The sequence below is a fragment of the Cetorhinus maximus genome, chromosome 17 (assembly GCF_964194155.1).
Source record: "Cetorhinus maximus chromosome 17, sCetMax3.hap1.1, whole genome shotgun sequence".
Classification (NCBI taxonomy): domain Eukaryota; kingdom Metazoa; phylum Chordata; class Chondrichthyes; order Lamniformes; family Cetorhinidae; genus Cetorhinus; species Cetorhinus maximus.
The window spans coordinates 104,180,265-104,252,353 of record NC_135895.1 but is presented as its reverse complement, the minus strand read 5'-3'; the positions used below and the strand labels follow the sequence as shown (position 1 = coordinate 104,252,353).

General features: G+C 44.7%; 1 protein-coding gene across 1 annotated transcript; it reads left to right on the top strand.

Moving 5' to 3' along the window:
* The first annotated feature begins 32,271 nt into the window (after window positions 1–32,271).
* On the top strand, window positions 32,272–43,518 carry LOC144692714 (regulator of G-protein signaling 5-like). The gene is made up of 3 exons (XM_078561802.1): window positions 32,272–32,362; window positions 32,667–32,833; window positions 43,333–43,518. Exons 1-3 carry the CDS (start codon window positions 32,272–32,274, stop codon window positions 43,516–43,518), a joined length of 444 nt encoding a protein of 147 aa, XP_078417928.1.
* Window positions 43,519–72,089: the final 28,571 nt, after the last annotated feature.

The window sequence follows — 72,089 nt, the reverse complement described above, 5'->3', positions numbered from 1 at the left end:
GTGTTTTGTAAAAGAAGCAGATGCGAGGTGAGAAAAAGCTTTTTCACATAGCGAGTAGTTAGGGTCTGGAATGCACTGCCTGGATGTGTGGTGGTGGCAGGTTCAATTGAGGCATTCAAGAAGGCATTAGATGATTATTTAAATAGAAACAATGTGCAGGGTTACGGGGAAAAGGCAGGAGATTGGCACTAAGTTAAAATGCTCAGAGAGCCAGTGCAGACACAATGGGCTGAATGGCCTCCTTCTGCAATGTAAAAATTCTGTGATTGTGTGAAACAGCATTACTCTACCTTAATGGTGCACAGCAGTTTGTACCACTTACAATTATCGTACTGCGTTGTTAAAATATATAGGCAATGCTTCAATCATCAGGACAGATATTCCAATGGGTTAAAGATTGCAATGAGTGAGATCATTGACCTGAATATATTGGAAGCACACAGTGATACAGGTGGAACTCTGACACTTGGCCCTTGCAACACTGCACATTGCAAATATTTTCATACCTTATCAACAGTAAAAAAAAATCTATGACGTGAATAAAAATGTGACCACGAACACGTAAACAACTAAAAGCGAACAAAGCTTCATTTGTGCATCAATCATCATGAAAATGTATTTTTGGCATCTGGATCTATAAATACTTTGACACATTCCTCTTATACAAAATTAAGCCACAATTTGAATTTAAATCCTAGGACAGAGTTTTCCTCTCGTCAGGCAGGCGTGCGCCCAACCCGAACGAGAGTGGAATAGTGCCTGATGACGTAGGAGGAGTATCTCGATGCCATCACACTCTCCCGCAATATTTTGTTCGGTGGGCATGTGTGAGAGGCGGCAGCACACCCGCCACCAGTTAAAAGACCCATTAAGGCCCTTCCCTTAATCAATTCATTAATTCGGATTTTTCGCTGTCCGTCCAAACATTTGGTTGGCGGGCGGGCGAAAAGGCCAAGTGGCCTTTGGATTTTTTTATGAAACCTCATCCATGGGCGGGATGAGGTTTCCAACAGGAATTAAAAATAAAATAAAAATGTTTAAGTCTCATTTGTAACATGTCCCCTTTACATTGGCCCCTTAATTACCTCAACAACTTACCCGCTGCTGGGGCGTGGGTAGCCGTTCCATGCCCGACCTGACCTTCAGGGAAATGGCTGGGAGTCAGGGCTGCGGCAGGGAAGTGACAGGAAATTCCACATTTGTCCACTTCCAATCACACCCCCATATCAGCACTAAAATCTAGCCCCAGGATGTTTCTATCTCGATCCCTTCCTTCCTCACTCTATCCCTGAATGACGCCACTTTTCTCCCCACAGTGTGGTTAAGCAGCAACATCTGTCAATGTTACTGTGAGACGACGGATCTACAATAATATCCTGTAGTGTTGCTATGTTATGCAGGATGTCTTATTTGCAAAGCTATTTACGTGTGTTACAAGCAACCACCTGTGCAAGCCAACTAATAAAGCTACATTTCCATGCTATTAAACCTGTAATTTATATAGATGCATTTGAATGCGCGCTTAATTATATTTATCTTCTCTTTGGATTTGTTGATATTATGAGAAAGTCCACATGAACGAGAGCTCCTGACCGCAGCCTCCACCGGAGAATTAGAGACAGGACAGGGCAGACATTGTGCAATGACTTGTTATGATCTGGAGGAAGGACGTTCAATGATAACTTTCCAAACAGAATTGCATAAGTACTTGAAAAGGAAAATAAAATTGCCGAGCTATCTGGCGGAGCCTGGAAGTGAACCTAATTGGATTGCTTTTTCAAAGAGCCAGCATGATTGGACCAAATGACCCCATTCTAGGAATTATCACAAAGATAGTCCGGGAGTGCTGCAATTGTAACAAAATTGACAATGAGTGGGTGAAGAGGTAGAATTGATTATCATTAACTTAGCTGACCCCACAGTCGCAAATGATGTGGCTTAAGGCTTGCTGGTAGATGACAATTAGGGGAAGACTTAGAATGAAGCGGAGATGTAGGATGGAAAGCTGGTTGAGGAGATACAGTGATTGTCTTGGGACATGTCAGAGCGGAACTGAAATGGGTGCTGCAGAGGTGAATGGAGGAGACATAGGGCTGCGTTTGACGGCCGCAAACTGGGCGGGCTGCCCCCCACCCCATGCTTACATAAAATATGACGAGGTGATGTCGGATCAGCCATCCGACGTTATCCCGCCAGTCTCCAATATTGGGGAATGTGAGTAGGCACTGAAATCAGAAGCCCGTCCGCCATTTTGAACAAAAGCAATTAACAAGCCATTGAGCCAATTGACTCCAATTTTTCATTGGCCGCTCCATTTTTCGATAGTCAGGCGGGTAAATGTTTGGGAGTGATTAATGCCAAGCGTTAGGAGGCAGCACCAGGGCAGATGAAAAGGCCTGCAAATGAGACCACAGCTGTATGTAGTAGCAGAATCTGCTGGTGAAGATGGCAATTATTTGCATGTTACTAGACTTTATTTATTTTCTGTTTTTAATAAGTAGGGGAGAGTGAGAGGGCAGGGGGTCTTTAAATTGGTGGCCGTGGCTAACTTCCAGTTCACGGCCTAACCCTTCTCTTCCACCTGACATCCCAGCCTAAATGCCTGATTGCATGTGGAGGCCCCTTTCCAACCAAATTTTCTCCCCACCCACCAAGCGGCCGCTAACCGACTGTCCGAGCCTTCACTTGCCAAGCTGAGATGGCGGGCCCAGAGCGAGCGGGCCACTCAATTCCCATTCTGCCTTCCCCATCCCATCGGAAACCGTAAAATCCAGCCCATGGTGTAGGAGAGTAGTCAAATTAAGAGCAGGCATAACTCTTAATTACATCCAATGACCCAGGGAAGCAGGCAAAACATGATTTGCATGTAAACAAAAACAGAAATACCTGGAAAAACTCGGCGGAGAAGAGTACAGTTGACGTTTCGAGTCCTCATGACCCTTCAACAGAACTAAGTAAAAATAGGAGAGGGGTGAAATATAAGCTGGTTTAAGTTGGGGGGGGTGGGGGAAGAAGTTGGGGGGGTGGGTGGTTGTAGGGACAAGCAAGCAGTGATAGGAGCAGATAATCAAAAATGTCACAGACAAAAGAACAAAGAAGTGTTGAAGGTGGTGATATTATCTAAAAGAATGTGCTAATTAAGAATGGATAGCAGGACACGCAAGGTACAGCGCTGGTGGGGGTGGGGTGAAATAAGACTAAAAGGGCATAAAAGGTACAGATTTAAAAATAATGGAAATAGGTGGGGAAAGAAAAATCTATATACATTATTGGAAAAAACAAAAGGGAGGGGGAAGAAACGGAAAGGGGGTGGGGATGGAGGAGGGTGTTCAAGATCTAAAGTTGTTGAAATCAATATTCAGTCCGGAAGGCTGTAAAGTGCCTAGTTGGAAGATGAGGTGCTGTTCCTCCAGTTTGCGTTGGGCTTCACTGGAATAATGCAGCAAGCCAAGGACAGACATGTGGGCAAGAGAGCAGGGTGGAGTGTTAAAATGGCAAGCGACAGGGAGGTCTGGGTCATTCTTGCGGACAGACCAAAGGTGTTCTGCAAAGCGGTCACCCAGTCTGCGTTTGGTCTCTCCAATGTAGAGGAAACCGCATTGGGAGCAACGAATGCAGTAGACTAAGTTGGGGGAAATGCAAATGAAATGCTGCTTCACATGAAAGGAGTGTTTGGGCCCTTGGACGGTGAGGAGAGAGGAGGTGAAGGGGCAGGTGTTGCATATTTTGCGTATGCATGGGGAGGTGCCGTAGGTGGGGGTTGAGGAGTAGGGGGTGATGGAGGAGTGGACCAGGGTGTCACGGAGGGAACGATCCCTACGGAATTCCACCAGGGGGGGTGAAGGGAAGATGTGTTTGGTGGTGGCATCATGCTGGAGTTGGCGGAAATAGCGGAGGATGATCCTTTGAATGCGGAGGCTGGTGGGGTGATAAGTGAGGACAAGGGGTACCCTATCACGCCCTCACGCCTTCTCCTCCCTCCCAGAAACATGACAGAAACATCACGCAAAGCAGCTGTCAAACATACGGCTGTGGTCAAGCCTGGTGCCAAATCATAGCATAAAGCAGCCAGGGAACAGAGTGGAATGTAATAAAACTACTTGTTTTTATTCACTGTATCAAAAATATTCCTATTAATAAAGGCAGCAGAACAAAATCACAAGGACAACATGTCCTTGGCAGTCATTCAAAAATGCCAGGTGTTTAGCACAAACCTTGAAGATTAACAAATGGAATGGACATGCCAATAAGTAGAGAATACTCCTGTAGCCTTTGATGCAATCTGATCACACAGCCTTCACGCCTGTATGATAATGCTCTTTGAAAGCCTGATAGACAATCAGCATCTTTCTCATTGAGGTAAAGCTGGCATTAACAAACAACAGAGAAGGACATTGGAACAAGAATAGGCCATTCAGCTCCTTGAGCGTGTTCTACCGCCATTCAGTTAGATTATGGCCAGCCTGTGCCTTAACTCCATCGACCTGCCATATGGTTCCATATCCCTTAATATCCCAAACTATCTACCGCAATTTTGAATTTTTCAATTGACCTTGCTTCAAAAGCTTTTCGTGGAGAAAGTTTCAGATTTCCACTACCGTTTGGATGAAAATATATTTCCCGGCATTCCCCTGAATTGCCTAGCTCTAATTTTAAAGTTATGCCGCATTGTTCTGGATTCTTCCACCACTCTTCCACTCTTCTTAGCCCTGGTATCATAGTCTTTGTCTTTTCTCTCCTTCCCCATGCACTCCGTATGGTATATGGTTCTGTTAGAACCAGCCAGCCATTGGTACCTTGCTCTAGTAACCATCATTGCTGGAAGATTATCAGCACAGAGATCTGGTCACAGGGATTGGTGGGGTCGGGGGAGGTGGCATGTGGTTTGAGGGACAGGGAACATAACCTCCAGGTCTGAGGATGTCCTCGCCTAATGTTTACCTTTGAACTTCTGTCAGCAGGGATTAATATGAAAAGTGTGACTGATTTTCAACTCTCTAATCTTGTGCCAATTATCACTGCCCCATCCAAGACCAGTTAACTCAGGACAATGAGTGATCAGACCTGCGATCCTGTGACTCAGCGACTGGATAAATACGCTGAGTTATCAAAGCAAAGCATTTGACTTCATCACATGCAATTGGATAGACAAAGCAGGATGCCTAACGATGTCACAACTAACCTGCTATTATATTAAAACAGAAGAACAAATAAACCAGCAAAGGGAGAAAGTAAATAAATTGGGATACATTTGGGTGCAATTTTTATTTCATTTAACTTAAAGAGGAATTTACATTTCTGATGTATCGTAACTGTTCCAAAGCACTTTATAAACAAAAGGTTACATTGGAGATGCAATCCCATAGGCAAATGCAGTAGGCAATTTATACACAAAAAACAATATATTAAGGAAAGACCAGATAATCTACTTCCGGTTAGAAGAGAATGTCGATTAAATACTGTGTTCCTTTATTCTTATTCAGATAACGCTGTGGGATTGCTTACCTGAGTAAGCAGTGTAACATCACATTTCCTTAGCATTACAGTGTCAGCCTGGAGGCTGGAATTAGCCTTGGACGGAAGAGCAAAGTGGGCATTCGTGATTCAGCAGCTTCTTTCACAGGCCGCCTGGTTTGCTTTCCCACTGTGGATGCTGTTAATTCACTAGCTCCCATTTTGCCCTACCCCCACACAAAATTGTGTCCTCTATGAACCTGAGTTTATGATGAGGTCAAACCTTTGGTGGATTTGAAAGGTAGGAGGACTCACTATCATGCAGTGAAGCCAACACTTTCTACAAGGTGAAACTCTCCTGTTGTGAGGTGCAGAGTGTTGCCGGCAGTCATGACAGGAATGGGTGATGGAGAATTTTGCGTCCCAATTGTCAATTCGGAATTGATTTGAGCACTGTTGCAAAAACGGTTGCATTTCGTGTGAGATGGAATCTGTTTTCTCCTGTGCTCTGCTGAGGTTGAAGATACAGACATGCTGGGGCAAATGTGAAACTTTTACAACCTCAATCAGCCAGGAGAGACATGCGATTCTGATGACATTGCTATATCAGAAGTCTGATCTGCCCACTGAACACCCACACTCTCAGAGGTTACTAACAGTGATGACAAGTAAACATGACAGATGCTCATAGGAGCCAGGATGTGAAATCTGCACTTTGAGATGAAAAAGTATATCAAGATATTTCAAACACTCACTATTTTTCTCTCAGTGTGGGGTAAGCGAAAATGTACTTTAGATGAATCCAGTGCAAGTTACTCACAATAGAAGCATCAGTTTTTTAAAAACGATTAGATTAATGGCAGCAAATATAGTTGTTGTTGCCCAGTCATTGCTGTAACAGTACAAGTGGCAGCATTCCTTCCTGGAGTTCTGGGTTTTATATATTCCATGGGAAGGGACTTGAGCAGCAGCATGAGCAATGGTGATATTTTGCTCGGTGGGCATGCGCAAAAGTCAGAAGAGCACCCGCCGACAATTAAGCAGGCAATTAAGCCCATTAACAGCCCAATTGTCAGTGATTTTTCGTGGCCCATCCAACCTGACGGTTGGCGGATGGGCCAATCAGCCAGGCGGGCTTTATCTTTTTGCTGATCCAAGGGCGGGATGAAATCTTCGTTAGGATTTAAAATAAAAAGGAATATCTGTGGACTGTTTTTTTTTATGAAGTCTGCTTTCAGGTGCTTGTTTGTGATGCATGGACATGTTTTGCAGTATTTTTGTGCTTTCTTTTATTACTTGGAGGTCTGCAACTCCCTGTGGCATCTGTCTGCCTTCAGGGAGGGTCAGTGGAAGTGCTCACCAGCACCTGCGGTGACATTGGTGCCCACCCTTTTCCAGTCCCCATTGGCAGTGCTGAGCCTTTCTCAGGGTGCATTTCATGCTGGCTGGCCATTGATTGGCCAGACAGCATAAGGTCACGGTCGAGGGCAGAGCTCAAGCGGAAGTGCATTTCGCGTCCGCTTCCGGGCCTGCTGAGCACGCACGCCCAACGAGGAAAAAATTCAGGCCAAAGTTGTTATTTTTGTGTTTAAATCCATTCATGGTCTCTCCCCTTGATTCCTATCTCTGTAACCTCCTCCAGCAGGAGCACCCCCTCCCCATATAACTCTTTGCCTCTTTGCATCTCTCCTTCACCACATGACCTGTGCTGCCTAGATTCCCCATACTAGAAATCATTTCCTAACCTCCAGCTGCTTCTCCTTGATCAGGCACTCCCTAAAACCTGTCTCTTTAAGCTTTTGATCATCCCTCCATTTATCCGATTATGTCTTTCTATGTGATGCTGTAATATAAAAACAAGATTCTGTTATTTTTAGTTTCCTGACTTCACAGTGTGAAAACCAAAAAAAAGAAGCCCAAGGAAGTCAGGAATTACAAACAATAAATCCAAAAGCAAAAAACAAACAACATTTTTAAAATCTGACTCCAAAATGTCAAAGCTATAATTATGAGGGGGATCGTTCAAAACCCACACAACATAGCTTTCACATGAAAGCTAGGAAGGGCTTTCCATTACTGTCTGTCTTTAAAGACTAGGAGGACAAACTGGGCACTTTCCAAAGATCTCAAAATCGCAGATCAAATAAGCTTTCAAAGTTTAACAAGGCCCCCCCAATGCTGTCTGAAAGATGGTTCATCAATTCTCCCACAACCTGGCTGCAAAAAACCTAAGCAGGAAAATTCTAGTGGAGAGCAGCTACAAGGTCTAATATGGGACTTTCTCATGCAGTACAAGGGTCTTCCTCTTAGGGTATGGAGGTAGGACTGGGGGAGAAATGAAAGGACTGGGAGACTTAGGAAAGAGTTTTTTGCTCCAAAGATGCCTCATATTTTCTGTCAGGGCTGTGCTGGGTGCTGAAGAGACTCACACCACTGACATGCACAGGCCTCATTAAGGGTTTGGGAACCATGGGTGGAATTTTCCACTCCTGCCAGCAGTGGGAATCATGGTGGGCGGGAACACTTAATCTGGCAGGAGGCAGGAAATCCGTTTCCCGGCGGCAGGATAAACTGTTGGATTTTTGTTCTCCCAACATTCAAGGCGGGTTGAGTTTCCTGACGAACAATGTTGGGAAGCCCGTTGGAATGCATTAACATCTCATGCATGCTCATTAAAAAGCACTTCGCCAGAACTAAGTTCACCCTCTAAGTTAAGTACCCTGCCAACGGGAAATTAGATTGTTCAGTTTTACGACTGCGTATGGCCGTCACCTGCTGAGCTTTCCCTTTTCCATGACATTGAGGTCCATAGATGTTGCATTCTCCTTCTTGCGGACCTCACATAAATTCACTTGAGTGCCTTTGCATCGCTGCGCCAAGCTGGACAGGGGAGCCAGGCTTACAAGGGGAATGGTGGCGACAGTGTCCGGAGAAGGGGAGTTTCATGTCCGAGGAATGGAGGGAAAGTGCCTGGGGAGAGGTGGGGAAATGTCCAGGGGAAGGCAGGGGGAAGTGTCTTAGGGGGTTGGGGCGGTGGTGTCAATGGTAGAGTCCCCGAGGGAGAGCTCAGAGTACTGGTGATGGGAGGGAACAGTCACAGTCACAGCGGAGGAGTGGGATGAGGTAGGATGACATGTCCAGGGTGAGAGTCTGGTAGGCGCAGGTCTCATCAGAGGTGGGGGATGGAGGGCATAGAAGGAGACAAGACAGACGGCTTGGATAACATGAAGGGGTAGGACCAGAGTGGGCATGAGGACAGTAAGGGGGTTCGTGATAGGGTACAAGGTAAGGGGGGTGGTTCAATGGTGACAAAGGGGAGAGGAACGATGAGATTTGGTGTGTCTGCGGTGACGAGGGAAGTTAGCAGGTGAAAGGAGGAGGTTAGAAGGTGGTGCAGCAAGTTTGAAAGATGACACTCATCTTTTTTCAAACTGACCCTGACCATGTAGCTAGTCAGTCAGTGAGATCCCTCGAAGTGGGAGGAGGGTCTTTTTGGGTGGGTGGAGTTCAAGATCAGCACAAGTGGCCGACTAAAGGAACACACTAATAATTATGAATAAACCGGACATCAAAGGTGTTCACTTGTGTTCTTCTCTTTATGGTGAAGTCTGCATTGCAACGGGCTTGTTCCCAACTTGTGGTCTCATAACATCGAGATCACAGCAAAGTGTGGAATTGCTGTTCATTCTGTGCCATTTGCCATCCGCTGCAGTCAGAGGCAGGGATGGAGGGAGGGAGGGAGGGAGGTGGATGCCTCCAAGGAGCACGGCTGGTGGAGGGCAGCCAACACCCGACTCCAAACCTCCACCCTCCCGGGTGAATGGTCATGGCCGAAAGGGTTCAGATGGTTAGTCTTTCCATGATTCCAAGGCAAAGGTCTCTCTATAGAGTCTTGAGGGTAGTGGAGACAAGTGGAAAAGTGTTTATGTGAGGCTTCTTGCACATGGCTCTCATCACCCTGGTCAGAGAGCAATGTCTCCATACTCATTCATATATGAATGGGAGGAACACCCATCTCTGGTTCTCCAGGATGTCCTTTGCCAGGAAGTGGTGGGGTGGGGATGCCATGTCTAGACGGAGGCCAGGCAAAGGGCTTAGCACTTACTTGCTGGCTTTGAGATGGAGGGAAACCTGTAAAGGATATGCTCACTCAATGTATCACTTCAATTCGTTCACACATTAACTGAGGCATTGATGATGCAGGTTGCAGGCAACCCTGCCTTGGTAATGGCTCTCATCCAGATGAGCAGAAGGAGGGCCCATCGCAGGTTGGCACAGGGCCAGGAGGAGCAAGAGTCTGAGCAGCAAGAAGCAGCAGGACCTCAAGAAGGTCAAGATGCTGGCAAACATGGTACACTGCAATGGCGAGCATTGACCCAACCTGAGTGTAACTCTGGCGGTGGTCTTATCTAGAGATGAGCAAAAGGCAATGCTGGCAGCATCTTCATATGTCCCGGGATGTGGTTGGTCACATCTGCCAACTTCACCAGTACAAGCTGCGGCTGCAAGTACTCTGGAGGAGTAATGTGGAGCTCCTGGCCTGCGATGAGTGAATGTTGGTCCAGTTGCCCTTTAAAAATGGTACCTGGACCTTCAACCCCATGAGGTAACAGCAAGGCAGGCGACTTCCTGTCCGCCCCGCCATCAGATTCGACAAGGTCCTTGCTGGTGCTTAATTAATGAGTTGAAGAATGGAAGACCACGCGTGTTCAGCCGTGCTACCGCCCATTGGGAATCGCAGCAACTTTCCCGCCTGCCACCAGACTTACATTCCGCTCCATGTAAACAAGGGCGTGTTCTCATCTGATCATGAGGTTTCTCTTAATGCTCATCTTTTACTTTTTGTTTGTAACTTAAGCATTTTCTCTTCAACCAAGTGAACTGCAGAGTATTGTTCCAAATTTAACGGGAGCCGTTGACAATGTTCTTAAAGGTACTATTCAATCAGGTGGCCTGCTCTACTTAAATGTTTGTTAAGGCCAGCCAATGATAAAATGTGTTGGTGTATCAGGACTTTGAGTCACGGAGAGTTTACACTGACACCTTCCACCACTACAACCTCCTGTCCCTGTAACCCCTGCCCCCACCTCCCAACAACTCACTGTGAGATCCTGATCCTAGCTGTGGAAACACCGCATGGCAGGAAAGCGACCTTATACACTCCCTCTACCTCCAGCAGTATCAGGCTTCTCAGAGAAACCAAAACAAAAACAAAAATACCTGGAAAAGCTCAGCAGGTCTGACAGCATCTGCGGAGAGGAACACAGTTAACGTTTCAAGTCCGTATGACTCTTCAACAGAACTAAGGAAAAATGGAAAAGAGGTGAAATATAAGCTGGTTTAAGAGGGGGTGGGACAGGTAGAGCTGGATAGAGGGCCAGTGATAGGTGGAGATAACCAAAAGATGTCATACACAAAAGGACAAAGAGTTGTTGAAGCTGGTGATATTATCTAAGGAATGTGATAATAAAGGTACAGATAGCCCTAGTGGGGGTGGGGTGGGGGGAAGGGATCGAAACAGGCTAAAAGGCAAAGATAAAACAATGAATGGAAATACATTTAAAAATAATGGAAATAGGTGGGAAAAGAAAATTTTTGAATTGTTAAAATTGTTGAACTCAATATTCTCCTCCATCCCCACCCCCTTTCCGATCCCCCTTTTTTCCAATAATTTATATAGATTTTTCTTTTCCCACCTATTTCCATTATTTTTAAATGTACTTCCATCCATTGTTTTATCCTTGCCTTTTAGCCTATTTTGATCCCTTCCCCCCCCACCCCACCCCCACTAGGTCTATCTGTACCTTTATTAGCACATTCCTTAGATAATATCACCAGCTTCAACACCTCTTTGTCCTTTTGTCTGTGACACCTTTTGGTTATCTCCACCTATCACTGGCCCTCTATCCAGCTCTACCTGTCCCACCCCCCCTTAAACCAGCTTATATTTCACCTTTTTTCCATTTTTCCTTAGTTCTGTTGAAGAGTCATACGGACTCGAAACGTTAACTGTGTTCCTCTCCGCAGATGCTGTCAGACCTGCTAAGTTTTTCCAGGTATTTTTGTTTTTGTTTTGGATTTCCAGCATCCTCAGTTTTTTGCTTTTTTCTCAGAGAATAAGTTGCACAACAGGTTATATCATTGACAGAGCCTTGGCAAATGATTGGGAAAAGCATGTTGGTGTGAGATGGCCTAAAATGATGGAGAAAATATTCTAACGTGCAATGGGAAAAATATACTGCTTATTTAATATCAAACATGTTGGAAGCAGTCACAAAGCTATTACTTATATAAGTAATTCAATAGAAACATTGTTAGCCTCAATGGAATGCATAGATTACAATCATACCCCTCATTTCTAAGTAGGGTGAAGTCCATTTTGGCATGGGGAAGGAATAATCCACTCACTTAACCAGGGAAGCAAAATAAAAACCAAAAACTGGAACTGTGGAATGATAACAGAAATGGCAGGCAGTATCAATACAAAGGATAGGTACTGCATTTCAGGTATCTGCCAGAACTAGAGACTGAAGTAACAGGTTGGGTAGTAAGGTTGGGCAAATAGGGGAGAAAAGAGGGAGGGGAAGGAATCCACAGATGTCAGGGTGAAAAGATAAGTGTTTCATGATGACGAGACTAATTTCTTCAAGGTTGGCATTTTCAGAAGACAAATGGAAACGAAATAAAAAGGAAAAACTGCAAATGCTGAAAAGCTTGTAATAAAAACAGACAATGTTGAAAATACATTTAATATAGCCCACTGTGTGACATTTCTTTTATTGGAAAATTATAGTTAATAATGTTTCCCATGGTTAAGGATGCAAAAGATAGTAAAATGTGATTCAGACCGGTCAATGGAGCATCATCTGTTTCTTGGTATTAAGAAAGTGAGCAATATGAGCAAACTGACTGTTTCTCTTGCTGTATTCAGAGAACCACAGAATCCTACAGTGCATTGTGACTGTGCCAGCTCTTTGAAGGTATTACCCGATTAAGTCCACTGCCCTGCTTTTCCCCATAGTCTTGGAACTATTTAATTCCCTCTTGAAAGCTTTTGTTGAATCTGCTTCCACCTCTCCTTTCAGGCGGTGCATTCCAGGTCATGACAACTCGTTAGGCAAAAAAAATTCTCCTCCCTCTCCCCCCTGGTTTTTTTCGCCAATTATTTTTCAGTATTCAGTTTAGTTTAGCTACTGGTTACAGTCCAGCTTACATTCTGAAGAGGCACAAATTCCAAGAATGCAGTAAGTAGAACTGGCCTCAGTGCTCCTTCGATTATGTCAAACCCTCAAACTGGGAAATGAGAAATAGTTCATTGGTGCTCTCCTGAGATTGGGACTAATGGATGGTCTTGGAAGCTTTACTCTGCACTTAATCTACAAAGAGTAGCCAAAATAAGTAGTACTCCATTCCTCAGCATTAACATTTTTCACGTTGATGAGCATAAAATTCACAAAAAAGCTTAAAAAAACTGAAAGACATCCCTTGGTCCAGTCTAGACTAATAGAGAATGGCCAATTAGTGCAGGGTAACAGAGTGCGATGGCGCCCTTGGGTCCATACCTTGTCTGAGTCAGCACTTTCATGAAAGGCTGGGTAGAAGAAAATTGATACAAAAGAATCATTGTAGTTCAATTTCATTCCCCCTCTCAGCTACAGTTTGTTAAATAAATATTTACTTGGGGGGGCATCCACATACAAAAACATCTGGCTGTCATACGCATGACTGAAAAATATCACACTACAAACTTTGTGTTTATTCCAAAATAACTTGACTCCTCCCTCAGGCTTTGCAGACATTGTACAAAACTTGCAAAATTCATACCAAGTTATATTCAGGACAATATTCTGATGAGCTACTTTTACATAGAATTACAAAGGATCTTTAGCGTAGAAACAAGCCAAATCGACCTCTTTCAGCTGCACTTGAACTCCATCCTTCTTCATCTATTCCCTTCTCCCTCATTTGCTTATCTAGCTTCCCCTTCAATGCATCTGTACTATTTGCCTCAATTTCCTATTTGGTTTCTTGGTGACTATCTTATAGTTATAGTACATAAAGACAGAAAATGCTGGAAAAACTCAGCAGGTCTGGAAGCATCTGTGGAGAGAGAAACAGAGTTAACGTTTTGAGCCCACATGACTCTTCTTCAGAGTTGAAGGAGGCCATTCAGCCCATTGCGACTGTGCCGGCTCTTTGAAAGTAGTATCCGATTAGAGAAGAGTCATGCAGACTCGAAACGTTAACTCTGTTTCTTTCTCCAAAGATGTTGCCAGATCTGCTGAATTTTCCAGTATTTTCTGTTTTTATTTCAGATTTCCAGCATCCCCAGTTTTTTGCTTTGCCTCACAAGTGTTGGTCTGTGAATATTCTAACAAATCCTTTCATAATTTTAAAGACTTCTACTGGGTCACCCCTCAGTGATCTCTTTTCAAGAAATAAAGAGACCCACCCAGTCAGTCCTTTCCTTATAGTATAACTTCGCAGTTCTTACATCATCCTTGTAGATTGATTTTGCACCCTCTCAGGTGCCTCTATATCCTTTTCCCAATTTGGAGACCAGACTTTATGCAGTGTAGTCCAACTAAGGTTCCATATAAGTTCAGCATAATTCCTCTACTTGTTATATTTTTAGTTTCAAGATGTTTTTCTATTTTCCCCCTCTAAAGGGATTGAGTTATTTTTCCTACCACCGATGTTAAGCTAGCTAGCCTATAGTTCCTTGGACATGCTTTATATCCCTTCTTAAATATTAGCTAAACTCCAGTCCTCTAGCATTATGCCTTTTTCTGGCGAATTATTAAATATGTGTAATAGTTCATCTGCTGTCTCTTCCCTAGATTCTTTTAAAATGTGTGGATGCAATCCACTCAAACCCAGGGCTACATCCTCTGTGAGTTTGATTCTTCTCCTCCCCACACCAAGTTGCAAGGGAGGCACACAAAGCATGTGCTTACATCTGTTTGCATAGCTAGCTTTTCCTGGAATAGGCCATCAGCCTGTCATCAGAGGCCATAGCTTGAGGGGCACCACAAGCATGGCTGACTCAGAGATTCTCACTATTGGAAGAATTTACAGGTTGGTGATCAACCTAGCCAGCAAGTCCTGAAGTGGGACTAGAACCTAGAGCTTCTGGCTCAGAGACAGGGACACTACCCAATGCGCCACAAGACTGTCTTGTGACTTCGATTCGTTTACTTAATATTCCATTTTTTATGCTAAATGCAGTTGTATCATTTCTAATCTCAACTTCTGACATCATGTCCATCTGATCCACCTCCCGGGTAAATATTGAAGCAAAGTAATTATTTAATATTTCTGCCGTTTCATTATTGTTGCTTGTAATCTTATCCTGACCATCCTTAGTGGTCTCATTTCCAGCCCGACTTTTTTTTAAGCTTTTTACAACCTCTAAAACTCTATTGGGCAGAATTGTTAGGTTGGCGGGAAGGCGTGATCAGCGGGCCCGGGATTGGCCGGGGAACGGTCCACTGCCCACGATCAGCTCCCAACCGCGGTCTCACACTGGCTGGTCAATTAACGGCCAGCTGGTGTGAAACATGCGCTGAAAATCTCAGCAGCGCTGCCGGGGTTAGGGGTGGGGGTGGGAGGAGGGTGGGTGCTAACATCAGTGCGGGCGTGGGCGAGCACTGACTGAATGCCCCCTGAATGCAGAGAGCTGCCTCAGGGAGCTGAAGACCTGGAAAGCATCAAGTAAAGTTTTTTAAATCAGGAAAAAAATATGTGCAAGCATCACCTGAACATATACATGATAAAAAAGCTGCCCATAGATTTTTATTTTTGTTTCATTTAATAACTTGCCTTTGAAGGAGGTTTCATGAAAAATGCAAAGTCCACCTGACCGATTCGCCCGTCCGCTAACCATGAGGTTGGACGGACCATGAGAAATGGGAGACAACTGCACCCTTAATAACCTTAATTAGCCTTTTAATTGTTGGTGGGTGTGCTTCCGACTTTTGCACGCGCCCGCCAACCAAAGTATCACGCTCGCCTGACATCATCTCGCGCGACTTCACGTCGGCCGAGCTAAAAATTCTGCCCATTGTGGATTTTCTTACTTCATGGGATTGCTGCAGTGACATTACAGCTTCACCAGCATAATTTATACTTGGAGGAAAAGTCAAGTGAAGGAGATGGGCTCTGGGAGCATTCATAGCCCTGCAGCTATATCATTTAGGTGTGTAAGCAGGAGCAGCTTGTCAGCTGAAGCAACTGTGCTATTGCCTCACCTAGAATTGTCACAGTCTTCCCTAATCCATGAACCTTAACTAACTGCATTTTTCACCTGTAAGTATTATTAATAGCAAACTACGAAGGAGTAATAGAGCATGTACTGTGTTTAAATTAAACTTATTGTGCATGCGAGATGAGCACATTGCCATGAGAACAATACAGCTTGGTTTGACAAACTCATAGACAGCCTAGGAGGAAGTGTGCCTTTGTGGAAATGAGAATTTGTGGGATGGGAGTTGAGATGCTAGTAAATTCTCAGCTGCACCACAAGTTTGAAAAGTCACATCTGTTCTAGTTTCGGGAAGAAACTGGCTTTTATCACTCAGAATACATCTCCAGCTGCTGAGAGAAAACAGGTCTTTGGAGAAGTCTAACCCATTCCCCGCAACAGAAGTGGTGGCTAGGTAATCCAGATTGGTAACTAATCTTTCAATTCTGCAATCTAGTCCATTTCCTTCTAGGCTGTGCCTTCACCTGCTCTTCAAGTTTACACCGGAGTAAACCTTGCAGGTTATACTTGAGCCTTAACCCATCTCACCCTACAGATCTGCAGCTGTGACAGCCTGAAACTTAAGCTTCTCAGCTAGCAGTGCTACAAGGGGAAGTTGCATATGATTCCCCACAGGAAGAAAAGTCACTCCAATAAGCCCATTTCTACCTCAAAACTGGATCAACAGCAGCTTTGACAGCAACCCAGAATCAGATTGTAGCCTCCATATCCTTTTGACAGAAGAAAGGCTGGTGGCAGAGGACGATCTTCAGGAAAGACACCAAATTAATTTTTGCTATTCTGCATTATTTTTAAAAATGTTTTCTAATTGAAACGTATGTAAATAAAGCATCTTTCTTATACATAATAATGCATCATCTCATGAATACTTCAACATGAATACTGCAGACCAACCTTTTATTATATTCATTCTCAGGACATGGGCAAGGCCAGCACCATCTGAGTTATCCTAAGAAGGCAGCTCCGGTTTTCTTCTTGAAATGAGTGACTTGCTAACTTAGCTTTAGAAGGCAGTCAAGAATCAACCATGTTGATGTGACGCTGGAGGGACAGAGAGGCCAGACCAGTTAAGGATGGCATGTTCCCTGCCTTAAAGGGCAAATGATGTTGTAAAGCATTCCAGGGCACTTCTCAGTAGTGTTATCAAATAAAGTTTGATACCGAGCCACGTTAGAAGGTATTAAAAACAGATGAAAGAGGTAGGTTTTTAGGAGGACGGAGAGGTAGAAAGGTAGAGAGCTTTAGGGAGGGAAACCCAGAGCTTAGGGCCTAAACAGCCAAAGGCACGGCACCAACGATGGAACAAATCAGGGATGCTCTAGAGAGCAAAATTGGAGGAGTGTAGAGATTTCAGAGGGTTATAGGACTGGAAGAGGGTACAGAGATTGGATGAAAGTGAGGCCATGAAGGAATTTGAAATGAAGGTTGAGAATTTTAAAATGGATGCATTGCTTGACCAGGAGCCAGTGAGCACAGGGATGTAAACAGGTCTTGGCGTGAGTCAGGACACAGGCAGCGGAGTTTATGGAAGGTAGACTGTGGGACGTTAGCCAGGCATGTGTTGGAATAATCAGGTTTAGAGGTAACAAAGGCATGGAGGAGGCTTTCAGCAGCAGATATACCCATATAGGGGCGGAATCTGGTGACGCTAAAGAGTTGGAAATAGACAGTGGTAGTGATGGCATGGATATGTGGCTGGAAGCTCTTCTCAGGGTCAAATAGGATTCCAAAGTTTCCAACTTTGACGGATCAGGAGCAAATGCAGGTCAGCGAGCACAGGGGCGCCGGGTGAACAGGGCATGGTGCGAGTTAGGACGCGGGCAGCAGAATTTTGGATGAACTCGAGTTTGTTGGCAATGGAAGGCCTGCTGGGAGAGCATTGTAATAGATGTGTCCAGAGGTAGCAAAGGCATAGTTGAGGAATTCAGCAGCAGATGAGCTGACGTAGGGGCAGAGGCAGGAGATGTTACAAATGTGGAAATAGACAGTTTTGGTGATGGAGTGGATATAAGTAAAAGAGAGACTTTAAATGGTGCCTTCACAAACTCAGGACACCCCAAAGCGCTTGACAGCCAACAAAGTACTCTTCAAATATGCTCACTGTTGTCATGTTTATATGGGGTGAAAAACTGATTGCTAAGTCAAATAGGATGCCAAGATTGCCAACTGTCTAGTTCAGCCTCATAAAATGACCAGAACGAGGGATGGAGTCAATGGTTAAGGACATATAATTGAAGGAAATATCCACTCATCTAGCACTAGATGCCATGGTGATGAATCAGGGGCAGTGGAAAGAGATGGTGGTGAGGAAGAGCTGAGTGTCATCAGCATGCACGTGGAACCTGGTTGGTGTGTTTTTGGATGTTGTCATCGAGAGGCAGAGAAATAAGAAGGGGTTAGATCCTGAATTGGGGTCACCAGAGGTAACTGAGCAAGAGCGGGAAGAGAAACCAATGCAAGTGATTCCTGGGCTTTTGTTGGGTTTTTCTACAATCTACAAAACTACAAAGCTAGTTGGGCTTTTTCTACAATCCCACAGCGTCATGATCAATTTACCTGACAGCAGTGTTTTATTTCTAGATTATTAAGCTGAATTAAAATTCTCAAACTGCAATAGTGGGATTTGAACACATGTTTTCGGGAGGATATATTTATATACATATTACACCTCCACATCTCCATATGCACTTTAGTTATGACTCAACTCCTAAACCATACTGCCTCGGGCGAACAGAGGTGGGTGTTTATGTTATTTCAGAACACAGGCAGCATGACTGATGCATCTATATTGAGTGTATAGCATTATTGTGTGAAGAAAGATGCGTTGGTACTCTCAGAGCCTAAAGAAACCCTAAAGGCAGCTGGCAGTCATAAAGACTATAATCCAGGGAGTGTGTCTCAGGGGGACCCTGATTCATCCTAAAGCTTCAAAAAATGCTTTCTCTAGTTTCCGCTCCTGTTTCAGTAAATGAATTAATTTGTGAAGAAGCTTTTCCCTCATGACTCCAAAAGTCAATTGGGAAAAATTGGACAAGGCCCGAAAACAGGCACAGAGACCACAATTAACCGACGCAATGTCCATTGCTTGGCAAGAAAACTTTGTGCTGCCTGCTAAATAATAGCTGTGCACGGTCCGCTGCTAAACGTAAGTGGCTACATGCCTCAATAGAGGGCCCAGGATCGGACCAGCTCTCACCAATCAAAGCTAGCCTGCACTATTTAAATCCAGCCTAGATCTCTTGGAGGAGAGGTGTATTCTGGCTGCAGAAGGTGCTGGGATTGGCTGGGGAAGAACAGCCAGCTTGCAAGAAGAGTCAATATGGTGCAACAGGGCAGAGAGCAGGCTCCAAAGTTCTCTGATACAGCAGTGGATGCCTTGGCAGGAGGTGGACAGGAGGAGTGAGGCCCTCTATCCACAGAGGCCAGGCGACCCACCAGACAGACACTGAGAAGGCAGTGGGACCAGATAGCCATTGCTCTCAATGCCAGGAGTATACCTACAGCCTGAGGACCTGGTTGCAGTGCTGCAAGAATTAAGTTCAATGACTCCACAAGTGGTCCAGGTCAGTGAATGCACCTTCATATATAGGTCCTCACAAATTAACCATTAGCCTGACACAATTCACCACCCTCCTCTGTCACTCACCCACCAACAATCTCTATCAATCACAACTTATACATCACAACAACTCCAGAAGGCATTTGACAAGGTCCCTTATAAGAAACTGTTAGTTCGAGTTGAAGTTAAAGGAATTGAAAGCAAATTATTGACCTGGTTAGGAAATTGATTGAGTGGCAGGAAACAGACTGTAGGGAAAATGAGCAGGAATACTAATTAACAGGATGTGATGAATGGTGGCCCGTGAGGATTTGTGTTGGAGCCTTAACTATTCATTATATTCATTAACAACTTAGATGATGCAATAGAAAGCCATATATCCAAATTTGAGAATGGAACAGAGATAGGCGACATTGTAAGCAGTGTAGATAGAGGCATAAATTATAAAGAGACTTTAACAGATGAAGTGAATGGGCAGAATTGTGGCAGATGGATTTCAATGCAGGCAAATGTCATTGAGGTCATTGACATTGAACGTAAAAAAGAATAAAAGGGTGTTTTCTAAATGATAAAAGCTAGAAACAGTTGTGGGTCAAAGAGATGAAAGCAAAACACTGGAAATCTGAAACGAAAACAGAAAATACAGGAAATACTCCAACAGATCTGACAGCATCTGCAGAAAGAGAAACAGAGTTAATGTTTCAGGTCAATGGGCTTCCATCAGAACAAAGGCCATCAACCTGAAAAGGTAACTCAGTTTTTTTCCCACAAGTGCTGCCAGATCTGCTGAGTATTTCCAGCATTTTGTGTTTTATTTCAGAGGTCCAAAGAGACCTGGGGGTACAGGTACATAGACCATTAAAATGCCAAGAACAGGTACAGTAACAACAACTTGTATTTGTATAGCACCTTTAGCGTAACCTGTTGATCTAAGGCACTTCACAGGAGCATTATAAAGCAAAATTGGACACCAATCCACATAAGACGATATTGGGTCAGATGACCAAAGGCTTGGTCAAGGAGATAGGTTTTAAGGTACGTCTTAAAAGAGGAAAGAGAAGTAGAGGAGGTAGAGTGATACAGGGAGGGAATTTCAGAGATTAGGGCAAAGGCAGCTGAAGGTACACTCCAATGGTGGAGCGATTAAAATTGGTCCTGCTCAAGATGTCATAATTTGAGGAATGCGTTTATCAGAGGATTGTGGGGCCGGAGGAGATCACAGCGTTAGGTCGTGGAGGGATTTGAAAACAAGGATAAGAATTTTAAAATGGATGCAAAGATTGACCAGGAGCCAATGTAAGTCAGCAAGCACGGGGGTGTTGGATAAACAGGAGTTGGTGTGAGTAAGGACCCAGGCAGCAGAGTTTTGGATTACTTCAAATTTATGGAAGGTAAAACATGGGAGGCTAGCCAGGCATGTGTTGGAATAATCAAGTTTTGAAGTAACAAAAACATGGAGGTTTTCAGCAACAGATGAGCTGAGATAGAGGCAGAGTCTGTTATGGAGGTGAAAATAGATGGTCTTAGTGATGGTGTAGATATGCAGTCAGATGCTCATCTTGGGGTGAAATATGATACTAAAGTTGCCAATTGGATGGCTCAACCTCAGAATGTTGCCATGGCAAGACACAGTTGGTAGATAGAAAATTAAGTTTGTAGCAGGGATTGGAGATAATGAAGATAATTGGAGATAATGACTGGGTGTCGTCAACATATATGTATAAAACACTATATTAAAATATATTATAAAACTAATGCTGTCCCTTCAGATGTTGTTATGGGGCAGCATGCAGATGTAAATTAGAAGGGGCCCAAGTCCACTGCCTCAGGCAAGCAAAGAACAGATCCTTAGGGGACACCAGAGGTAACTGCATGGGAGCAGGAAGAGAAGGCATTGCAAGTGATTCTCTGGCTATGATTAGATAAATAAGAATGGAACCAGGTGAGAGCAGTTCCACCCAGCTAGACATAGACTGCAAGCAGTTCGAAAAGGATGGAGAGTGATAATTTACCTTTGTCACAGCCATATAGGATGTCATCTGTGACTTTAGTACAGATGCCATTTTGGTACTAAAATGGCACCTGTAGCGCCAAAACTATAGGTGCTAAGGGTCTCTGCCTTTAGATTATGATGCAATTTCAGACTTATTCTATGAACACTGTGACTTCCAATTTGTGCCATGACTCCACACATGGTCGATGTATGTTCTATTACAACTACTTCTTGCATTTCCTCCAAATGCAACATGTGAAAGGACAATGCCCATAACCTATTGTAAGACTACCAGCTTGCTTCCCCTACATCTTGCACTCACTAGCACTGAATGTTCTTAGTCCAATAAGTTAACTGCTGTTTCACAGAACCCGAGTGCCATAAAGCTTCTTTGTAGCTTGCTTCCCCAAAACAATTATGTACCAAATTCCTACAAAATTTGTAACAGGCTGCAATATATGTTTAATCAATAGAAACTATCCTCCTTCTGATCTTTCCAGAAATCTAGTAATATACCCAGACATTTGGTGGTGTCAAAGCTGTTTCACATATAGTTTATAGAGCAATGGGTTTAGCATTTCAGCATTGGATCTTGTTTGTAATGAGTGAAGTCATAATTGCATCAATTCACTGATTTGAGTTGCAAATGGATCCAGCCACGGCGATATGACTTTAGTACAAACAGAAACATTATTTTCATATGCGATTGTCTAACCGAAGAATCAAAACATTTCCCGGAACATTTAACCACGTCTCCTTTAAGCTGAATTGATTAAGGATACCACTGAACATTTGAATTCTGTTTACTGGAAAACTGCTTATTTTCATATCATGCGCAGCAGTGTTTCCAAATTAAACTGAGCCCTTTCTTATTTTTAGAAGGCCATTAACCTTGAACCTAAATCAGTGCTCTTCCTTTCTGAGGCATCATGCAGATGCATGCCATTGGATGCTGAATTACTCTCCAGGGTAGTTTTTATCAGCACCCTCATCCTTCCTCCCTACCTACCAGATCCTTCCCATCCCAATGGCTAAGGTTGGCTGCAACGTCACATAAGTTAGTGATGTCATGGAAATCTATTGTCAGTTGGCACATTGAAGGCAAGGTTAAAATGGAGAGGTGTCACTCTTAGCGAAGGGACAGATAAACATTTGAGCTGCTTCAGGTTCATCCCAGGTAAGAACAGTGCAGTTTCTAAATAAATTGGGTGCAAGGCAAGAGAAGATTTTGTAAGTGTTGATTGTGTCAATTCCACAATCTGCTTTAATTGGTTTAGTTATTGCCAAAAATGCTTCCTGTTGCCTGAACAATGAAACATCATTGATTCTAGTTATGAGATTGTATAAGATTTTGCGAATTTCAATGCTTTTCAAAGGTAAACATTTATACTGTAACATCTTACATGCCTTCAAAATACTTTGTGCAGACATTGGAAGCATGCAACAGTATTTGGAGCTCTGTGGATTTTGCAGTACGTTTAAAATGTTATCTAAATTTATATGATCCTTAAATCAATACTTTAAACCTTGGGATCACCACAGTTATTGCTTCCACCAAATGCCTCAAGGGTAGAAGAGGGATTTTCCATAATGCATAGCCTGAAACCCTTAATCTGCAGAATTCCTTTTTCTTGTCTATTTGCTTTGTGTGTTAATAATATAATTCTAGCACTGTTAGGGTTTCAAAGGGGCTCAATTTTCAGCTGATTTTTCCCTTTATTCATCTGTGTCTATTTTTTTACTATAGCCACCTCTACATGTTAGAATTCTACAGTCTCGGCCATTCCCTGTTACCTTGCCCAAATGGACATTCATCACATGTCACAAAGAGTGAAGGTGGGATTTTTGGTCTGGACTGGAAAATCCTGACTTGAGTGTTGGCATTCTGTACCATCAATACTATTGAGAGCTGAGTCTGAATGCTCAACTATTGGACCACAGATACTTCCAACAGAAGGCAATTGATACCCATCAGTGTCAATGTCTTATTAATTACATTATTAAAACTTAATGGCAATCACGTTATTAAGGTTTAATGGCAATTACATTGTTAAACAGGTTATGGGTATGTGTACACCCAAAAATGGGTATGGGGGGGTAATCCCCTTCATTAGTTCTTTTTGATATTTTGTTAATTTGTTAATTTGTCCCCTTTTGGTTAATTGATATATTCAAAAGATTATAAATGGGAACTCCCTTTAAGGGACCAACCTCCTTAAATTTGATAATTTGCTCCTTTGTTAACTTGTTAGTTTGCTCTTTGTGCTAACTAGTTGGTTTTTTTAATACTAAAAGGGTATAAATGGGGATAGTGGGGACACTGGGGGTGTGTAGTGTTGACTGTGAACTAAGTCAATTAACTCTCTTCAGCATAGAAAGCAGTGTGTCTTAGTTTTAACTTCAAAAACCGGTGTGGATCCTATTAACAATCAGTAACAGGAACCTTGGTGGGTTCCTCTCCTCCTTAACTCAAGGGCAATAATACCAAGAACATCATCCCAACTGCTACCTCAGTTCAAATAATCTAAGTCAACCCAAATCGGGATTCAAACCTGGGATCTTCCAAGTGTATGTGGCTCAGTAGTGTAACAGATTGCAATTTGACCTGCTAAAACATGAACAAGTCCTCTGGAACTTTTTCCAGTTGCATGTTAGTTAGTATCCGGTTCAATAACATCTAAGATTTGAAGCTGACTGAAACTGGATTTAAGGACAAAACTTGGTTTCTTGAAAAGTTAATAACAAAGACATAAGGGAAAGTAACTTCAAAAGAAAAGCAAATACCTGTAAAGTGGAAGGCAAAGGTTAACCTAAACAAATTTAGAAATTGGGGATTTTCAAATTGATTCAAGTGCTCAGCCATTGCCTCAGGTTTAAATTAACTGCCTGCACCTATTCCCATGTAGATGTTATTTAACTGTGTAATATTAATTTTGTTCCTATGAATTCTGAGAACACATTTTAAATTAGTTCTTTTTTACAGAAGTTGTCATGAAGTCAAGTAATTAAGATAAGTAAAATGATTTTGACAATGGATGGTACAATGACTAAACCAGAACAGTAACTTATGGTATACACATTGGATCATAAGAAACAAAATAATACAATCACAAACCAACCAATTAAGTAATACAAAAACAAAATATTTCAGATAATGGAAATCTGAAATGAAAACAGAACATGCTATAAACACTGAGAAAGCCAGGCAGAATTTGTAGAGACAGGAACAGAGTTAACGTTTCAGGTCGATGGCCTTTCATCAATGATCTAATATACTCAGAATACTCTGTAAAACCTGAGATATTAATAAATAGACATTAAAATGTGTAACAGGCTTTTCTGCTCCTGATCTAAAAGAAACTATTTCTCTTAAGCAAAAAAGAGAGTCCTTCATTAAGAATAAATTTGATCACTATATAATGCACGTGCTTCAAAGCATTGCTTCCCACAACAAACCTATTTTAACTTTTTGTGGGTGTAGAAGTTATTATCGGTTTATGTTACATGTTGGACATTTGAACATCAGCTTTTTTTAATTCATTCATAGGATGTGGGCGTTGCTGACTAGGCCAGCATTTATTGCTCATCCCTAATTGCCCTTAAGAATTTTACATTACTGGAGCTGACATGAGATTCTGAAGTGTATATGAATACAATTTGATTCTGGTCTCTAAGTGCCCTAGTCTGGAGATTACACTGAGATAGATTGGGCCATCTTATGTTGTCAAAATGTTGCTCATCCTTAATTCTGGGTAAATGGTACAAACTTGAGTGTCCACTGTAGTGAATTTCAGCTTTAGCTCAATTGGTATCATTCTTACCTCTGAGTTGTAAGATGTTCAAGTCCTGTGCAAAAATCAAGGCTGACAGTGCAGTGTTAAAGGAGTTTTTGCACTGTTGGAGATGCCATCTTTCAGATGGAAAGTTAAAACAAGGCCCTGTCTGCATGCGCAGATGGATTTAGAAGATTTTAAAAAGAGCAGAGGAGTGCCCTCATCAATATTTATCCCTCAGTCTATATCATGAAAACACATTATGTGGACATTATCACAATGATATTTCTGGGAATTTGCTGTGCGCAAATTGGCTGCTGTGTTTCCCTCATTACAACACTGACTGCACCTCAAAAGTACTTCATTGACTGTAAAGCACCTTAAGACATGCGATGGTTGTTAGAAGTGCTAGTGAAATGCAATCTCTTTTTACAGACAAGGGGCAGATATCCAGTTAAATACAAATATCCAAAAGTTGCAGTCCGAGTTGCGAGGCTCTGCTGTCAGCTTTGCAAAAACAGTATCACACTGGCTCTCGATTGACATGCATTGAACATCATTGTATTTGTGCAGCTGAAAGGAACTAAACCTATAGAGCTAGTAACTATAAGCATAAGCACCTTTGTAATGGCATGATGATTGTTAATAAATGCCAAACATCCTCTCCAGCACCAAAAATTAACTACTATAATTATGGAATCTCATTCCTTCAGGTTGTGAAATGTTTTAGGAGTTTATAAAAATATTAAATTATATATTTTTTCTTACGTTTTCTTTCTTTTCTTCCTCTCTCTTAATTCATTCTTTCTTTTTCTTTCTTTATTTCTCTTTCTGTACCTGGTTAGGCATTGCATGCCACCACTCCAATTTATAATTCCTTCATAACCCTGAAATCCTGTTGGTTAAGGAGATACCCTTTTGTTTGCCCTATTTCCTTCACTGCAACGTTATCAGCTCATACTTTCAGTAACTTTGTGCGCAAACATTTTTGGAACTGAAGGATTCAAGGGCAAACCTAACTAATGGCAGCCACTACAGAGAAATCTGACCCATTATTGCAGAAACAATTAACTTGTTCATATCCCTTCACTTACTCAGCTATTTTAAAGGGGACCTGAATTGATTTATTTCAAATGGATTAACACCTCATTAAATTGGCCTAGAGAAGAATTCCATGTTATTAAAGGACAGTGATAATGACATCTCAGTATAATATCCAGGCTCACCATTGTGCTTCATCCTTATTCTCAATGCTGGTCCTAATATTTCTCTAACCGAACGGATTTATCATATATCACTAAAAATAGTGAAACACTCAAAATTGCAATTTGTGATTCTACTAACAATAACAAAATGTTATCAAAAGTTATTGCAGTGTAAAAATGAAAACATATTTTCCAGCCATTACTGGGAGCATTTTCAAAATTTCAGCCAGATCAAATCTTTATGATGAAACCGCCATTCTTTGTTTAAAACTAGTTTACTGTTTAATACACTTTCAGAGAATATTGACAAGATTTGGTGTTATCATTCTCTCACTTTGTAGGTCTACCCTTACGTTGTCATCACTAGTATTAGAATGTCGTGTAGATTGGTCAGTTCTGATTTCATATACCTTAGTGCCAATTTAGTGAGTTGAGAAGTTTACTATACGAATATCTACAAAGCTGCACGGATATTGCATTGAGCCTGTTTCTCTAGGTTCCCTGTTACTGGTATACATACGAACATACGTAGAAACATATGAATTAGAACAGGAGTAGGCCATCTGGCCCCTCGAGCCTGGTCTGCCATTCAATAAGATCATGGCTGATCTGTTTGTGGCCTCAACTCCGCATTCATGCCTACACCCCTGTAATCTTTGACTCCCTTGTTAGTCAGCAATCTACCTACCTCTGCCTTAAAAATATTCAATGACTCTAATTCCACTGTTCTCTGGGGAAGAAAGTTCCAAAGACTCATGGCCCTCTGAGAGAAAAAAATTCTCATCATCTCCATCTTATTTTTAAACTGTGTCCCCTAGTCCTAGTCTTTCCCACACAGGGAAATGTCCTTATAACATCCATTCTGTCAAGTCCCCTCAGGATCATATGTTTCAATAAAATCACCTCTCAATCTTCTAAACTCCAATGGATTCAGGCCCAGCCAGCTCAAACTTTCCTCATAAGGTACACTCCCACCCCAGGTATCAGTCCCGTGAACCTTCTCTGAATTGCTTCTAACACATTTATATCCTTTCTTAAATAAGGAGACCAAAGCCATACACAGTAGTCCAGACGTGGTCTCACCAATGCTTTGTACAATTGTAGCAAAACAAGCCTACTTTTAAATTCCGTTCCCCTTTCAAAAGATGACAACATTCCATTTGCCTTCCTAATCATTTAATGTACCAACATAATAACTTTTTGTGATTCATGTACCAGGACACCCAAATCCCCCTGTACCTCAGAGTTCTGCAATCCCTCTCCATTTAAATAATATGCTGGTTTCCTATTCTTCCTGCCAAAGTGGTCAAGTTAGCTCTAAAGAAGAGTCATACAGACGCGAAACATTAACTCTGTTTCTCTCTCCACAGAGGCTGCTAGACCTGCTGAGTTTTTCCAGCATTTTCTGTTTTTGTTGGACAAGTTCACATTTTCCCACATTACATTCCATCTGCAAATTTTTTGCCCACTCACTTAACCTATCCATATCCCTTTGCAGACTCCTTATGTCCTCAATCTTCACAACTTACTTTCTTACTTGTCTTTGTGTCATCAGCAAATTTAGCACACTTTTTCGGTCCTTTTATCCAAGTCATTGATATAAATTGTAAATAGCTGAGGCCCCAGCACTGATCCCTGTGACATTCCACTCATTACATCTTGCCAACCTGAAAATGACCCATTTATGCCTACTCTCTGTTTCCTTTTAGCAAACCAATCCTCTATCCATGCTAATATGTTACCGCCTACACCAGAGCCTTTATTTTGTGCAGAAATCTTTGATGTGGCACCTTGTCAAATGCCTTCTGAAAATCTAAACACAGCACATCCAGAGATTCCCTTTTATCCATGTTGTTTGTTACTTTCTTCACGAACTCCAATAAATTAACCATGATTTCCCTTTCACAAAACCATGTTGACTTTGCCTGATTGCATTGAGATTTTCTAAGTGCCTTGCTATAACCTCCTGAATAAATGATTCCAGCATTTTCCCTGTGACAGATGAGTATTCTGAAATATCTTCTTAAATACCTGCCACTGCACCTCTACTGACATATCCCTTAAACTAATTTCCCAGTTCACTTTAGCCAGCTCTGTCTTCATGCCCTCATAATTGCCCTTATTTAAGTTTAAAACACTAGTTTTAGATCCACTCTACTTTCCTTCAAACTGAACGTGAAATTCAAGCATATTATGGTCACTGCTACTTAAGGGTGCCTTTACTATGAGGTAACTAATGAATCCTGTCTTATTGTGCATTACCAGACCTAGTATAGCCTTCTCTCTAGTTGCTGCTAAAACATACTGCTCCAAGAAACTGCCCCTAAAACACTCTGTAAACTCATCATCCAGGCTACCTTTGCCAATCTGATTTGTCCAATCCATATGTAGATTAAAATCACCCATGATTGTTGCCTTACCTTTCTCACAAGCCCCCAGTACTTCTTCCTGTATAACCTGTCCTACAGTGCGGTTACTGTTAGGGGACCTATAAACCACTCCCACAAGTGACTTCTTACATTTACTATTTCTCACCTCTACCCAAATGATTCTACATCTTGATCTCCAGAACTAAGGCCACCTCTCCCGATTGTACCAATGTCATCCTTAATTAAGAGAGCCAGCCCTCCACCTTTTCCTAGCTTCCTGTCCTTTCTAAATGTCATGTACCCCTGAATATTCAGATCCTAGTCTTTGTCATCTTGCAACCATGTCTCTTTTATGGCTATCAGATCATACCTATTTCTATTTACGCCGTCAATTCATTTGTTTTGTTACAAACGCTATGTGCATTCAGATACAGAACCTGTAGTTTTGCCTTTTTACTACTTTTTGTAACCCTAGCCTTATCTGTCGATATACTCTTAGGTTTGTAAACTCTGTCCCTTCCTGTCACACTCTGATTTCTTGCCCTGTCTTCTCTACTTAATTTATCACATCTTCCCAAACTTGATCCCTTGTTCCAACTATTTAGTTTAAAACCCTCTCTACCGCCCTAGTTATATGACTCACCAGGACACTGGTCCCAGCAGGGCTCAAGACCACCTCAACAGCACAGTTCCCACTTTCCTCAGTACTGGTGCCAGCATCTCAAGAGTTGAAACCCATTTCTCCCATGCCAATCTTTGAGCAATGCATTTAATTCTCTGCTCTTATTTGCTGTACGCCAATTTGCCCATGGCTCAGGTAATAACCCAGAGTTCATTACCTTTGAGGATCTGTATTTTAATTTAACCCGAGCTGCTCATATTCCCTCAGCAGAACCACTTTCCTAGCTCTACCCATGTCCTTGGTATGAAAAGAGCATCAGCCTTTCATTAATTAAAATCCAACACAAAATCCAATAGTCATTTCACATAACTATAGCAATTCTGGCCACTGTAAGGTCTGGAATTCCTTCTCTAAACCTCTCCCTCCAGTAAGCCACTCTTTTAAACATACCACTTTGACCAAGTTTTTGGTTATCCATCTTAATATCTCTTTATGTGGCACAATGTCAAATTTTATTTGAGGAAGTTCCTCTGAAGAGCCTTTGGATGTTTACTACACTAAAGATGCTGTATAAATGCAATATGTTGTTGTTGAAGGCACTATTTAATTGCAAGCTGTTGGTGTTGTGAAGAATAGCATGTGACAAGAAACATGCTTACTTTGGTTACTAATGTAAAAAACACATCAGGATTTTAGAAGTGTGGAACTTCCATAAATGGTGATTCATGTATGATGCCGTTGACTGTCTGGCATTATGATAAAAAGTCAAGAGGGTCAGGGGTTTTAGAGTAATCAAGTGCAAAGATCATCTGGATTTTATCCAGCTTTAATCTTTTCAGTCAAAATTTCGACTGCCCTGCTCAAGCTAAAATATAGCAAGATTAATAATGCTGTAAATTAATTTGCCATAGGATTTGATAATTTCTCCAAAATATATTTTATTGATTTTATATGTGTCTGTTTTAAAAGTTATAAAGGATGTTTAGTTGAAAAAAGTTTCATTAGACTTGCATGACTGACATTTCACTGACTCTTCCCACCTCCTGAAATGAATTAGCACCAACAGGGAAATGTCTTCCGAAGTAATACCCACAGGGTAATAGCAAAAAACTGCGGATGCTGGAAATCCAAAACAAAAACAAAAATACCTGTTTACTGTGTTCCTCTCCGCAGATGCTGTCAGACCCACAGGGTAATATTGTCTTGAGTGCAGGACCATTTGTTCTTATGTTTGCATTCCCTCATGTGTCAGACAAGTGTGAACTATTAAAGAACACACTCACTAGTACCAGTGGTGCAGCTGGAATTGAAATAATGCAGGGCTGCTGTTTATAAGGTCAGAAGAACATAAGAAACAGGAGCAAGAGTAGGCTATTCGGCCCCTCAAGCCATTCCATAATATCAAGGCTGATCTGACCGTGGCCATAACTCCATTTTCCTGCCTGCCCCCCATAACTCTTGACTCCCTTATAGATTAAAATCTATCTAACTCAGGCTTGAGTATATTCAATGACCCAGCCTCTACTGCTCTCTGGGATAGAGATTAACGGCCTTCTTGAGAGAAGAAATTCTTCCTCACCTCTGTCTTAAAAGGGAGACCCCTTATTCTGAACAAGTGCCTCCTCAATTTAGCTGCCCCCACAAGCAGAAACATCCTCTCAGCATCTAACCTGTCAATCCCCCTTAAATTTTATATATTTCAATAAGATCACCTCTCATTTTTCTAAACTCCAATGCATATAAGCCCAACCTGCTCAACCTTTCCTCATAAGACAACCCTTCATCCAAGGAATCAACCTAGTGAACCTTCTCTGAACTGCCTCCAATGCAATCATATCCTCCCTAAATAATGAAAACCTGTATACATTAGTTTGGTTGTGGTCTCACTATTGCCCTCTACAGTCATAGCAAGACTTCCTTACTTTATTACTCTGTCCTCTTGCAATAAAATACAACATTTCACTTTCCTTCCTAATTACTTATTGCTAATATATATTTATTATATACTATATAAATATTAGTTATATTATTATATTATATGTTATTATATATATAATAAATTATATTATAATAAATATTATAAATAATAAATAAATATAAATATGATATATATATAAATAATATATATAAAATAATATACCTGCCTGCTAACTTATTGTGATTCATATACAAGAGAATCCAGATTGCTTTGTACCACAACATTCTGTAATCTCTCTCCATTTAAATAATATTCTGTTTCTCTATTCTTCCCACCTTATACTCCATCTGCCAAATTTCAGCCCATCCACTTAACCTCTCTATATCTCTTTGCAGATTCTTTGTGTCCTCCTTACAACATGCTTTCCTACCTATTTTTATCAGTGAATTTGGTTACAATACGTTCTGTCCCTTTGTCCAAGTCATTAATAGAATTTGTAAATAGTTGAGATCTCCGCACAGTCCCTGTGGCTCTCCACTAATTTTAGATTAGGTGAAGTAGTGTGAGAACATTAATACTGGCATTTGCCAGTTGGGCTGAATGGCCTGTTTCTTTGCTGTAAATTCTATGTAATCATTTATTATTTACATTTAAAAAAGTCTTATATCTGGTATCAGCAAGCCAGGCAGTCATTGCTTCATAAATGTGCTGAAATTCCTATAATCAAAGTCTACTTCCTTCAGGCACATTTTGAAAACACCATTTCACTTCCAATAAGTTAATTTAATATTTAATTTGACAATTGCAGAATTAAGGGTTTGAAGACTAAATGAACTGGACTTCTTCACCAACAGAAACCTACCAGTTCAGCAGCCTGGAGAAGGTCACGATGCCAATAAAGTGAGTTAACATTTATGTTTTCTTTAGATGGCGGCTTTTTCTCCACAAAACACAGCTTGAGAAATGAATGACTTTATTTTTCCATAGAATAATCTGTGTATAAATTATATGAACCAGATACACCAATAATCTGTAACCAGTAAGAGAAATACATTGGTCAAGATCTATCACTTTATATTGCATTTACTCCAAAGGAAATGCTGGAAAGCTAACAATGCTAAGGGATTGTCACTCTTTCCATAGGCCAAAACCTGAAGAGGCAATTCTATGGTCTGAGTCTATGGATAAGCTGCTGTCTCACAAAGGTAAAGTCACATTAACTGTACGGTACAGTTGTAGTGAATATGTTTTATTCTCTACACCTTGTTCTGTTATGTTTGTTGTTGAAGAGCTTTTTCCTGATGTATAGAGGGCAGCCTTCTTCCAACTCTTCCTCCCACCGTTCCACCTGAAGCTGAAAATCTGAAATAAGAACCTGAAACGTTAACTCTCTCCATAGATGCTGCCAGACCTGCAGTACTTCCAGCATTTTCTGTTTTCCCATCCTTGGTTTTGTTACAGCCAGCCATGTTTTCGAGGGTCTGCTAAATGATCGCTCCTTTCCCTTAGTTGGTCGGGCCACCTTCAGGAGCTTCCTCAGGAACGAGTTCAGTGAAGAGAACATTGACTTCTGGCTGGCCTGTGAGGACTATAAGAAAATCAAGACTCCTACAAAACTGGCTTCTGAGGCCAAGAAGATTTACACTCAATTTATTAAAGTTGAGGCCCCCAGAGAGGTATGGAATTTTTTTGCTATTGTTATAAAAGTAAATTGACTTTATGATTGTAGCTATCATTGAAATGAAAACTGGGAGCCCTTTAGCAAAATGTTTTAAAATCTCGATTTTTATATTCAAACATCTTCATCCTGCTCCATCCTATTGAGATAATAATCCATGATAAAACTAATTGTCATTTGGGAGTAGGGGCTAATAAATGAATTTGTTAAAGGCAAATCATGTATAACTAACTAAATTGAGTTCTTTGTTGAAGTAGCAGGAGAGTTATTGACATTAGACAGATTGATGTGCACCTGAATTTTCAATAGGCGTTTGATAAAATACCACATAATAGACTTGCTAGCAAAGTTGACTTCCATGGGATTAAAGGGACAGTGGTAGCACAGATCCAAAATTGGATAAGAGATAGAAAGCAAAAAAGGATGATGATTAATTGTTTTTCAGACTGGACGGTAATGGTGTTCCCCTGGGGCCAGTATTAGGACGGTTACACTTTTTTGCTCTTTAGAACAAGTGACACGATTTCTAAATAAAATTAATCCACTTTTGCGATCATGCAATAGGACTCTAAGATCTCAGGATTTTGCACCAGCATTCAAAAACACATCTTTCATAGGCTACTAAATCCTTTTCCTCTCCTGCATGAGTCATACAGGCAGAATCCCAGATTGTCGGTGGTACTATGTTAGTTTCCAGGTGCAGGTTACAAGAATAGACTAGGTGATTCAGGCTGAGCCCCTGTCAGAGAAGAGTATTTAGTGCTGGCTCCAATTGTTACTGGCTGCTGGGGTGTTAATGTACAAACATACCAACATACAAAATAGTCACCCGAACGCACTTGAAATTGCCCGAAATGATGTCAGGCATGTGTCCTGACGTCATTGCGCACATGAGCAGTGTTGAGGTCAGCAGGCACGCGTGGGAGTCAGAGCCGCGCCTGCCAACAATTAAAGGGCCATTTGGCCCCTCAAGCCTGCTCCGCCATTCAGTAAGATCATGGCTGATCTGTTTGTGTTTCGAATTCCACATTCCCATCTACCCCTGATAACCTTTGATTCCCTTGTCTAACAAGAATTGATCTACCTCTGCCTTAAAAAATATTTAATGACACCACTTCCACTGCCTTCTGAGACAGAGAGTTCCAAAGTTACACAACCCTCTGAGAGAAAACATTTCTCCTCATCTCTACCCTAAAAGGGTGACCCCTAATTTTAAAACAGTGCCCACTAATTCTGGACTCACCCACCTTTACATGTCCACCTTGTAAAGACCATTCAGGACCTTATATCCTTCAATCAAGTCACCTCTGACTCTTCCAAACTCCAGTGGAAACAAGCCCAGCCTGTCCAACCTTTCCTCGTAAGACAACTCACTCATTCCAGGTATCAATCCAGTAAACCTCACCTGAACCATCTTCTATGCATTTACATCCTTCCTTAAATAAGAAGACCAAAACTGCTCACAGTATTCGATATGTGGCCTCACCAATGTCCTGTATAATCACTTATTTTTATGTTCAATTCCTCTTGTAGTAATGGATAGCTTTCCATTAACCTTCTTGATTACATGCTGTACTTGCAAACTAACTTTTTGTGACTCATGTACTAGAACACCTAGGCCAGAATCTTACATTGATCAGGCAGGCGCGCGCCCCACCCGAACGCACTTGAAATTGCCGGAAATGAAGTCGGGCATGTGTCCTGACGTCATTGCGCACATGAGCAGTGTTGAGGTCAGCAGGCACGCGTGGGAGTCAGAGCCGCGCCTGCCAACAATTAAAGGGACAATTAAGGCCATTAAAAACCCTATTGTCCATGATTTTATGTTGCCTGCGCGATTTCGCATTCATCACATGGGCAAAATGGGTAGGCGGGCAGCCCAATTTTAACAAAACCTCATCCAAGGGCAGGATGAAATGTCAGGGGTGAAATATAATTTAAAAAAACACCTGGGGTCTGATTTTTTTGAGTTCTGCTGTCAGGTGCTTGAATGTGTTGTGTAGACGCAGTCTGATGCATTTTTTTCCAGTCCATTAATCTGTCCAGGTCTGCGGCTCCCTGAGGCAGCTCCACAGCAACTGTCTGCGCTCACCCGCACCCTCACCTTTATTGGTGCCCGCCCTCTTCCCGCCCTCCTCGGCAGCGCTGAGACGTTCTCAGCGCGTGTTTCACACTGGCTGGCCGTTAATTGGCCGGCCGGCATGAAATTGTGTTCAGGGGCCGATCGCAGGCAGGAACGCATTTCGCATCTGCTTCGGGATCCACCGACTTGGCGCGCATGGGCAAGCGTAAAATTCAGGCCCTCTCGCCTTGGAATTCTGCAGTTGTTCTCCGCTTCAGTAATATTCTGCGTTTTTATTCTTCCTGTCAGAGTGAACAACTTTCCCACATTATATTCCATCGGCCAGATTTTTACCTGCTCACTCAGCTTATCTATATCCGTTTGCAAACTCCTTACATCCTCTTCATAACATACTTTCCTAGCTATCTTTGTGTTGCCTGCAAATTTAGCTGCCATACCTTCGCTCCCTTCATCTGAGTCATTGAAATAAATTGTAAAAAAGTTGAGGGCCCAGCACCATCCCCTGTGGGACTCCACATAACATCCTTCCAATCAGAAAAAGACCCATTTATGCATACGCTCTGTTTTCTGCCAGCCAGCCAATCTCCTATCCATGCTAATATGTTACCTCTACACCATGAGCTTTTGTTTTCCGCAGTAACATCTTATATGGCACCTTTTCAAATGCTTTTTGGAAATCCAAGTACAGTAACATCTACAGGCTCCCCTTTATCCACGGCACATGTTACTCCTTCAAAAAACTCTAATAAATTGGTTAAACATGATTTCCCTTTCGAAAAACTAAGTTCGCTGTACCCGATTACCTTGTGTTTTTCGAAGTGCCCAGCTATAACCTATTTAATGGTCAATTCTAACACCTTCCCATGACAGACGTCAAGCTAATTGGCCTATAGTTTCCTGTTTTCTGCCTCCCTCCCTTCTTAAATAGAGGGGTTATATTTGCTACTTTCCAGTCTGATGGAACCTTTCCAAAATCTAGGAAATTTTGGAAAATTAACACCAACGCATCTACTACCTCATTAGTCACCTCTTCTAAGACCCTAAGGTGAAGTCCATCTGGATCTGGAGATTGTCAGCCCGCAGCTCCATCCGTTTGCTCAGTACTGCTTCCCTAACAATTGTAATGTCATTTTATTATTACTATTATTACTGGAATGTTTTCTTTGTATCCTCTACGGTGAAGACAGAAGCAAAATATTTGTTCATTTCATCCGCCATTTTCTTATTACCTACCAATAACTCTCCATTCGCACTCTCTAGAGGACCAGTAGGAGGATGAATGTGGCCCAAGTGAAGGAAGAATGCAAACAGCGTTACTGTAATGGCCCCGATGCTGGTCCCAGCGGCGGTGCTGATAGGTATGGGCAGCCCTGCTACCAGGGCCAATTCCAGAAGCCCCAATACAATTCCCAGCATGTCAGGCAATTAGCTGCTTGATAAACAATAAAACAATTAAGCCAAAGGCCCAGATGAGATAGACACCAAACAAATTAAAAGTTTAGAAAACTTCAGAATAAACAAATTGACTCTCAACTCTAATGATGTTTACGACACGAGAAATTTCCCAGAAGGCTTAAGCCAATCAATATTTATTACGCTCCCTAAAACGCCCGGACCAATTGAATGTAAACTCCGTCGCACTATCAGTCTGATGAATAGGGCCAAGAGCAAGATAAAGCCAGAAATTTCAGCTCTTCGATATGGTTTTGTAGAAGATAGAGAAACAAGAAATGCTATGTTTACAATACGCACGCTATCAGAAAGAGCCATAGAGCTGCAAAAAGATGTATTCATGTGTTTTATCTATTATAGTAAGGCATTTGATGCAAACTGAAACATGGGACAGAATTCTCCGGTTGGCGAGCGGGGGGGCGGGGCCCGCTTGCTGATGCGTAAAATAATGCGCGGTGACATCGGGCGGATGTCCCGACATCACCACGGGTCATTTAGATTTTCAGTTCGGCAGGCGCGCAGCCAACTCGGCTGCACGCCCGCCAAACTGTCAAAGGTCTATTAAGGTCACAGGTGGGATGAGGTTTCATGATGTGTCTTAAAAGTCAATAAAAATCTTAAAAATAATTCTTTCACATGTCCCAGCTCATGTGTCAATATCACATGAGGGGACATGCTTTAAAAGTTTTTATTTCCCTTTATTTAAATTTACACATGACAAGCCGATCTCCCTGAGGCACCTCTGTGCCTTAATTGGCCCGCCCATGTAAAATGGTGGCGCGTCCCTGATTGGGGGCGCCGATCAGGTTCACGGCACCCCCCCACCCGCCCCGACACAACCCCATCGACAGGGGTAAAATTCAGCTAATGAAGAACTGATGAACATGTTAGAATCTCTTGACCTTGATGGAAAAGATTCTAGAGTGATATGAAATCTTTATTACAAACAAACTGCAGCTGTAAAAGTTGAGAAGATCTAAGCAATTTTGTGAAGATTAAAAGAGGCGCCAATTTGTACAGTGAAAATATTCTGAGAGAGATTGAAGACCTTCCTCGATTATATTATTAAGGTTGTGACCTCCAACTAATAAGATATGCCGATAACACTATTCTCACTGGTGACTCTGAAGAGAAACTGCAAAAGATTTTGGACAGAATAGTGAGTGAAAATTAGAAGAAAGGGCTCTCAGCTGTAATAAACTGTAAGAAAACTGTAAGAAAACAAAATATCTAGTAGTGTCCAAAAAGAAAATCACACCAGAATGTAAGATCACAGTGAAGAATGAAAAGATCAAACAGGTAGACAAACGTTATTACCCAGGGAGTATGTTAACATTGGACAGAAAGTGCAATCAAGAAATAAGATGAAGGAATAGAAAAGCCAAAGATGCATTTCAAAAAATGAAGAAGATTATGATCAACTTAAAATTAGCCATGAAAACAAAGCTGGGAATCCTGGAATTTTGACATTTGGAAGCATATGTTGGACGATCAGTGAAGCAATACAGAGAAGAATTGAGGCTGCAGAGTTATGGTTTTTGAGGTGAATAATGAAGATATCTTGGACATGTCATATCACGAATGAAGAGGTGCTAGCAAAATCTGAGACTAAGAGAATTCTGCTGACCAGGGTCAGGAAACAACGTTGAAATTTCTTTGGCATGAATAAAAACTCATGATTTAGAAAGTCTGAAGCTGATAAGAAATATCGATGGTAAAAGAGATCAACGTAGACAAAGTACAATCTTTTTAAAGGGCCTCGCATAATGGATGAATGTACCACCAACAAAGATGATTCACATCTCTAGAGCAAGATTAACATGGAGGTCCATTGTGGCCAAAGCCCTCTTAGGGCATGATACCTGAAGATAGAGAGAAATATCAGGGCTCCTATCCCTTTGAGGATAGAGATCCTGCCTCAAAGAGCTGCTGGTCAGTCTGAGGGCCAGTACTCTTCTGTCCCAGCAGTGCCTCCGTAAGCGGTGGCCATTGCTGGGACAGCAACCAATTGGGACCAGCCTCAATGGAGGAGGCCCCGGAATGAAAGTTAATGTGTCAGGCTCACCAGGGCTAGTCAGGCAAGCCCCAGCAAGTTTGGAGGTTGATGGTAGTGACAGAGGACAGGCAGTTGCTTCAGTCACGAGTGGCCTTTGGCGCCATGTTGGCCCTCCATGAGCCACAGAGTGCCTGATCAGGCCAGCCCTGCCTAAACCCACAAGCTTTTACTGGGCCCCAACCCATGTGGTGGCATGCCTCCATCCTTCCCCTGCTGCTGGGAGAATACTGAAGGGCCTTAATTGGCCTAATCCTCAACCTTCCTCGCCCGTCAGTGTATTACAGGTAGTTGGGAAGATGACAGGCACTCCACTCCCAACCTTCCACCTTGACTGTACAGCCCCCTCATTCTACCCACCCACTCACTCATCCACCCACTCACTCACAACTCCATTCTCACAGCGAGTGGAGGGCACTGCAGGGTCAGAGACAGGGGTTGCAGCAGAGCGCCTCCTGTTTTCTGACCCACTCTCCCTGGGAGTACAGTTCCCTGAGGGGAGCACAGCATCACAGAATCACCCCTCACCCCTCTGATATACGTGACCAGGAACAAAGGGGAGTTTGCATTCCAACACTTCAGGTTAGGACAAAGAAAGTTTAGGATTGAAATTGGCCAGAGTGCAACCACAGCTAATTGTTCAGCTTTTGTACATGAAAACATAGAGACATGATTAAAAATTTTAATTATCCAGATCTTTAAGTAATGAGGGAATTTTTGGGTTACATTTAAATCTGCCAAGTTTTATTGACAGCCAGATTTAGATTTGCAGCTTGCAGGTGTAATTATTGGCTGTTCAGCTCCAATCTAACTGTGGATGTATTGGCAGGGAGAAGATGAGGGCACAAGGAAGAATGAAAAAGAGATATTTGGTCCACAGAGGCTCTCATAGCCATGTCAATTGCCTACGTATCCACCCTACCCACATAATAATCAGCAGGCAGGGTCAGTTGTAACTTTAATACATTCTTCAATTAGGTTGCCAGCTGTTGTTGGATGCAATCGTAGAGGTTTCATCACATAAACTCTCGTCTGCAATGCCAAGCAGTTAAACAGCCAATTTATTTTATTCTTCTCCAATATTTTATGTGGGAGATGGTGACGTAGTGGTAATGTCACTGGACTAGTAATCCAGAGACCCAGACTAACGTTCTAGGGGCACAGGTTCAAATCCCACCAGGATTTGGCAGCTGGTGGAATTTGAATTCAATGAATAAATCTGGAATATAAAAGCTAGTCTCAGGAATGGTGACAGTGAAACTATCCTCGATTGTTGTAAAAACCCATCTTGTTCACTAGTGTCCATTAGGGAAGGAAACCTGCTGTCCTTACCTGATCTGGTCTAGTCTGGCATGTGTGTGACTCCACACCCACAGCAATGTAGAAGACTCTGAAGAAGTTCTGCAGCTGTGAAGAAGAGTCATGTTGGACTTGAAACATTGACTTTGTTTCTCTCTCCACAGATGCTGTCAGACCTGCTGCATTTTCTGTTTTTATTTTTATTTCAGATTTCCATACCCGCAGCATTTTGCTTTTACCTGCCCTCTGATGTAGCTGAGCAAGCCACTCAGTTCAAGGGCAACAAATGCTGGCCTCACATCCCATGAAAGAATAAATACATTTTGAAAAATTTTGATAAGGCATATACGGAAATGAGTAAACAGGGAGTACACAATTTGGTCCATAACAACACTGGAGTCGGTGCTACAGAAGCCAAAGGCCCTCCTAGTGGGGCAAACTGCATTGCCAGGTGCTTCCTGCGCAGCCCACATATTGCCCCATGCTGGGAAGGACGTTCACACAGGTAATCCTCGCATGCACCCGAAACCTCTGAGCTGGTGTTGTCATATAACATTCAGCCCTACCAGCACATTTGGCAGCGAGTGTTGCTGCATCCTCATAGGAAGGGCAAAGGATTTCCTATTTACACAAAGGTTATAAGAGGTGTGTGGACTGCCTCTGGGTCTGCAGAACAACAGTGAGATGGAGCAGAGGCTGCAGAGAGGGGAAGCTTTGTGCCATGCCCTCTGCCAAGTTGGAACCGTACTCCTCCATGTTTCTTGACATGATAGGATGCTGTCTGGTAGCCGAGCCAATGTATGGAGTGTGGATCCTCATCATTTTTCTCTTGCAGCCACTCCATCAAGGTCCTCACCTGATTCCCTTTAGCCGAACTTGTCTGCAGCCTCACCCTTTGGTGATTTGGCACACAAACTATCCTGTCCCCCTGACCAAGCTGCAGCCCATTTGTGCCCAGTGACTCCCCATGTGCAGAACACAGCCTTTAAGTTATATGGAGTGCCAGTATTTGGGTTGGTGCCCGTGAGGATCAGATCAAGTAACAGAGCATTCATCAGTGCTGTGACGTTGCTCTCCTTCCTCCTCCTGGGTGTGCTGTGGCTGAGCAGGCAGCAGTTCCTGGGCATCTAGAAGCAGCAAATCAGAAAGAGAAAGGTTGGACCTGAGGGAAGGTAGGTAAAGTGGAAAGCAGGATGTCCGTGGTCACACCATTTGCAGCTCGATCATCATGCTGGATGGCAGGATGAGGGTGAGCTGTGAGTTGAGAAGGGGCACAAGGCAGGAAACATACCTTCATTCTCAATTTCTCAGTGATGCCAGATGTCATGGTCTCATGATATGAAGAAGCATCTCCTCTGTAGGGTTCAGGAGTGTCCTTGTCCCTCAACTTTGTTACTTATTTTAACATTTCCAATATCTTGATATTTTAATCAAGATTGACTGCAACCAATATGGTGGGTATGTTGAGTTTAATCAGAGTTTAAGATGGGATATAACACACTGGCCAAACAGCAAAAACATGTGACTATGACAGGTAGTGAGTGTAATTCCAGATCAGGCAGAGTGGCTGGCTTTCACAAACAAATCGTTCATTCTTCTTCTTTCACTTACCTTCTTGGTGCCTCAAATTTTCATGACTTCTCAAACTACTCAAGAGCGTCAGCATGAATCTACCCTTAAGAATTTCTGCCCACTGCCACCTGCACTGAGATCTCCCAGTCTCTTACATTATATCTTTTTTCAGGGATGAGCCTAGATGGATTATTGACAGGGCCTGATTGCCCTATATCGATTTACTTCATTTCAAATACCCACTAAAATGTCACGTTCTTTTTCTAAACCATGGAGTAAAAGCCCACCATTAATGTCATTCACCTGCCATTAGCTTCTTGAGCCTTTGCACATACCTTCTGCCCTTGATCAATCAGGTATGCCTCATCCTTTGCTTTCCTCTTCTCAAGCTGTTCTTCATGATCAGTTGCATCATCTCCAAAAACATTCCCTCTCCAGTTGCCAAGCTAACTCTCAGAAGTTTAACTTTTTTGTTTCTGTCCCATCACCATTTATTTATGCCCAAAGTTGTTCAGAAGACTTGCCCATGGGCTGTTTATAATGGTTATACAGTCTAAGTGGTCCAATTTCTTATCTGTCTATTGAATTATCGGGTTGTTCAATAAAGTAACTTCTATTCTACTTGGACACATTAATTAACTGATGTATTTCAGCAAGAATCTTAATAAAGCAATGTTAAATGAAAAGCCTAACAGCTTTGTAATATAGTTGTTTGTTTCAAGTGTCTGTTCAGTTGCTTTCCCATTATCTCATCTGACCATGGGCCCATTTGGGCTGTCATTGCTTAAGAATAATCACTTCATCAGCTTTATTTTTAGACAAGCAAAATTGAAGCATTTTTCAGGAAAATGAAATTAACAACATTAACCTATTCCTTTACCAATTTCACTGACTGCTATGTTTTTTAAGCATATTTCTCCTTTCTAACATCAGTTCTGCTCTGCTTCCTTCAACTGTGTGCCACTTTGTCCTGCAAGAGAGAGGGTAGAATGTTAGTGATTGTGCTACACTGTTTGGGTGATGTGCCTGCCTTAGCTGAATAGCTGGAGGTATGTGGAAGCAGCAGGAGCTGGGTATGAGTCCTGTTTCATTGAAATGCATTTGAAAGTGAGTTGGAGTATCTGGATGTCAGGTGTGAGTCCTGAGTGTTAGGGACTGGTGCTGGTGAGCGATGGCGGTGTGGTGCATTGAGAAACTGTTATAGCGAGGGCAGATGTATTATGATGATGGATTAATTGACCTTGAGACCATTAAACTTCGTGTGACATTCTGACCAGTTCCTTGGGATAACACATCGCAATTGACCTCCCTGGTCACCTTCTTCTAATTTCTCCTGAGGGTCTCCCGGAAGGCCTCCCGGATCCCTAGGGAACCATACCATCTCCATCACTAAGGCCTTCATCTATGACCCTTGAAGCTTCTCTCTGCCCCGATGTTTAGAATTGCAGCAATAATGTTCAGCAGCACCTCCTGTAAATCAATGCAGCTTTCCCTTTAAGAGGGACAGACTGCCTTTAAGAAGAACAAGCTGGTGATGCCATATGCTTGGTCTTTTGCTGAGTACTCAGGTAGCCAGCAATATTGGCCTTGCTTGGATCAGTCCTACAACCAGGTAAATGAGGTGGCAAATTTGTGTGTTGCCTACCTCCACTGCCACAGGCACAACCAGGTCATGAATCATAGCCCCAGGGCCCAAATGTGACACCAACCAGATCTAGCCCAATTTCTTTCCATGCCACCTATGCTTTATCCTCCTGCATCATTCACATCAGTGTCTTGAAGATTAATCTTTAATTTCTGGAGATTCCAAGGTAACCTGGGCAGGTTGGCATCCCTATCGCCAATGCTCAGACCAATTATGCCTTGCATTAAACCTTGAACCTTCCTGCTTTGTGTAGCTCAGGACCACATTTACCTCTGAAGTTGCATACACATATTAAAGGATGCTCTCAGAAAGCCCTGAATCTAATCAACAGGTACAGCAAGGCAACATCACCCAAGCATTTTCATTTTTGTACCTCCCCTTTCTTTCTCACAGGTTAACATTGACTTTACAACACGAGAGCATATTAACAAAATCATCGGTGAGCCAACTCCCTCCAGCTTTGACCTGGCACAGAAGCTAATCTACAGCCTGATGGCAAAAGACTGTTATCCCAGATTCCTGAGATCCAACAACTACCTGGAATTGGTAAACAAGATGGACAACAGTCAACAGAAATGAAGCCATTCTGTTCCTGGCATTATGTAGAACAAACTCAGACTAGAAATGGTAGTTAGTCGCCTGCTGGACACTGAGAATATCGTAAGTGATTTAAAACAGTCTGGATTGCTCAGGCCAATCTGAAATAATTAATGAAATGTTCCCAAAAGTTTAAATGTTAAAATGCTAAAACCCTAAAGAAAAATATTCACAGTGTATTTATTCTCTTATTGTCAGAAGATTTGGATGTCCCCGTGTTAACACTCTCCAAGACTGATCTAAACACTGTACTGTAGAATGTTAAATCTTGTTGTTGTGGGTCTCCCAGAGGAGGTGGCCTTATTTGGGATCTAAGTTTGAGCTCTGCTGTTAAAAATAATAGAGCGTTAGCCAGGAACAGCGAGCAAAATATTTTGCACCAAAGAGTCTATAATTGCGCAAGTTAGAGCAATAAGGTTCTACTATATTGAGACTCAGTTATTGGTTGATTCATCATATGAACCCAAATTTATTCCATTAATGAGCTGATCACGCTGACCTTGAAAAGTGAATTCAGGGGGCCTGTAGTGAAACATTCTGATTGTGTGGTTCAAATAGGCTTTGACATAATTCAAAAAGACTGTTATCATAATTAACATTGTACTGAGGTATTACTCCTTTTGATGGCACTTTTCTCCCTATTTTATTTAAGTAGTTTTTTACTTTCTGTTGAAAATGTTACAGGCACTTGTCAAAAGGAGAACATTTAAACAAAGGACTGGATTAAAGACATCCACTCCAAATTTGGCAGTAATGCACTTTAAGTGACTTGGGAGGTCAGAGTGATTAGACCATAAGACCATAAGACATAGGAGCAGAAATTAGGCCAATCGGCCTATCGAGTCTGCTCCGCCATTCAATCATGGCTGATAAGTTTCTCCACCCCATTCTCCCGCCTTCTCCCCTTCTCTTACTTGTCTTTACATTTGATAAGGAAGACCAATAAAGGACTGTCACAGACTCTGTAAGCGATTACAACTGTCATTGGCTACTCAAACCATTTATTATGATCGCCAGCTATTATTTTGCTACTATCAACTGTTATGATGCTTTCCAATTTTCCTTCTTGGCAATAGTTACTTTTGAAATGTTTTATAGTTTCAACAACAGAATAAAATCATGCTCAAATTCAAATTGTTGTGCTGTAATTTAGCTTTAACCTAAGTAGTGCTTGATTTTGTTCTAAGGCTCTGTGATTGGTGATAGCAGTTTGAACTGTATTCAATAAATTGAATAAAGTTTTATTCACGATACTATGCAGATGAGGCTCAGAAGTTAAAACCTTCTGGACTCCTCGTTGTCAAAGCCAGAATGATTTTCTGCCTGCCTCAGATTATACCCACACATTAGTCGCCCAAAGTTAAAGTTGGGTCAAATACTGCAAGAGAAACTGTAAGATGTACTATACTGATAGGTCATCCACGCCTGTTAGTCCTTCTTACATTTTCATCTGTGTCTCACTTCACTGTACACCCTCAGATTTGACACTACTTAATTGCTTTATGATTTACCTTTTCTTCCATTCTACTCTTTCCAAGTTGTGGGGCCTACTTCCTTTCATCTATGGTTCTGGCTGTTAAAAATAAATCACACTCATTAACAATAAGGAAATTACAAAAACAAACATTATTTGAAAAACAAGCCATGAAATATTATATATAATAAGCAATGTTTGACAGTGGGATTAAGACCATTATTGATGGAGCGAAATTCAAGGTGGTAATATTTACACTGAATGTATTACCAACATCATACGGTAATTGTGCACATTATTTTAATAAATTTGCTAACAACTTAATGTGTTAATGTAACACACACAGGAATTCCATATATCGGTGATAATGTGTTCACTAAATATGTCGGTGATGCTAATCTCACCCTCCTAATCGTGTGGTTTCCATAAAAGGTCGCGCTTTGCTGTTTCCATCTTGGTTTCATCTTAGAGATTCATCTGGATTGCACTCGTTCTACTCGCTGGTATCTTTCTGTTTTTCTAAATGCTTCTGTTTGGTGCAGTCAGTGCATGGGAATACCATCAGCTCCAAGTTCTCCTCAAAGTCACACATCATCCTGACTTGGATACATAGCACCGTTCCTTCTAGATTTCTATGTCAAAATCCTAGAACTCCTACCTAACAGCTTTGTAGGAATGCCTCAACTATGTGAACTGCAGTGGTTTAAGAGAAAGGCCCACCACCACCTTCTCAAAAGCCCCTGGACATGGGCAATAAATGTCAGTTTTGTTACAAACACCCATATCCTGAGAATTGACTTTTTTTTAAAAATTGACCTCTGCTTCATATGTCTTAAAAGGACAGAAGATACAATCAGGAACACTTGATATATTCAAAACAAACACATCTCCACACATGTTAATACTGGAGCTGAACAGAGAGGGACTTGGTTAGATTTCCGTACGTGAATAGCAGCGATAGGAATTTCTATCTGATAGGAGCTATATTTATACCTATGTTATGATTATTATTATTCTGCTGTGGGTAATATTGCTGGTAATATGCCTTGGCATGAATCAGGCTTGCCTACTTGCAATAAAGGGCTTAAGGTTCCTTTTGGGCCACGCATATATCTTTTAAAATGAAGTGTAAACTCTTTTTATTGATTCAAGAATTTAACTTGACTTTTGATCAGTTGTAACTTTCTGCTCAGGCACTGTGCACTGTACCTATTTGTTGGGCTTACAACAGCTAAGTAAAGATGTTTTTAAATTCATTCATGGGATGTGAGCATCACTGGAAAGGCTGGTATTTGTTGCCCATCCCTAATTGCCCTTGAGATGGTGGTGGTGAGCCACCTTCTTGAATCGCTGCAGTCCATGTGGTCAGGGCCATTGCAGCCACTAGATGAACTAAGCAGTCACCCAGGGCAGCAAGATTTATGGTGTGGCAACACCCTGGCAACTCCTAGAAGATACTCATATCATTTTGAAGCTCTTTGTAGTTTCAGTTTAGTTAGCCTGGAATTTTCTGAAGCAGGCAGCAGCTCTTTCCTGGCTGCACCTATTCTCGCTTGTATGCCCATTAATGACAGCCTTCCCTTACCCTCTTCAGGCCCGCTGACCATCCAAACAGCTTCCCTTCCCTTGTCACCTCCGGCAAGTGCCCACTGCTCGTCTTATCACTTGAGTTTCCCCCTTTCCCACAGTCCCGTGACCCATTCTCTCTCTGCCGCCTCTCCCGCCTTTAGTGTTGTGCCATTTATTCTGGTACCCAGCTGCTCGGAGCTGCCCTTCAGCCCGTTCTCAGCTGCCTTCATCGCTCAGTGATCACCAGCGTCCTCACCTTTCCTGCAAATCCCATGACCCATTCTCTGCTGCCGCTTGTGCTCGTGCTATTTCCATTGCACTGTTGGTTTTGGTATTGAGTCAGGCTCAGCTACTCACGGCTGCCCACCCTTCAGCCCAGTCAGTGATGTGCAGCGGGAAGACCTCACACTCCTGTGCTCTATGGCTCAGTCAATTGAAATGAGAATTAATGAAAGGTGGAGCAGGGAAATGGAAGAGTAGAGGCGAGCGAGTTTCCTGACAGACTGGGATAAGGAATGGCAAAGAGGGTGTAGTGTTAGTTTCCTCTAGTCAGACCAAATCCAGGGGGAAGTTGTGTGAAAGTGAGACTGACGGGTATGCAGAAATTTGATTCATAAGCACAATTGTAGTAATTATGACTTTATTTAGTGTGTAATGTGCCTGTAAGAATAAGACTTGTTAAGAAAGATCACATGATCTGTAGTAACCAATAGGAGAGTAGCGCAGGCTGCCTCAGGAGTCAGTGTAGAGATAGAGTTCAAGTTGAAAGCACACGTGTAGTTGCTGTTGCATATATTGTAAAGAAACTTAATGTTTCCACTTAATAAATGTCTGCAGTTCAACTCGATTACTAATAGTACAAGTCGGCCGCCCTACAACAACAATACAATTAATTTCTATTATCCAGCAAATTATCTACGTGAGATGGTGATGTAGTGGTAATGTCACTGGGCGAGTAATACAAAGACCCAGGCTAATCCTCAGGGGGCATGAGTTCAAATCCCACCATGGCAGCTGGTGGAATTTAAACTCAATTAATAAGATCTGGAATTGAAAGCTAGTCTCAGTAATGGTGGCCATAACCATCAGCCCATCTGGTTCACTAATGTCCTTTAGGGAAGGAAATCTGCCATCCTTACCTGGTCTGACCTACATGTGACTCCAGATCCACAACAATGTGGTTGACCCTTAACTGCCCTTTGAAATGGCTTAGCAAGCTGCTCAGTTCAAGGGAAATTTGGGGTGGGCAACAAATTCTGGCCTTGCCAGTGATGCCCACATCTCATTAAATTTTTTTTTAAATGTGTAGGGAATGGGTGGTGCTGCCGGCTACCTACGAATTCTGCACTTTCAAACAATCAGAGGGCTCCTGGGTGATCTGGGTGTTGAGGTCTCATGAGAGGTGTGGGAGCATAGCGCATGAAGCTAGTGAGCGTGCCAAGGGAGCATGGTGCTGCAAAACAGCAGGAGGCTGAGACTGGAGTGAGGGAATGGCTGCAGGTAACAACTATCTGTGAGTTTGACAATTTTTAGTAGTTGTGTGAGAGTGGGACCATTTTAATGTATTCATTTCGAAAGTTAATTGTGGTGCACCTAGGGCGCCTAATACTCTTGCACCGGCCCTGCATATGGTGTACACTTACAGCACTGTCAGGCAGACAAAATATGATAGAAAACCTATCCTTAACATTTTTGAACACAGAAGGAATTTCAACTCCCCCTCCAGATAAGGACTGTGTGGGTTGAAGAGAAAATGGAGCGAGTGAAGTGGTCACTCCAATCCCCCAATGCCTGATTTTTCAGGCATATGAATGGCCACCTCAGACATTAGGACCCTGAAGCCACCTTAACCAGGAAGGCACTTTCAATGGCCACCCTGATAGGAAGAACCTGGTCAGACTAAAAAGGAAAGCAAACCGGGCGATGTGTATTATTGGCGGGCCTTCTGCTCTTGGCTTTTTTTTACAACCCCACTTGAAAGTTCTGCCAATTATTACCTTTGTCGCCTCCTCTCCTCTTCCTTTTTATAACCACTGTTGTGCCCTGCATTATGGGGCTTGGTCTAGATTTTATTAAACATATGGAGGCCGAAATTCGACATCCCCTGAAAATGGGTGCTGGGGTTATGATGCAGGACTATAACCTGTGCCTGTTGCTTCTCATGCAGGCCATACACTACACCAACTTTGCACTGCCTGCTAATTAAGATGATTGCAGCTCGCAGCCAGCACTACCTGCGTGGTGAGTGGCTACATGCCTCAGTAGAAGGCCCAAAATTCTGCAAGGCAAGCACCAGTTAAAGCTAGCCTGCACCTCATAAAGTGGAAGTGTATTGCAGATACTACAGGTGCAGAAAGCCATTGTGAGCTCATTCTGATGTGGAAAAAGACATAATAATAGCGAAACATGGAAGAGTGTGGGCTTCAAGATTTCCCATCGCTGGACTGGAGGGCTTGGTTGAGAAGGTTAGGAAGAGAGATGAGTCATATCCACATGGGACCAGAAGGCCCTCCAGACATACTCACAAAAGGCAGAGAGCCATTGGTGTCACTGCATGAGTCTGGCCCCAAGGACCTGGATGCAGTGCAGAAAGAGCGCAATGACCTCACATGAATGGTCAATGTCAGTGAATGCATCTTCAAATGCCATATTCCACTGACTACACTGCTAACCTCAATCAGTGCTCAATTAACCACAGCCCCACCTCTCACTTCCCAACAATTTCTATCGATGAGAACTCTAATGTTTATATATGTTATTTCACCCTTGCGCACTTAGCACTGATGCAAGCCTCACTCCCATACCTCAAAGCTTGCAAATACTGTCAACTATTTATCCATTATGACCACATCACCCAAACATTGTTGTGTATCTGCCAGTTTGTTGTATATTTTATAAATCTCAGAGCAACGCAGAGATGACACTAGTTTCTAAATGTGCAATAAATTTGTATACAAGAGTTTTAAAATAACTGCAATCACAAAATGACTATATTCATGCTGATGGCTCAGCTTCTAGTTCCAAGCAGCTTCTCTGTTTACTCAAGCTCTGAGTTAACACCCAAGCCTAACCAATCAAGTACAGTGAGCATAGATCAGTTACCAGACTCACATAATAAAAGGCAGCACAATGGAACCCTACAACGCATTGCACTACACCCACTGATACTCTTCCCTCTCTTGTTCAAGACAAGATGGCAAACAACCGATGCAATGTTTGCTAACCAGAGAGGGACATGATCAGTTGCATGTCCTTCCTCCAATCACCATCGTTGGAGCAATCATTGATTGGGCTGTGACCATCTGTGGGACCGAAACAATGGAAGATGGTGGGATGTTTAAACATAATCCACCTCACATTTCAATTTTCCCTCATCCTACAATATCTTCTAATTTCAAAACTACAGCTGGTGTAACCATGTACCTCTTAAGTTACCCACCTCCCCTCACTATCCTTGTGCCTTTCTCCAATAAGATGCCCAAGAGTTGGAACCTGGGCAGGCGGAGGTGGAAGAAGAACAGATAGAAAACAAGACAGTGATGATCAAGTAACACCGTCACTCGATGTCACACTCGCAGCCACCAGTTCAGATAATGACGTTGCGTGTAATTTAGAGCTTAGAGGCAGATATGCACATGGTAAGATATGGGTCAGGAATATACTGTATCCAAGGCGGGAGACAACGGTAGCGCACATATCAGCTTCCCTGAGGGGAGTTCTGGCGTAAGTTCTACTACTCAAATGAGCACTTCAATGGGAGGGGCTGCAGAAGAAGGCTAATGTGTATGACCAATGAAATGCTTGGCATTGGCAGGCCTGCCGAAACACCTATGGACAATGTCAAGGAGCATGGAGGAATCTGGAACGGACTTTGCACAGTGTTTTGCGCAGCATGGAGCTCATCCTTTCCAACATGAAGCTAGTGGCCAACTCCATTAGCACACTTGTGTACTCAAACCTGATGCAGCATCTGATAGCCAAAATCTCAGCTTCCATTGCAGCACAAGCAGAAGCCACCATGTCTGGAAGCTGCAGTGGAAGCTCAGACTGAAGTTATGAAAGGTAAACTTACCACCATGCGAGCCCAGAATTTTGCCATCATGGCTGCAGGCACCAGTATTCAAAGGGGCCAGCAGAGTCTTGCAACAGTCCAGCAATCAGCCCTCTGACAGAACACTAGGATTGAGAGGCGCAGTCCCAGAGGTGATGCAGTGGCTCCGTGGTGCAGAGACCTGCTGTTCTCGCTCAAGGTAACAGCATTTGTGCTCTCACTACAGCCGCCCTATTAGTGGCCTTATTGATGCAACTCAACCACCTAGCCCAGACTGTTGCCACTATGCTAAGGTGGTTCAGTCCTCTGATAGGCCCAGAGCTGCTTGAGGACATCCTCCAAGGTCATCTGCAGCCTCCCCAACTGAAAGTCAGTCTCCTTCCTCTAGCCATGCTGCAGCCTCTGGGGTCGCACAGTGTAAGAGCACTAGGACAGGCAGACACTCATGGAAGGCATGTATTAATACATAAGGGTGGAAAATAGCATGGGCCTGAATTTCATGTTTGGCCAAGTCGACAGAAGCAGAAGCAGATGTGGAATCCACTCCCGCCCGTGGCCACGTTGTAAAAATGATTTCATGCTGGATGGCGAATTAAGGTCTGCCCAGCGTGAAACGCGTCTTCTCAATGGTCGGGAAGGGCCAGGCAGGAGCCTATCAGGCACCGGGTCCAATGGGGACCCAGCGGGCACTTTAAAACCAGCAGAGGCAGCTGCCTGAAGGCTGTCAGGGGAGAATCTTTGGTGTCTGTCCAGGAAACTATTTCATTTGAACAATGGCCTCACCAGCGGCTGGAGACGTCAGGTGGGAGGACAAGTCAGGTGGGCACTCGGCCCCCAACCCCCGTTTCTCAAACAAGTACCTCACAGTCCTTGTGGAGGAGGATGGTGTCAGGCGGGACACTCTAGTGCCCAGGGATGAGAGGAGGAGGCCACCATACCTGACCGAAAAAGCCTGGGAGGAGGTGGCAGCCGAGGTCAGTGGCCACGATGTTCTGCAATGCACATGGGTGCAGTGCCATAAAAGGTTCAACGATCTGCTGTGCACAGCAAAGGTGAATTCTGAGTTGGCATGGATCTCTGTGGAGAAGTCTTAAGGGCTGGCCGTCACCCCATGGAACTCAGGGGTGTTAGAGTCTGAGTGCCAACTGTCACTGACACTGACTGCTTGACCTGAGTGCCTTTCAGGTCAAAGGCCACAACTCGGATGTGTCCTGCAAGGTGTCCGGGGTGGGTGGGGGGGCGGTTGGTCAGGCTGCAATGGCGTTGCAGGTAAAGAGTGGACAAATCAATGCTCCTCTATCATTTCAGGAGAAGAGAAGCCATAACAATATCGAGAGGTCAAGGACAGGTGGAGGCTCCACAAACTTCATTCTGACGAGGTACGAGATGGATGCCTTGGAGCTGAAGAGTCACCACCCACCTCATTCAGCCGGTCGTGGAGAGGCAGGGGTCTCTGATGAAGGTAAGGGAGCAGTGCACAGAGGCGAGAGTGTCGGATTGTGCAAACATTCTTGTGTAGTCTCATCATTAACGGGAGCCTCAAACTTGGAGTCCCCATTGATCATTGAAAGACGATGGCACCATGATGCAGATCTCCCTTGTCTCACCAGGGTGCCTGGCATGCACAGTGACAGTGTGATGGCTTAAACTAATGACATGTTGTTGTTATCACCTAGAATCACCAGCTCATCCATGAACGCAAGACCCCGAAGAGCCACCCTTGACACCAGAGGACTACTGGGCTTTAGATGCACCTGCATCACACCGACTCTCTGCACCAAGTATCAGCACAGGTACCAGCATGTCGGTGGGCATTAAATCGTGGGCTAGAATGTCGGTGCACAGCGGTGAGGGCACTTCACACTCGCATGAGGAGCAGACAGAGGCAGAGAGTGCCCAGGGTGCCGGTAATTGGAGGATTGCTGGAGACCAGGACGATGCTGATTCGAAGGCAGATGAGCCTCTGGAGTTGTCCATTAGGCAGCAGATGCTGGATGTCCAGTGGGATGTGTGGGAGGATCTGGTGTAGATCCATGAGGGTCTGAGTGCCGTGGTCTCTGTTGTGGAGCAGTCCATGCAGAGCGTGAGCACTGCGTTTACCCTCATGGCCGAGCTCACTGCATCCTCCATTGAGAGAGTGGCGAATCTCATGGAGAGGCAGCTCCAGGGACAGAATCAGGGGTTCCTGGGTTTGTACTTGGACCTGCAAGCCCTCACACAGGTACTGACCTCAGGTGGTCAGTGTCAGTGTGGAAGATGGATGAGGCACCCAGTATCCCAGCTAGGTGCCCATCCATCAGTGCCGAGCAGGGCAGTCCAGAGCGCCCGTATGTTGGCACACGAGCTTGTGGTCTCTGCGGACTCCTCTCAGGGCGCTCTGGATAATGGCAACAGCACCTCTGCCCCTCTGCCAGTGACCGTGGCACCTGATGAGCCGTAATGCCTGAGGACAATAAGACCATAAGATGTAGGAGCAGAAGTAAGCCATTCAGCCCATCGAGTCTGCTTCGCCATTCAATGAGATTATGGCTGATCTGCTAATCCTCAACTCCACTTTCCTGCCTTTTCCCCATAACTCTTGATTCCCTTACTGATTAAAAATCTGAGGGCCCAGCCATGACACTGGCCACTCCCTCTCAGGCGGGACTAGCACAGGCTCAACTGGCCAGAGGATAACTGCCAAGGTCATCAACGCCTACAGGACAGCACAGTCAGCAGACTGCCTCCAATGCTACTGCCTGCAAGATGGGGCACAAAGACACAACACTCACAAATGTAAGTTTAAGGCATCAGGAGCACAAGAGGGACTGTTCACCAGTGATCTTTTGTTCTGCCATGTTTTGTTAATACGTTTACTGGCGTGGGTATTAACACCAGATATAGTAATGTGAATTTGACGTGAGTGCCAACACAATATAAATTTTGCTTTTGTCTTAATGACCTGAGTATGCTTCACTTGTTTTGTAGGTGCAGGGTACGCCAGTACCTCATGCTGGACATGAGTGGCTCGAAACTTTATTGCACAGGCACTGAGTGGGCTTTGGGTTCAAAGGAAAGGGCCATTTCAAATATCCAGGATGGAGGTATGAGGTGGGAGCAGATCTTTGGCAGCCTAGTTGAAGGAGCATTGGATCAAGGCATCCCTGGTATCCTTGCCTCCCTGAAGGATACAGAGGTCTGATTCAGCGTTCTCCTCACCATGTTCCTCTTCTGACTCACTACTAGATTCATCGTCTGTGGCCTGTGGAGCAGCCTCAAGATCCTCTTCCTCCTTGCCAGTGCCAGATTGTGGAGAGCACAGCATGCACCCACTATCAGTGACACCCACTCTGGGGGGTACTGCAGTGGATGGTGATGAACGGTCCATGTATCGGAAACGCATCTTGAGCAGACCTATGGTCCTCTCTACCACCGCCCTTGTGGAGGCATGGCTCGTATTGAAACACTGTTCGGCCTCTGTTCTTGGGTGGTGGAAAGATGTCATTAGCCACCTTTTCAACAGATAGCCCTTTTCACCCTGCACCATCCACCCAGTTGGGCTGGAGCACTGAATAGCCTCAGCACCTGGGGGTGTCCAGGGATGTAAGCATCATGGGAGCTGCCAGGGTACCTTGCACAGACTTGCAGAATCTGTATCTTGTGGTCACAGATATTCTTTATCTTTGGACATTCACGGAGTGGAAGCCCTTCCTGCTGACAAAGGCACCGGGCTCACCCGCTGGTGCCTTGATGGCCACATGTGTGCACTCGATTGCACCGTGGACACAGGGGAGCCCAGCAATCGCTGTAAACTCTCTGGCTCACTCAGCTCGACTGGCCTCGTCCATACAGAAATTAATAAATGTCATTACCTGCCTGAATAGAGCTTCTGTCACCAGCTTGGCGCAACTGTAGACAGCTGATTGGGAGACTCCACACAGATCCCTCACTGAACCCTGGAAAGAGCCGGAGGCATAGAAGTTGAGGACCATCGCTGCCTGTAAACCCTGGCAGCAGGATAGTGGCGTCTTCTGTGGCCCCTTCCTCCCTGCTGGCCCTGTGCCCCTTGTGCCTGCGCCTCTCCTCCCACAGGTCCCTCCCCTGGAAGCTGCATAGGGAGACCCGGCCTCCTCTCCCTTCTACCCCTCTCTTCCCCCTCAGAGGAGGTACCTCCAGCGGAGACCACAATCCCCATTACCAGGGTTACAGGAGGCTGTCTGATACCTGGAAGGGTCCACACGGTCATAAATCCTCCAGGGGCCTTGGAGACACCAACAAGTCCTGAAATGAAACCTGGAAATGCTAAAACTGAAGCTCAGAACAGAGATGAAGCTGTCAAGTTCAAATAAGCAACCAGCAGCAAACTATCTGCTAAATCCCTCGCTACTCAGACTGGCAATGCAGCTGAGCTTTTTTATCCAGCCCTTGGAGAGGTTTCATTAAAAACCTGCCCGTTTTGCCCGTGCGACAAGCATGAAATCGAACAGGCAGATTAAAATCAGGACCAATTGTCTTTTTAATGGCCTAAATTGGCCCTTTAATTGTTAGCGGGCTTGGCTCTGACACCCACGCGTGCCCGCCGAGCTGAAGATTGCTCGAGTTGATCCCAATCTGGCACCCGCCTGCCTGCCATCAGGCTTCTCAGCTCATGTGAGGTGAATTTCATCCCGGAAATCCTGGTGCAGGGCAGATAGCCTGCCTCCAAGGGCTTCCAGCCAATCAGAGGCTGGCAGCTCTCCAGTACCAGCAGCGCCATTGGGAATGGAATTGCAGTGTGACCTACAACAGGGATGATCTTACTGAATGGCAGAGCAGGCTTGAAGGGCCAAGTGGCCTACTCCCATTCCTAGTTCGTACGTATGAATGTATGTATGCTTGTTGGCATATATCATTGCTGGAGCCCAAGGAAACAAGTGTGGAATGGGTTTGCCAGGGCCCAGCAGGGAGGGCCCAGCGAGGGGAGGATAGTGGAGGTGGTTTGATTTAAAGGGCAGGGTGGGTCTTACTCCAGGCCCATCCATTTCCATCAGCAGGTGTCTCCGCCAGGCTCAGAGTGTCAAACAAGTAGGGACCCTCCTACCAGGCCCAAGCCTGCCCACGAGGATATTCCTTAAGTGGCCACTTATTGGCTTCAGTTGGCCTGAGGGCGGGAAAGCCATCCTTGAGCCTTCCCACCCTTGATTAAATCGGAGGGAGGTAGTGGGATCTCCACCCGCACCTTCCTGCTTGATCTGATCACATGGCCCTCCCTGCCTCCAAACCCATCTCCGAGGTGGGCATTAGATTCAACCCAAGGTGTGGAAATGTTGGTGATGGTGTTATGTTCACTTGTATCACATTTGGATGAGTTGTTTGCGTGCAGCCCAGGCAGAATGGGACCGCCTAGGATGCCCTTCCCCTCCCTCTTCCTCATCTTCCACCTCCTCATGCTCCTGCTTCGTGGCTGGTCGCTGTCTAACTAGTGGCAAGGCTGACCCTGCAAGATGGTGAAGGTGTGTAGCATGCAGCTGATAACCACAAGTCTTGAGACCCGCTCTGTCCAGTATGGCAGGGCTCCTTCCAAAGCGGTCCAGGCTGCTGAAGCATTGTCTCTGCATGTCAATGGTCTGCTCTATCACAGTCTGTGTGACAGCCTTGCTCTCATTGTATATATGCTGCACACATGCGCATGGGTTGTGTACCAGAGTCATCAGCCATGTCATCAGCTGCTAGCCCTTGTTATCCAATAGACACCCGGGTGTCTCAAACACAGCTGGCACAGTGGACTGCCACAGGTTGCAGAAGGCATGCTGCCAGGACACTGGGCATTGATTCTCTGTGTATGATCACAGAGCAGCTGGATACTGAGAAAGTGAAATCCCTCTCGGTCATGGTATAAGATAGAGTTGGTATGTGGTGGCCACAAGGAAATGTGCGTTCATTCAGTGACACCCTATAACACATGGAACCCTGTAATCTTCATCGAGCCATTTGTTTTCCAAAAATACACTTCATTCATAAACTATGGAAAAGCACATTACATAACAGTTCAAATTTGACATGATATAAAGCGCAATACTGTTTAATTTCTTTCAGTACAGGATGTGGCACCCTGAGGTGCCTCACAATAGTTACAATTATGGGTTATATTTACAATATACATTTCATGTCAGATGGGTTCCAGCCCACCGTACACAGTACACAATGACAGGAAGACCATAGACTGTAGCCTGTCCATTGTGTGGGCCCCTCGGCCTATAGTCCTGGATCTTGGAATGTGTCAGTCTGCAACACTCGGTCACTCGGTTGTGGACAGCTCTTTCATTCTCTCAATCCTCCTGCTGCTCTTAGACAAGGGGGTGAAATGTATGCAACTTTCTTGGGCTGCAGAGCCTCAGGGGCCTGCTTTAAAGAACAGCGGATGGAAAACTGAGAGATGCTGCAAATATCTCCAGCTCCAGCCAGGGGGTGGAGTCACACGGAAAAAGATTCATCACTATGGTCACCTTCACAGTCATGGGCAATGTGGGTTTTGCACTGCTTTAAAGTTGCAGCTGTGGCTGCAGAAGGTGACAGATTTCAGTGAGAGCGTCCCTTGTGAGGCACAGGTGATGCACACATTGCTCCTCACAAAGCTTCAGGCAGGAGAATGACTCCCTAAAAACCAAAAGTGGATATGGTCTTTCAATGGAGCCTTTTTCTTCCTCCTCTTCCTCCCTCTTGTCCTGCTGTGTGTGCTCTGTGTTCATTCTCCAGGACATCCTCTATTCCAAGGGGAATGCCTACCAATGCACCCGTATCAGCAGGTTTGTGGGGAATTCTTGAAGTCAGAACAAGGTCTTTCCTCAGCTGCTACACCACTGCCCGTAGACCTTTGCAACTTTAATCAAGTCTAGAAGATACCAAACACTTGGACAATCATAGCAAAAAATCAGAAGAAATCAATCAGAAACCAACCTAAAAGTAGTTGTTAATCTATTTAAAAAACATTGTGTTTGGAGGTCGGGGGGTCCTTCCTGTTATTGAAAGTGTGTTCAGCCGTGTGCAATTAAGAAACAGCATTAACTTGGGTGTTGGGCTCCAAAATGGCAGCACTCATGTCACATCACCGTTGGACACTGATTGACATCATGATCTGCCTATTCCGCATACCTCCCACAGATGCTCATTGTCCACGTGTTAACTCCCTGAGCAATATGGCATCCAGCACAATCCATTCTAGCTGTATGTGCATGAACTGCAGATACGACTTTGGGCCTCTACGTGCAATCGTAACACCAAAGAACGGCCACTATGGATATAAATTGTGTACCCACTACAGCCTCGAGAGTAATTCTACATAATATTTTCATATCAAGAAAAAACAGATGCTGGTGACAAATTCCTCACATGCATACAGATGTAAAAATCATGAGCACTTGTTAACAATTTCTGTGGGTAGCAACCTAACTTAACATGACATTGTAAATTAACTTTGTGAACATGAGTGTATTTTATCCCAGCACGTGGAAAAGTTTGAGAAATAAAGATGAGACACTTCCACTTATTTTTGCTGCATCATAAGTCATGTTCCCTCTTTAGAGATTTTGATTTTAATTTCACTTCTAAATTATTTCTGCTGACCTGTACAGAACCAATAGTTTCGAAATACACCAGTAGCCGGAGCTACCACAATGTTTTAGTTATGTTCTATTTATTTCTAAATGTTGTGCTGACAAGGGTGGGGACACTAACACAGTGAGGCACGGAAACAGCATATTCCACCCAAATCCTACTTTACAACAGTGACTACACTTCAAAAAACTATTTAATTGGTGGTAAAGCACTGAGACATCTAGTAGTCATGTAAGGTGCTATATAAATGCAAGTCTTTCTTTTTTTAATAGCCTCAGGCTTAAAGTCTCTTGCAGTGCTCTGTGTTAACTAGACACTCCCTTGTTGCTCCAGCATGACATTCCTCACACTGATTATTATCACCTCTGACTAGGATTTCTGGTGTAAACTCAATCTTGCACTAAGTTAAAACCTTATGAAACATATGTCACTTGAAGGCCCTTGACATCCACCAAAGGACAGTAGACATATGTTCCATACATTGGATTCGGGCCAACCCAAATTCCAGAGATGTGAGGGGGCAGTACTCTAATTGGCACACAGGGATTTTGTTCCTTTGGAGAGAGAAGCAGAGTTACTATTTCAAGTCGAATATGACTCTTCTTTGAAGGAGAGTTATTTTTGACTCAAAACATTGACTCTGATACTCCCTCCACAGACGCTGCCAGACCTGCTGAGTTTTTCCAGTATTTTCTGTTTCTATGTCAGATTTCCAGCATCCACAGTATTTTGCTTTTACCTCTGTTCCTTTTTATTGCTTTATCTTGGGCAGAATTTTTCAGTTGGCGTGCAGGGGCATACCCGACACATCGACGCATAAAATGACGCGCAATGACGTCAGGCGTGCATCCTGACATCACCACACACCATCACGATATTTCGGAAGGTGGGCGCACTATGTGTTCGGAGGGGCGCCCGCCATTAATTAACGGGCCAGTGAAGGCCCTTGAGGCACCAATTGAATACGATTTTTCGCAGCCCGTGAGATTTTCAGGGTGTCGCACGGACTCAACAGGCAGGTAGGTAGGGCCACATTTTCAAAAACCTCATCCACGGGCGGGAAAAGAGGGGTGAGTGGGCTCACTAATGCGAGTTGTTAGCACTTTAGCTTATTACTTATTGCTACTTGCTTGTGTAGACAGAGCAACTTCATTTTGCTTCAGAGCTGCTTTGACAGAAATAACAGGCTTCAGTTCAGGACTTTGGAGGAATCATAACATTTGGGGCCTTCCAGGTACCAGACAGCCTTCCCTTACCCCGGGAATGGGGATTGTGGTCTCCACTGGAGGCACCTCCTCTGAGGAAGAAGAGAGGGGCAGAAGGGGGAGGAGGGAGAGCCACCTGTGGGAGGAGAGGCGCAGGCACAAGGGGCGCAGGGTCAACAGGAAGTCCAAGGTGGAAGAGGCCGCAGAAGGTGCCACTATCCTGCTGCCAGGGTTTACAGGCGGCGATGCAGCTACCTCAATATGTCTGAGGTGCAATGCCGAAGGAGGCTCCACCTCTCAAGGGAGACAATGACCCCCATCTGTCAGTTGATCGGCCCTGAGACTAGTTCCAACTGTGTGGGTGGACACCCCATGCCAGTGGCACTCAACTTCTATACCTCCGGCTCTTTCCGGGGTCGGTGGGTAATCTTTGTGGAGTCTCCCAATCAGCTGTCCACACTTGTGTCAAGCTGGTGACAGACGCTCTGTTCAGGCGTGCATTGACTTTCATTAACTACCACATGCACGAGGCCAGCCAGGCTGAGTGACCCAGAGGCTGCAGCCATTGCTGGCTTCCCCCGCATCCAGGGTGCTCTAGACTCTACATATGTGGCCATCAAGGCGCCAGCAGGTGAGCCCGGTGCCTTCGTCAACAGGAAGGGATTCACTCCATGAACGTGCAGATAGTGTGTGACCACAGGATGCAGATTCTACAAGTCTGTGCAAGGCACCCAGGCAGCTCCCATGACTCCTACATCCTCAGACACTCCCAGGTGCCAAGACTCTTCAGTGCTCCAGCCCGGCTGGATGGATGGCTGCTGGGTGACAAGGGCTATCCCCTCAAAGGTGGCTCATGACGTCTCTCCGCCATCCAAGAACAGAAGCTGAGCAGCGGTACAATAGGAGCCACGGCACCACAAGGGCTGTGGTGGAGAGAACCATCGGTCTTCTCAAGATGTGCTTCCGATGCCTGGACCGCTCAGGGGGCACACTCCAGTACCCCCCAGGTAGTATGTCACTGATAGCGGCTGCATGCTGCGCTTTCCAAAATCTGGCGCTGGAAAGGGGGGACGCAGTGGAGGAAGAAGACGTTGAGGCAGCTGCTCTGGCAGCAGACGATGAGTCCAATACTAAGTCCGAGGCCGAGCACGCTCAGGAGAACGCTGAGGGGATAGACACTGACCTGGGCAACCTCCAGGGAGGCAGGAGCACCTGGGAGGCTCCAACGCTCCTTCAGCTAGCCTACTAAAGATGAACCATCAACACATGCCAGGGCTGCAGGCTCTGTACTCAATAGCTGAGAGCAACATTTGCTTGGTCAACAACATGCACTATGCGACATCTCAATAAAGTTCAATGACAAACAAGCCACACATAACACCATGGGTTACCCTGCACCTTCAGAACTAATGAAGCACCCAGAGGCTTGTTGAGAACCAACACATTTAATGATTTGCAGCTTGGCATACAGAATTCAAAGCCAATCAAAAGATGTTGAACAGCACACCAACTTAACAGTAACTTAAAAGTGGGGCAAAAGAAAACCACCAGTAATAAGTACGTGTTGTGCCTAAGGTGCTTTATGTTTTTGCTTGCAGGTGCCACACCTAAATGCTGCCCCCTCGCTGGCACCGGCATTGAGACAGCCAGCTCACTCTGCTGTCCTGTTCACTTTGATGACCTTGGCGGGCATCCTCTGGCCCGTGGAGCCTGTGCTGGCCCCACCTGGGAGGGAGCGGCCAGTGGCATGGCTGGTACCTCCCCAATTGCCGCAGCCTCATCGGATGCCACAGTCACTGGCAGAGGGGCGGAGGAGCTGCTGCCGTCATCCAGAGCGCCCTGAGAGGAGACCACAGGGACAACAAGCAGCTCATGCGCCAATGTAAGATCACTTTGGACCTCCCTGCTCACCATTGATGGATGGGCACCTAGCTGGGATACTGGGTGCCCAATCCAAGTCCCACACTGACAGTGACCACCTGAGGTCATTGCCGCTGTGAGGGCTGCAGGTCCGAGCGCAACCCCAGGAAGCCCTGATTGTTCTCCTGGAGGAGCCTCTCCATGAGAGTCACCACTCTCTCCATGGGGGAGACATTGCATTTGGCCATGAGGGTCATTGCATTGCTGATGCTTCGCATGGACTCCTCCATCACAGAGACCATGGCACACATTCCCTCATGTATCTCCGCCAGGTCCTCCAGCACGTCCTGCTGGACTTCCAGCGTCTGCTGCCACATGGATGACTCCAGAGGCTCATCATCAGCCACCGACTGGGCATGTTCCTGGTCTCCCGCAGTCCTCTGAGTGCCAGCGCCCTGGGCACTCTCTGTCTCTGCCCGCACCTCAAGCGAGTGTGAAGTGCCCTCACCGCTGTGCACTGAGATACTATCCGACGATCTTATCCCCACCGAGGTGCTGGTATCTGCGCTGGTGCCTGCCTGGCTGAGAGGGTGTGACGCTGGTTTGTTTATATCTTCAGGGTCCTCAGGGGTCAGTGGTGGTCCCTCTGCCTCCTGCGTGTGGGCGTGCTCTGGTGAGGCTGAAAGGAAGAACAAGGACAATTGATTAGTTGAAGTGGTTACGCTGTTAGTGTGTAAGCCTGGCACCCGGATCAGGATTCGCTCCTCCATCCATTATCAATGGGGATCCCATGTTGGAGGCTGAAATCAATGTACAGTCAGCAGTGGAATGCTTGCAATGACAGACATTGTGACCTCAGTGCACAGCACTCTTACCTCCCAGTGGCACCCCAACCTCACCGCGGCCGGTTGATCTGGGTGCATGGTGCTTCTCCAGCCCCAGCGCTTCCTGCTCATATCTGGTGATGATGAAAAGGTGGGGCTGCCCTCCACCAGTCCACAGCCACTCAGCATTATTGTGTGCTGTCTTCTCCTGAACGTTCAGAGGAGCATTGATTAGTCCACCCTGTACCTGCGTTGCCATTGCAGCCTTGTCACCCCCACCTGAGGAAACCTTGCGGGGCTCAACGATTCATGACCCTGGAGCTGCAGGACACTCATTCCCAGCAGCCAGGGCTCACCCCCTTGCCCAGATGCTGCCTCCATCACATTTGCCACTCGCACTCTAAGACCTTCCAAACCCATGACCACTACCACTTAGATGGACAAGGACAGCAGATAGATGGGAACACCGCCACCTGGAAGTTCCCCTCCAAGTCACTCAGCATCCTGACTTGGAGATTTCTCGCCGCTCCTTCACTGTCACTGGGTCCAAATCCTGGAACTCGCCCCCTAACAGCACTGTGGGTGTACCTGCACCAAACACAGCGGTTCCAGAAGGCAACTCACCACCACCTTCTCACAGGCAACTAGGGATGGGCAATAAATTCTGGCCCAGCCAGCAAAGCCCACATCCCATGAGCGAATGAATGAATACAGAAACAAAATTCCAAGCTGGGAGGGGGAGGGGGTGGGGGCTCCTAACTGCTGTGCTAAGTGACCCATGCCAACATGGTACTCACCCTTCCCGATTGCAAGAGGTCATTAAACCGCTTGCGGCACTGCACCCAGATGCGTCTCACCGCATCGTGGGATCTTACCTGTGATGCCACCTCCTCCCAGGCATGTTTGTTAGGTGGGGGGGGGGGCCTCCTCCGCCCGTCCCTTGGCGCCAGGATCTCGCAGCGTGCTGCCACCTCCTTGAGGAGGGCAACGAGACACTATTGGGAGAACATCGGGGCTGACTGCCCTGCCGACCTGCCCTCCCGCCTGGCCTGCTCTCTGAATACGTTCTCCGTGATGTAGCTTCTGACCGAAATCAGTGGCAGCCTTAGGACAGCTGCCTGCGCCATTTTTGAATAGGCCGCCGGGTCGCCATCAGACCCGGCGGACATTGGCCTCCCGCCGCTGCCCGCCCCTTCCCGCCCCTTCCCGCTGATCTTGGGAGCTGCAATTTACCTTGGGTGGGCCTTAATTGGCCTGGTCACATAAAATGGCAGCACAGAGCCAATCGTGAGCGGCGATTGGCTGTGCCCCTGTCCCCGCTCCCGCCCCCACCCGCCCCCACCCACTCCCGCCCAGTCTGCCCGCCATATGAAAAATTCTGCTCCTTGTTTTTTCCAGTTCTGTTAGTAATGGTCCACTGCTATACATATTCTAAAAGAATGCACTCACCATATTTTAATCTAATTTCAGATTGCTGAGCAGAATCAGATTCATTGCAGCCTACATTTCCTCAGAACATTTCTGGGGAAAAAATTGATTAAAATATAACAAGTGTACTTTGATTTTTGTCATCATTCTTGAGCTGAATGTAACCTTTCATCTAGTTCCACACACTATCATCCTTTGCACAGTTATGGCATTGTCTGTGCTTGTCCGCACACAGCCACCAATGCTGTTGTTAATGCCTTTCACTGGTCCCTAAGCCCAAGAGATGGATTTTGGAACTAAAAGGAAGAAACACCCAGACAAATAGTTATCCAAAAAGCTGGGTTAAGTTGCCAAATTCACTCCCTTCCTGACATAAATGCTATCCTCTAATCCTGATATCAATGGAGTTCGGTTATCCTGATATCAATGCAGTGTTGTAACCCTAATATTCATTCACTTTGGATATTTTAACACTTTCTTTCAAGGCATAACCCACAACCACAATATGCACATAACAAACTATCATAGTGAGATTTTATTCATGCTTAAAATTGTTTGAAAAGTAAAGGAAATATCAAACTACTGTTCTCATTAGGTGGAGGTCCAGCCAGTGAAGAAAGCGGTTTATCAAAACAATAAGAGGCTGGTAAGGTGTCTTTAGTTGATATGTGTTCAGTTTTCCTTTGAAGAAAACCAAACTGATTATCTGTTGCACTTAACTCAAATATTATATGACAACTTGCATTTATATAATGCCTTTAATGTAAAGAAACGCCTCAGGATGTTTCACAAGAGTGTTAGCAAAGATTTTTGACATTGAGGAGATATTAGGGCAGGTGACCAAAGGTTTGTTCAAAGAGGTAGGCTTTAAGGGGTGTCTTAAAGGAGAAAAGAGAGGAAGAGAGGCAGAAAGGTTTAGAGAATTCCAGAACTTGAGCCCTAGCAGCTGAAGGCACAGCCACCAATGGTGGAGCGATTACAGTGGTGATACTCAAGAGGTCAGAACACAGATATCTTAGAGAGTTGTAGGGCTTGAGGAAATTATAGACAAATGGAAGGAAGAAACCATGGAGATATTTGAAAACAAGGATGAGAATTCCAAAATTGTGGTGTTGCTTAACCAGGAGACAGTGTAGATCAGTGAGCACAGGGATGATGGTGAATGGGATTTGGTGCAGGTCAGGACACTGGCAGCAGAGTTTTGGATGTGCTCAGGTTTACAGCAGGCAGAATGAAGGAGGCCAGCCTGGAGTGCATTGGAATAGTCACACTTAGAGAGACCTAAAGCATGGATGAGGGTTTCAGCAGCAGATGAGGTGAGGCAAGGGTAGAGGTGACCATTGTCATGGAGGTGAACATAGGCAGTCTGAGTGATGGTGAGGTTATGTGGTTGGAAGCTCAATTCAGGATCATAATGACACCGAGGTTGTGAACAGTCCGGTTCTGTTTCAGACGATAGCCAGTGAGAGGGAGGGAGTCAGTAGCTAGGAAACAGAAGTTTGTGGCTGGGATTGAAGAAAATGGCTTCTGATGTCTTCCCTATATTTAATTGGATGTCACTTTTGCTCAAGTATGAATGTTGGAACACTCATGGATAATACCAAGAGTGACCATCCAGAAAAAAGAACTGCAATTGTATCACCTGAGCTACCAACATTCCAAACTGACATCCTCACTGAGCTGCCCTCAGTGAGGCCCACTCTCCTGGGCAAGGGCAGCTGCAGGAACAGGAGGATATGCCCTCTACTGGAAAGGAAAGGCTGACAATGACCCTCATTTCCACCAAGTTGGTTTTGCCCTCTGGAATAGGATCTTAGATAAACTGCCAGAATTCCCCTATTGTACAAATGAAAGACTCATGACAGTTTATCTACAGCCCAGCCGTAAGCAATACACCACCGTCATCAGTGCTTATGTCCCGACCCTTGACTCCAGTGAAGATGTTAAGGAAAAGTTCTATTCTGACCTTGATGAAGTCCTCACTGCCATCTCAAAAGAAGAAAAAAAATCATCCTTCTGAGGGGCTTTAATGCCAGGGTTGGGTGTGACTCCCATGCCTGGAGTGGAACTGGTGGGGAAAACGAGGTGGGTGAAGCCAATGAAAGAATGCTCAGCATGACCACAAAGTGTGCTCAGCATGGCCTCATTATAACAAATACCGTCTTCTGCCAGAAGGACAAATACATGGAGGCATCCTAGTTCAAAGCACTGGCACCTCCTGGATTACATCATTGTTCAGGTCAAAGATCTAAATGATGTCTGGATCGCTCGATCCATGCAGGGGACTGATGCCTGCTGGACAGATCATAGACTTAATCGATCAGTGATGACCATCCACCTAGCACCAAGACATTGCAAGGTCCATGTGTCCAAGAGGAAGAAGGTCATTGCCTCAGCCCTAAAGCAGCTTGACCAAAGAGAGGAATTCCAAGTGCAGCTCACAGTCAATCTGGAAAATCTTCTCAAATCAAATTAATTGCAGAGCAGTAGGATCAAATAAAGCCAGCTGTACTAGACTCCTGTGTCCAGACCATTAGGTTCGAGCACTGTGGCCACCACAGCTGGTTTGATGAAAACAATGCTGAAATATGTGACCTCTGAAAATGAGCAGCCTTCATTGTCTGGCAGAACAACCCAAGGTCGCAAGTTAAGATGCAGCCTTCCAACAGCTCAAGGCTGACACCCAAAAACAAATCTGGAAGGTAAAGGGCACGTGGTAGAAAGAGACAAGTTGAGAGAAGTTGATGGTGAGGCAGAGCTGGGTATCATCAGCCTACATTTGGAAACTGGTGTGTTTTTAGATCTTGTCACTGAGGGGCAGCATGTGGATGAAAAATATATTCTCGGCATATATTTTTCTTGTACCCTTGTGGGGAGGTATTCCCCTCGCCTTCCTGTCTCTCTTTGTTCTGCTGCCTCACCTGACCTCATATTCTCCTCCCATTTCTGCTCCATCCAAAGGTGCAAAACACTAATGAACAAGCACTTTGTCTCCTGGTTACTTTAATTAGACATCCAATAAGGTTGAGGAGCACGGCACTCATTCATTTAGGTGAAGTCCTCAAAGAATTTCTGAAATAAATGTTGGTCAAACAGTGGTCATATCTTGACAAACTGCCCCAAAAAATTCCCTGCTGCATTTCAAAAGTTCCCTTCAAGCCTTGAGCAGCAAGTGAAGAATAAACGGTGATATACTTTTAGGTAGCACTCAAAATCCCCTCCAACCTGCTAGTGCCTGTTGGGAGAGGGAGCGAGATTGAGCACTGGCCTTCAAAGTGTCATTCAGCCTCCTTAACAAGTGCAAGCAGGCAATTTAAGTAGCAATCAACTGCTTAATGATCCTTCAAGTAACTGTGCATACAGCAAGCTTCAACTCTTTTACCAAGGTAGTGCTTTGTGCTAAATGTGAGCAAAAACATAAGACCCTACCCTTGCCATTTCAGAGGCTCTTTAGTGTCAAAATTATCCGGGAAAAATTATACCCCAATAGTCTGATTTGCACCAATTAAGGTTAAATTACATTGACATCTTGTCTTTCCATTTCCATTCCTTAGGTTTTTTTATAGCTGTCTGTATATTAATTGAATATTTAGTTGTACTCAGGCGGGCGTTAACTGGCTTTCACTGGTGCTTCGATGTTATGAATTCTTCTGTTTTCGAGGCCTTGCACCTCATTCGCTACAACAAGCGCCCACGCCACCTCAGCCAGGGAGATCCAGAGCGCCGTCTGCCTCATGCTGCCAGGGGAACTGGCCAAACACGTCGTCTCCAAAGGCACAAAAAACGGTCACCAAATACACCAACTCCATTTTGGTCAATCATTCTAAAGATTATACGGGAGCTTCTCCTTGTATGCCTGCTCCTGGGCCTGGCCAAATTGGCCATCAACAGGTTCAGCCAGCAGTCGACTGAGGGGGTCGTCCAGCCTGACCGCCTGCCCCTCTTCCACAGCTGTGTTTGTGGCTGGGTGAACCTGGAGAGGGAGCACACGGTGTCCACCGGCACAATCGAGGCCTTCCGTGCCTGATGGGCGCCATGGGGACTGGATCGCTTTATCAACCCCTTTAATCATGTTTTAATGTGAATGTTGTAAGTTACCTTTAAGATTTTGCCTATATTTTTGCAGCATCCCTTTAACAGGCTGCCTTTTAATTTGACCCTCATTTTCCTAATTTTGTTTAATTGGTTGTTCTAGAGTATACAGGAGCATCACAGGTGCTACAAAAGAGGTATATATAGGAACTATTTTATTGTATTTTTGGTTATTAGGTTTTCTTTAAAGTTTTGGTTTGTTTTTTGGTTGCAAATGGGGCATTTAATTGTTTATGGGATCTTCAAAAAAGGTGGATATAGGAGCAGACTGAAACTGTTGTTGTTGGGTTTTGAGGTGTACATTTGTAATGTGTGTCTCTGTAAATAAAAAATAAGAAGTGTGTGAGGGCTAGGGGCAGAATCGTCCCAGATTTGCACTAAGTGCGGTAATGGGGAGGAAAAAGAATATTTTACCTGCCAGCCACAATGGGGGCTTTTCATGCCATATCATTCCATTCCCTCTGCATCCCGCCTCATTAATAATACATTCACGGGGAACATGCCAGCTCGCTGGCGAGCGGGCTCGGATTTGCCAGCCACACCATGACCTCAGCGCTTCCTCGCTCCAAGGGCCAAATTTAAAGTGCACCAGAGAGCCTGCCACCTTCGTGTCTTCAGACTGCTCCAGGAGACAGATGTCCCCGAAATCAAATAAAACAGCAGCCCCCAAATTTAGTGACACTCCTCTGGGGCGCCTGCTGGATGCAGTGGAAGGCTGCCACAATGTCCTCCACCCCGGCTCTGGCTGCAGGAGGTCCAGCAGAGTCACCAATCCGACCTGGGGGGAGGTGGCAGGAGTGGTCAGCACCAGCAGAGCACAGAGGAGGTCAACTATCCACTGCAGGAGGAATGGATAATCTCATCCATTCCGCCAGGGTAAGTCACTCTTCTCATCACTCTCAACTCACACACTCACAAACCCATCACACGTCCACAGGAATCTCACACCTCAAGGGATAACACCACTAACTCTCACACACACCCTCACATCTCCATCAGGCTCATATCCTCTGGAGCTCACGTCCTCATCCTGTCCATGGCTCCACTCACCACACAAACATTCCCCGCAGTGCCATGTGTCCTGCTCACACTCTCTCCATCTGTTTTCATGCAGGAGAAGCTGGCTCACAACAGCAGGGAGAGGTCCCAGACCGAGGGTGGAGTGGCTCACATTAGGCCCCTCACTCACTTTGAAGAGTGTGCTATAGCTCTGAATGGTTAGGATGTGGACCCTGCCTGCGGCGATGGTGAGGTTGGTGGTGAACATCCACGTGAGGATCCTGTACCACATCATCCCCTCACAATGTAACTGTGAGTGAGCTCGCTCCTGCTTTTGACTGTGCTGCCATGCACTCATTATCTCTACTTTGGTTCACAGGGAGCTCTGCCAAGTAACAGATACCCTCAGCCAGCCAGTCCCTCAGCTCCATCCACATCCTCATCTCCAGCCAAGAGGACACCTCCTCCATTGAAGAGCTGGAAATAAGCAGCCTGGAAGACACATCACAGCGCTTACCCACACCCTCCACCAGCATAGAGACACACCTCGGTGGGACATAGATCTAGAGCAGGCTCAGATTCACAATCCGGTGGTCTCCACACGGACATGTGTCCACAGCAAGAGGAGGCAGCTTCAGCCGATCTTCCTGGCACTCAGAGGACTGCTGGGCAAGAAGGGTGTGTGAGTCAGATGACAAGCCTCTGGAGTCAGCCTTCCAACTCATTCTGGAGACTCAGCAGAAGTCAGGGGAACATCATGCAGGGCTGTTGGAAGCCTGCACCAGAGTGGAATGTGAGTCAGAGGAGAACATCCATCTGCTCTCTACTGAAGTGGTGCCCACAAGCGCGCCTATGGAGGTCTCTATGGGAAGAATGGCGGACGCCTTGGAGACCCTGATCCTGCACTCCATCACTGTAGCCATGGGTAAGCTACGCAAGAGGGAAATGGGCCACCTCAATGTCCCTCCAGGTGCTCCTTCCCCTTCAGGAGTCAGGCCGGGGCACTCAGGCACCCGAAGGGAAGAGGAGTGGCAGCTGGACACCCCTGGATTATCCACTCAGGAATCTCAGAGGCTGTCCTCTCCCTCCGAGTCCCTTTTGCCTGTTAGCCCCTCAACCTCGTCCTCTGTCACCACAGAGGGAGCAGCTGGCCCACAGGAGGACAGCCAAGGCACGCTGGAGCCCTCAAAGCCTCAGCTCTCTAGAGGACACAAACCGAAGTCATCAGAGGCAATAGGCCCACCCATTACACAGGCTGTCCCCACCCCTGCTGTAGTTACATGGCATGACCTAGAAGAAGTGGGAGGCCGAGAAAAATTAAGAAATTCTGATCACAAGCGGCTGCATGAGTGAATGCATTTTGTTGCTTTATAATCTGAAAATATATTCACTTTCACTGAATAATGTGTAATGTCTTTCAGCTTCATTGACAGGCTTCGCAAGCCCTTCCCCCCAGTTCAACCGCAGGCAGCCGGATCATGAGTGAGTCTGGAGGAAGGAGTGTATGTCTTTCAGAGTCTTGTGCAAAAATTCTCCCACACATGCAGAGCCTTCATCCATCACACTCATCCCACTGTCCTAAGCATTTTCAGGCTGTCTGCCGGGTTCTCTTTCAGTTGTCCATCTGACCTGCATCTCCACCCACCCACCGATCACACTCCCAGTGGCACCTGTGCCCGTCCAACACGAGGCTCCGCTCACTTTCCATTTCGACAATGATGGTAGTCGTTAAGTTTCTTCTCAGCTCCCAGTCCTTTCCCCTCCCCCAGTCGCCCATACCTTTTCCCCCATCACTGTTGTCCCTACGGCATCGCCTTCCACCTCCCCACCGTCACCTAGCAACCTGAACCCTTTTCTTGCCAAGATGTGCAGGTCAACGTGCATGTCCCCTACCTTCCTAAGAATCCCACCCCCATCCACATTGACCTCCCTGACCTCCTCCTTCCCACCCCCAGGGTCCGTGTCTGCCTCCGAGTCCCCACCAACCACCTCACCATCCCTCCTACTGCTACCGTCGTACCCTCACCCTCCCACCCTTCCAGCTCCTTCCTCCCACCAGAGCTCCAACCCCCTCCAGACTGCTTCCTCCCCCAGACTCCTTCCTTCCCCGGACGCCTTCCCCCTTCTGAACTCCTTCCCTTACACCTTCCTCCCCCCTTACATCTATCTCCCCAGTTGCCGCATTTCCCCCCTCCCCCCGCCGTTACATCTTCCTTCCCCACCCCCCCTGGATTCCCTTCCCCCAACCTCACCTACCCTGGAAATCTTTGTTTCCCCCCCTCCCAACCTCAACCCACCCCCTGCATCTTTGTTCCCCCCCTTGGCAACCTTGCCCCCCACTCCAGTACTCCTTCCTCTCCCAGTCAAACCTAGAGCTGCCTCTCCCACCCCCTTGCCGATCATCCGTAGCAGCCCATGGACAAGGCAATGATGTTCCGAAGCAATCCCAAAGCATCAACGGAGACCTTCGACCTTCCATGAGCTGCTTTGCAGCAAAGCCATGTCCATGAGAATCCATCGAGCGTGTGATGCATGTGTTCCTTCAGAGTCCCGCTGATGTCGGGCTCCAGTATCTTCTGCTCCTCGGATGTCTGTAATGTGAGCAAGGCCCTAGCAGTAAGTCCCAACTTCTGCATGTCACTCTTGTCCAGACATGTTCTGGGCCAGTGTGTTTTCCCCCCAACGTGGGCGGTAAATTTGACGTGGGGGGATGATTCTGGCAAGCAGACAAGGTGGTGAAATGCAAATGCATTGACGGGCAGAGCGGACGATCACAAACTGGTTTCAGGATAGCGTAAAACTGACTTTTGGCCTTCTCGCCGTATTGTCCACTCAAGCCCGCCATGATTCCTGATGCCAACGGGGGTGGAAAATTCCAGCCTAGGCCTCAGTTCTACCTTTCAACACCTGGGTATCTGAATTAGATCACAGGGAGTCATCCCAAACCCTAGTCCCAGTCTCTGTCAAGGCTGCATTTCAGTGCTTCCTGATGAAATGTAGAGCACTCCAAGGTAACTCAACTGTTCATTTACCCTCCCTTTTAGGGACACATCCAGTCTTTGCTCCAACAGGTAGCATAGCTGAGCTGTAAAATTGGGATTTGGATGTTTTTAAAAATGTGTTGGGCCCCTGCAAGTTTCATGGAAGGAGGCATTCTGAATGGTTGAAGGTTCTATTCTTGTTCCCTCCTAAGCTTCAAACACACAATTCTTTATTTTCTTATGTCTATCCTTCAACTTCAAATCATTCTTTTCCCGATCTCAAACATCTGGAACTGCAAAGCCCCCTGCAATCTCTTCTTCCTGCAGTGCATTGACTTATCAAACTCAAGCTTGTGTCACCTAATAACAGCAATTTCACGTTCTACCTACTTTATTTTAAAACTTTAATAAAGTTCTCCACTGTGGCTCCTCACCCCTTTTACCCTGAATTCTCATTATATTAAAAAAATGCCATACAATCAAGCAAATTCTACACAA

Bases quoted from the DNA above. Each gene is read 5' to 3' on its own strand.
- LOC144692714 (XM_078561802.1), top strand. From the start codon at position 32,272: ATGCTAAGGGATTGTCACTCTTTCCATAGGCCAAAACCTGAAGAGGCA. The intron at 32,363-32,666 runs GTAAAGTCACAT...CCTTTCCCTTAG, and splicing joins TAAGCTGCTGTCTCACAAAG to TTGGTCGGGCCACCTTCAGG. The intron at 32,834-43,332 runs GTATGGAATTTT...TCTTTCTCACAG, and splicing joins AAGTTGAGGCCCCCAGAGAG to GTTAACATTGACTTTACAAC.